This window comes from Cryptomeria japonica, chromosome 2 (assembly GCF_030272615.1).
Source record: "Cryptomeria japonica chromosome 2, Sugi_1.0, whole genome shotgun sequence".
NCBI classification, from domain to species: Eukaryota; Viridiplantae; Streptophyta; class Pinopsida; order Cupressales; family Cupressaceae; genus Cryptomeria; species Cryptomeria japonica.
Window position 1 is genome coordinate 157566179 of NC_081406.1, and position 72089 is coordinate 157638267.

The following is a 72089-nucleotide window of genomic DNA, read 5'->3' on the forward strand; positions in this document are numbered from 1 at the left end:
ACCATTAAAGGTTTCAAGTGGGTGAGGATAAATAGGATTTTAAATAAATAATTTATTTAAAATAGTTGTGCAACTTGCTTTTGTAGGAAAATACAAGTGGGTGGAGGATAAAGGTGATTTAAATAAATTATTTATTTAAAATAATTGTGCAACTTGTATTTGTAGGAAAATGCAAGTGGGTGGAGGATAAAGGTGATTTAAATAAATTATTTATTTAAAATAATTGTGCAACTTGCTTTTGTAGGAAAATACAAGTGGGTGGAGGATAAAGGTGATTTAAATAAATGTTAATTTATTTAAATGTGAGAGGTGGGATTTTGGGGGATTTAAATAAATATTAATTTATTTAAATGTGAGAGGTGGGATTTTGGGGGATTTAAATAAATATTAATTTATTTAAATGTGAGAGGTGGGATTTTGGGGGATTTAAATAAATATTAATTTATTTAAATGTGAGAGAAGATTTAATTAAACAAATATGATTTATTTATTTAATTAATGGTCTGAATTTGGTTAAGTGAATTAAATCAAATAAATTGAATAATTTATTTAATTAATAGGAGAAGAGGGTTAAGATGAATTAATTAAATATTAATTTAATTAATTATTAATTGATGGTTAAATAATCAAATAAATACTAAGTATTCATTTAATTAAGTGGACAGATTTATGTGACTACATTTGCCCCTCTTTGAGACGGTGTGGTTTATCGCGTCGTTTCAAAGAAAGAAAAATAGGTGTGAAGAAATGCCCCATAAAATGTAAATTTAATGGGTGGTATGCCCCCTCGAGAGATGGGCCGAATTTTTTTTGAAAAATCGGGCGATCTCTCGAAAAAGAATGAAAAGTGGAGGGGAGGTAGAATAGAAGAAATTAGAACTAATGATGAAAGAATGGGAGAAAATGGAGTGAATATGAAGAAACAACAAGCCAGTGAGTACCCTGAGGTCATGCAAGAGATACATAGCAGATGTAGTGTGGGGTTTGGATTGATGCTATACAATTGATCAAAATTGGTTGGACAATCTGGTGCAATCTGTTGAATTGCCCCGGTCAAGTCAAAGCGTGACAGTTGATGTCAGTTGGTCGCTTGGACATGATAAAGTCTGAGTAAGTGAATCAAAGTGACCTGATGGTGACTTAGACAATTGATGTAATTGCCCGATGAAGTCAAGGTATATGAAGCAAAATACTCGTTGAGACGTAGACAATTGATGTAATTGTCCGTTGGATTGTGTTTGATTGGTTTGATCAATTGATAATGTGTGTGTGATGGATGGTTGTGGGGAATCATGGCATCCCCGTTGAGACTAGGTCATTATGATAAATGCCTGATGTAGTCTAGGATTACCATAATCGATTACCTGTTGAGACCCGAAGATACTTGATCAGAGTATCTGTTGATAGTCTAGGTGTGTGGGAGTCGATGTATCTGTGTAGACAGAGTAACTTGCTTGATTGTGTGGATGAATGAGGATGGGAAGCGATGAAGGGATTAGGATGATGTTGATGATCAAGATAGGGAGGGTGAGGGGGGATTTGATGTTAGATAGAAGATATGGAAAACCTATGACTCATTCCTATGGAAGAAGAGGAAAATAGAGTATCCATTGTCATTACTATGTATGAATGATATGCAGCTATTTATGAATGTATGGATGGATGGAATGCAACGGAATGCAATATATACAAATGAGATGGAATGATGATCCATGGTGCATTATTTTTCATCATTGAGCTTTAAAATGTTGTAAGAAAATACAAGCAACTTGACATAAAGATTCAAGATGACCAGAGTCTTTCTTACATGGATTTTGATATAGCAAGTTAATACAAGCAACTTGATATAATGGATCAAGTTGACCTGAGTATTGCTTGCGGAACAGACAAGGATTATCTCCGTTCATGCATGACTTGGATCGTCCTCCTTGATCTTAGGCTGATCATATCCTGAGACAAGTGCATACCGTACTAAGAAATAAAACCTTTATCCAGTTTGGATGAGGTAGGAGGAACCAAAGAATGAGCATTGTACCTGCAAACAAACAGTATATACATAAAGAATAAAAGAATATGGATCCTTGGTAATGATTCATGCTCATATGGTCGAGGTATACGCTGTAGTCAGCAAGCCGTAGTGATCTATGATTGCATTTTGCATAAGATCATGTAGCTTGGTGAACTTCCCACGTAGACACCATTAGTACATGCCCCAGTACTTCATCGGAAATAATGCACAAACGATACAAAACAATGTTGAAAAGATCCCGATACAGATAAACAAATGAATTACTCACAAATCAACCAAGTATTTGACAGCTTAACATAATTTTCTTGTCAAAGAAAATGTCATCTTGTCTTTGTTTTGGTAAGGAAGGATGCATCCTTGTTTAAAGACAGGTTTGGATTTGTTAATGTCGATTGTGTGGTTTGATTGGTAAATGGTCATTGTGTGAGTAGTTTGTCGCAATGTTTGTTTTGGTATCTGCATGGATGAGTATGTACAAGGTGTTGCCATGTTTTTGTGTGATTTTTCAATGGTTTTGTCGATGTTTTTGGATTTTGAATTGTTTTGAATGTTTTTGGTATTTTTGCGAGATATTTTTGAATGTTTTTGGATTTTTGATGATTGTTTGAATGAAGAACTTAATGAATCATAAGACAATGTAGAATCCACTTCCATCAATAGGTTAAAGGCATTGCCCCCAGTTTTAGACATGACTATGAAAAAGCGGGATGCAAGATGTATGGAGTACTATCATAATTGCAGAGGAATAACAAGCCATGGTTGATGGATGGATGGATGTATGTATGAAGTAGATGTGATCGCCACAAGTCTGAAAGATAATGGAGCCATTGCCTTTACGAGTGGCGCCTGTTTGCCAGGTTTTCGCCATCGTACTTACCCAAGGTGCCACTGGAGTGGTTGTTCACCGTTTGGATGCATGATTTTTCTTTACTTTTTTGAATGTTTTTGTATTTTCTTCAGGACATTTTCTGAATGTTTTTGGTATTTTTGATGTTTTTGTGAATGTTTGTGGTATTTTGTGGTATGCAGGGGACCCGGATGCTCTGTACAGCTTAGGTATAAAACCGTTTGAGGTGCATGCTATTGATTGGATCTGCGAGTGGTTCTCCGTCTGATGTAGCCAACTGATATGCCCCGGACCCAAATACAGCAGTGACAACATATGGGCCCAACCAGTTTGATTCAAACTTGCCTTGATGTTCTCTGTTTGGTTGGTTGCGAGGATTTTCTCGAAGAACAAGATCACCTACCTCAAATGTACGAGATCTAACTCGGTGATTGTAGCTTCTACTCATGCGCTGCTGATAGGCTTTGAGGTGATTGTATGCAGCTTGTCGCTTCTCATCTAGTAACTCTAAGTCCTGAAGACGAGATACTCTGTATGCTTCATCATCGATGAGATTGTGCAATGAAACTCGTAAGGATGGTATCTCGACCTCAATAGGTAAGATAGCTTCAGCACCATAGACCAATGAATAAGGAGTTGCACCTGTAGGGGTCCGAATGCTAGTTCGATATGCCCATAGCGCTGGATTCAATTGAACATGCCAATCACGGCCGACATCATTGACTGTCTTCTTTAGGATCCTCAATATGTTTTTATTGGATGCTTCGGCCTGACCATTGCCTTGTGGGTAATAGGGAGTGGAAAAGCGGTGTTGGATATGAAATTTCTCACAAAGCTCACGGACATCCTGATTTTTGAAAGGAAGATCGTTATCTGTGATGATGGACATGGGTACACCATACCGGCAGATGATGTAGTTGAGGATGAATGAGGCGATCTGCTTGCCGGTGACTTGGGTAAGTGGAACAGCTTCGATCCACTTGGTGAAATATTCGGTGGCGGTAATAATGAATTTATGGCCGTTGGATGAAGATGGATGGATTTTACCCACAAGATCAAGACCCCATTGACAAAAAGGCCATGGTGTTGTGATTGGTTGCAGTTCTTGAGCTGGTGCATGTATTAGGTCGCCATGAACTTGACATTTTTTGCACTTCCTAACAAAGTAGTAGGAATCCTTTTCCATAGATGGCCAATAGTATCCAGCTCGCATGATCTTCTTGGCTAGTGATGGACCACTTGAGTGAGTCCCGCAAATTCCTTCATGTACCTCTTCCAAAGCCTTTGTTATCTCACCTTGTTCTAGACATCGAAGGAGAGTACCATCAAGACTGCGTCGGTATAGGGTTTCGGCAATAATGGTATATCGAGCAGTTTGGCGAATGAAGGTTTTACGTTGGTTATTTGATTGGTTGGGAGGAAGGGTGTGATCGTGGAGATAGGTGTAGAACTCACCGTACCATGGGGATTCAGAACCAACAAGGCAACATATCATTTCAGATTCGGGGATATCATAAGCGGGGATCCAAAGTTGTTCTACCAAGAACTCGTAGCGTGTTGAATTCTGTGGAAGATCTAGTAGAGATGCGATGGTAGCCATGGCGTCAGCAGCTCGATTCTGATCTCTTGGTATCTGCTCAAAAGTGATAGTAGTGAATGATGTCTTTAGACTGTCCACCATTTGCTTGTATGGCATGAGTTTATCATCTTTGGTCTGATATTCATTAGTTGCTTGTCGAATGACCAATTGTGAGTCGCCATATACTTGTAGTTCTTGTAATTTCCATTATACGGCTAACCTGAGTCCTGTGATCAAGGCCTCATACTCTGCTATGTTGTTTGTGCATGGAAATGTGAGCCTGTAATTCTTCGGGATGCTATCACCTTGAGGTGTGATAAACAGAATGCCTGCCCCCGAGCCGTGCCTAGTGTATGAACCATCAAAGTATAATTTCCATGGTTGTGCTATTGTGATCATGAATATCTCTTCATCTGGAAAATTGAAAATAAGAGGATGATCGCCTATGAGTGGTGCATCGGCCAACTGATCTGCAATAACCTGACCTTTGATAGCTTTACGGTCCACATACTCGATATCAAATTCACTTAGAATCATCACCCATTTGGCTAAGCGACCTGTCAATGCTGCTTTGCTGAGTAAATACTTGAGTGGATCAATCTTTGCAATGAGTTGTACCTTGTGTGTTAATAAATAGTGCCGCAATTTAGTGGCTGCCAGGATTACTGCTAGGCAAGCTCGCTCAATAGGTGTGTAATTGAGTTCATAGCCAACTAGTGTGCGAGAGATGTAGTAAACAGCACACTCTTTACCTTCTTCATTATGTTGTGCCAGTAGCACACCCAGTGCTGTACTTGTTGCTGAGATATAAAGTAACAACGGTCTACTTGGATCTGGTGGCGTCAACAAGGGTGGATTCATGAGATAGTCTTTAAGTGCCTGAAATGCTTGCTGGCATCTGTCATCCCATTGGAAGCGTATGTTCTTGTGTAGCAGGTGTGTGAATGGGTGACACTTATCAGCCAATTGTGCAATGAATCTGCGGATGGATTGAAGCCGTCCTTGTAGTGTTCTTAGCTGACTGATATTCTTTGGAGGTGGCATGTCCATGATTGCCTTAACCTTTGCTGGATCGACCTCAATACCTTTGCTTGAGACAATGTATCCTAGAAGCTTCCCGGAGGTCACTCCGAAGACACATTTCTTTGGGTTGAGTCGAACATGGTACTGTTCCAGTCTATCAAAGATTTTATCTAAGATGTGAAGATGTCCTTCTCTAGTAAGTGATTTTGCTAGTAAATCATCCACATAATCTTCCATTATAGTATGCATCATGTCATGGAAGATGGTGGTCATTGCTCTTTGATAGGTCGCTCCTGCATTCTTTAGACCAAAAGGCATTACATTCCAGCAGTATGTGCCCCATGGACATGTGAAGGCTGTCTTATGTTGGTCCTCTGGTGCGATCTTTATTTGATTGTATCCGGAAAAGCCATCCATGAGTGAAAGCATGGCATGTCCTGCTGTCAAATCTACTATGATGTCGATATTTGGTAGAGGGAAGTCATCCTTAGGACATGCCTTATTCAGATCTCTGAAGTCTGTACAAATGCGGATGCCCCCTTTTGGTTTGCCAACTGGCACAATATTGGAGATCCATTCTGCATAATCAATTGGTCTAATGAAACCAACATCCAGGAGTTTCTTGAGTTCTGTTTTGACTAGCACGGCAATCTGAGGATGCATCTTACGAAGCTTCTGCTTGACAGGTTTGGCTCCTTTTGCTACTGTGAGATGATGCATGACTAAATCAGGATCAAGCCCAGGCATGTCTGCATATGACCATGCAAAGTTGATCTGACGTTGTTGGAAGAACTCTATAAATTGAGGCTGTTCCTCTGGAGTGAGAAGAGATGCCAGATGTATGATATGAGGGTTTTCAGGAGTCCCCACATTGTATTCTTTGGTTTCCTCGATAAGAATCGTTGATCGTTCCTGTTGTGTACTAGCAGGGAGGATGTCAAACCCTTCATCCTCAGGCGCCTCAGAGAGGTTTTCACCATTGGATACGCTCTTTCTTTTTACTTTTGTCGGATCAAATAGTGCCACAGTGTGGTTTTCACTGGAAGATCCATGTTTTATTGTTATATTTTTGCAGCTGAAGGATTTGGCATCCGCCTCGAAGTATGCTGCGCTATTAAGTTCAATGGCGAATCCAGCTTTGTGATCCCCGCTTGGTAGATTATCCCTTAATTCCAAAAAGTCAATGATAGCCTCATCGTTCTGGAAGAGGTCAAGACATGGGGGATTTGGTTGGTTCCATTCAATGAGTTCAGGGTGGATAATGGGCATTACTTCATCGATTAAGTTAAGTGCGGGAGATGTATCAGTGAGGGTTAAGACGGTGTGGTGAAGGTCGTTGATGGTACTCTCCCTGTCAGAATCAGGCGTAGGATGAGACGTAGGGTCTGTGGAAGATGTTTCCAGCTCAGGTACCCAAGTGGTCTTTATCTGTGCTTCTCCGTAAACAGGGATGTCTTTGCGGGGTGGAGGTGGTGATGTGTCTTCCTCATCTGAAGTGTTAAGTTGCACTGAATCGAATTCCCACTCATGTGAGTCGGTCTCTGAATCACTCTCCAGCATCCGATTGCTATACCATACTGGGATGTCTTTGGAGTTAAACACGGCAGGTGTGATTGGTTTATGTATCCTTGTAGTGATCGGTGTTGCAGGAATTGTGATGGGGTTTAATGGATTTGTCACTGGAAGTATCGGTAATGGTGACTCAGTGGCTTCTACTGGAACTACTGGTGCCATAGATGCTGCTGTGGGTTCCAATATAGTTGCTGCTACAAATGGTGTTGCTGATAGGATTACTGGTTCGTTTGATGGGATGAGTGACATTGGTGATGGTGGAGTTGTGAGCCTTGAGGGGGCAGTGGGGATAGTGCTTGATGGTGCTTTGATTATGAAAGGTATCCTCTTTGCAGTAGGTGGGCAAAATGGTTTGCTGGGTTTTCCTTTGAATCTGAGTTTAGGAAGGATCTCTTTTTCAAAGCCAAGGCCTGTATTACCTTTGGGCTTGAATTCTGGTAGTAGAGGTTCGTGTCGTCCTTGTTTGCAGTATCCCAAAGCACTCTGACCATCATATCCCATTCTTTGCATAATGAGGAGGCCTTTGCCATACTGTTCTGTAGGAAGTGTAACTCGCGGTATGTCAGTGGTGATGGGATCTTTATAGATCCAGTCCGCTAGGTCCTCATCTTGTGTTTCTTCCTCTTGACTCTTTCCAAGGATGAAAGGCGTTAAGGCACATGCAGGCGTGATTAGTGTTTGTTGGAGTAACTGTTGTGGTTTACCATGTGTTCTAGGAGAAGTAGGCATTTGTCCTACACAAAAGAGCTGACTCAAGTTATATTCCCCAGGACCTTCCTCTGCGACTTTCATCTTAAGCTTCTCTTGCTTGGGTATAGGGGTGTTTGAACTGGCAAGAGAGGCGGGGCTTACATATGATGTAGAGGAAATGGCTTCCCTATTATTAGGAACAGTAATCTCTGGTTGATGGCTGATATTATGGCAAAAAGCAAAGGGATTTGCATCACCCGGGATTGTGATCTCTGTACCATTATGTGGGAACTTGATACATTGATGGTAGGTAGATGGAACGGCTTGCATGGCATGTATCCAAGGTCTCCCTAATAATAAATTATATGGCAGAGGAAGGTTCAGAACCTGGCAAATGATGTGTTTTACCACAGGGCCCACTCGGATTGGTAGTACCACAGCTCCTTTGGATGAACGCTCTGCATCATCATAGGCCTTGATGGTGATCTTTTTGCGAGGATCCACTGATTCTATTGCATATCCCAATGCTATGACCAATTGTAGTGTGCAAATGTTTAGGCCTGCTCCATTATCAATCAAGACTCGCTTGATCCTGTGTTGGTTGACAAAGCCTTCTATGTGGAGTGAGGCGTTATGAGGTTGTTGGAAAGAAGAGTTGTCACTTTCGGAAAAAGTGAGACAAGGTGAGGACTTTAGATTTCCAACCATGGCTTGAAATTGGTCCGTGTTCAGGTTTGCAGGGACTGACGCCTCTTGGAGTGCTTGATCCAAGATTGTTTTATGAGAGGGTGACAGACGCAAAAGCTCCAAGATGGATATAAGCGCAGGGGTTTTGTCTAATTGTTCCACAAGATTGTACTGCTTTGGGATGGAGGTGGTGCCTTGTGGAGCTGCCTTGATGGTAACTTTGCCACGACGCGTAACAACATTGCAATTTGAGGTGGGATTTTTGAAGGTGATAGTTGCAATTTGTTCACTGACATCATACAGGTGATTGACAGTGTAGTTATACGCAGCTTGCGTATAATCAGTGGTATCAGGACCTCGTCTGGAAGTGGAAGGACCCCTTTGATCTTGTGATGGAAGTGGATTCTTGAACATTTGATGATCATTATTTGTCGTTTTTGGATCATGTCCTTCAATCTCAATGTCTCCTCGATCAATAAGATCTTGAATGAGATCTTTCAATCGGTGACAATTACTTGTCTTGTGTCCTCTTCCTTGATGGAACTCACAGTGTTCAGTATCTTTCCACCATGCTGGTTTGACTTGAGGCTCATAGTTTGATAGCTTAGGTAGAGTGACCAAATTTTGAGAGAGGAGTTGTCGCAACACTGTTTCAATGGGTTCCCCTAAGGGAGTGTATGTGCGTTTTTGTTTTTGTGGACGAGGTCTTGGTTCATCATGAGATGTGATGCGACCTTGATTAAGAGGAACATTTGTGTTATTTTGAGGTGGAGGATTTTGTCCTGCAAACCGAACCACAGGTTGTGCATTTTGGACAGTCCGAGCATCCACAACTCCATCGTTGACGATGTTCTTATTCTTGTTCCAGAAGTTCGGTTTATCGCTATTGAAGCGCGGGCGAGGACCATCTTTTGGTTCATTAAAGATTTTGATGAGTCCTTTTTTGATGAGTGCCCTTTCACATTTTATACCTTTGGTGATCATATCGTTAAAGGAGTCTGTGTCTTTGACATCCAGGTGAAATTCCATTTCTTCGTTTAAGTTGGAAATGAAAATTTCCACTAGTTCTCGTTCAGGTAACTGAAGAGAACGTCTGCTAGACATTTGGCGCCATCGTTGCAGGAATACTGAGAATAATTCACCTGGTTTTTGTTTGGTGTTGCATAGATCAGCCATGGTGATGTCGCGTTCAATGTTATGAGAGTAATGAGACAGGAACTTCTGGATGAGTTCCTCAAATGTTCTTATGCCACCTGGTAGTCGGGAAAACCATGATGTGGTTGTTCCTCCCAAGCTTTGGGGAAAAAGGCGCATTAAGTATGTGTCTTCATATGCAACTTCGAGACAAGCGGAATGAAATTCTCGGACATGATCGCGGGGATCTCCCTTTCCTCTATATTTTTCGAATTTTGGTGTTTCGAACCCGCGTGGAAAGGGTGGCATATAAAGATTCCTATCAAACGGATAGGGACAGATGTCGTTAAGTGAGAATTGACTGGTCTTAACACCACTATGAAGTTGTTGGGCGAGATTCTCAACTTGTTGCCGCAACATCTCTATTTCATTAGGAGGAGGAGGTGGTGGGTTACCTCGAGGGATGTTATATCTGATGTGATTTCTACCTCTTTCCTCCTCATGGCGACTTTGTCTTTCTGATGCTTGTCTTAATTGGGCAAGATCAAAGTCCGAGGGGAGTTTGGCTCCTTCTTGAGCGAGTTTTAAGAATTGAGCATCCGCATTGCTCCTAAGTATTTCATCAAATAATCTATTAAAGTGAGGGTTATGCTGAACCCTTTCGATTGTTGAAGGAGTGGGACTACTTGGGTTTTCATCATTTACATTTCCTCCAAGTGCTTCTTGAAATTCATTGAGGTTGTCCTCTTCTTCCTCAATTTCTATTTCTCGTTGCCTTGATCGCGATCGGGTTTGAGCCATTTTGTTTGCAAGTTTGTGTTGAAGTTGATTGAAGATGATGATGAGTTGTTCAATGAAAGATGGATGATTAGTGGATTTGTATTGTATGGGGATCTCTAGCACTTTAAGGTAGATGTAACCGAAATTCCTTCTTTGAATTGCTTGTTTGTTTTGAGGAGTTTGGATGTGATAAGGTGTAGAGAAATCTGAGATGTGTTACAGATTTTGACTACCTAGCAATGAGAGGATTCACTCATGAACTAGTTTTAACCTGCGTAGATGTGTCTCTTAGGATGAGCTTATCCTAGATGTAGAAACAATCTAAAAAGTGATGTGATGTGTTTGATTTCAAGCAATATCTAAAAAGGAATCTTGGGACAAGAACCTCTTAATGTTTTGAGAGTTTTGGGATGGATTGATGATGAAGTGATGATGTATGAGTGAGATGATGGATGTTTTTGTTTTCAACTTCAATAAAAACTCTGTGTCACAAATGGGACAAACTCTACCTCTTCCCTTTCAGGCGTTGGTGGCACTTCTCGAGCTGTGTTGTAGGTGATACAGATGTTTGGGAAGAAGTTGGGATTAATCTTTCCTCCTTGATTTTTGTGATAACTCAGAGCTCTATATTGCATAAAAGCTCTGCGGTTCAGTGATTCTGAATCAAACTCGTTTGTTTTACCTTGAAGATAGAGACGCATGCGATGTAGAAAGACTCTATGTGAGACAAAGATTTGTCTATTGAGATAGAAGAATTTCCTCCTTTTGATCAAAGCCTTTGAGCTTAGTGGTCTCCTTTTCAAGGTGATATTCTGATGACACTTCTTCTTTCGCAAGATGTGAAGAATGGTCATAAATTTTTGATTCTTTGTTTGTTTGTACCTTGTTTTTGATGTTTTTGGTTGTGTTGACAGATGTTGGATGAATAACGTTGTTTTTGGGATTGATTTTCTGATTTTTCTTTGACAAGAAAACAAAGCAAGCACACAAACACAAAATTGTAGCCTCAAAGGCACAAATGAATATGGGTCTAGATCAACCCAATCCTTGGATTTGTTTCTGCCCCTTCCTTTAGATTTATTTTAAGGTGTAATTCCAAAGCCTGAAGTCGGCTCAATTTGCACTAGGTCTGTAAAACGAACACACTTCAAACACTTTTTATCCCTAAGGTCAAATGGCCAGTTGTGATAAATTTAGCCCACATCTTGATATTTCTTCGACTTTGGTACTACATACCTTATGAATCCCGCCGTGGCAGGTAAGGATGTGATATACTAAGTCTTGCACAAGCATAACAAATAGATGATCCCTATGATGGGGGAGTCACCACTTTTATCAAGCCACAAGTGACCTTTCAAAAAGCTATGTTTCTACTCAAGGAAATATGTATGGTGAGTATCTTGGGAGCAAAACCATCTATGCTCTTGCACTAAATTATACCTCAAATATCCTCAATCAATAGAACGGGTGGGCTACTACTTAAAGGTGTTTAGTCATGTTCGATGTTTTTGGACATAAGTTCATTCTGCAGTGACTCACTTAAGAGCCTTGTAACTGGTGGTGGGGCCCATTTGTCCTTTCGGCCAGTTACACTGTAGGAACAGCTATACCCAAGGCTACAGCTTTCGCTCTCACCTGATTTCTATAGCGGCTCGAAGGATTTACCGCTCGAGGTCGTTCCCAAGAGTATCGATCCCTTGGCAGGCCTCTCTTAAAAAGATAAAATTTGAGCGTTACTAACACTTTTCTCTTGCACCTAGGACCACGAGAGCCAAGGGAGAGGATAGTGTGTGTTAGAGGTAGGACCACTCAACCAACTCTTTTGCACAAGTGTGCCAAACACAAAATTCACTTGTTCCTTTTAATTTGTCATCGCAATGATTTTCTATCTATTTGGAGATGTTGCTCCAACAATCATGGTGTTCTTTTTAATTTTCAAAGGCAATTGTTGGAGTAAACTAGAATTTGAAAATCCTGGTCAACTTAATGAAAAACACGTTTGCATGAAGTAAAATTGCTTTAAAAATGAGACAAGTTGATTGTGAATTTTATTTGCACCAAAAATGGAAGTGTGGATTGTGAGTTTTATCTTGATGCAAGAAATAAAATTTGCCTTGTTGATTTTAAGCACCAAAACGAAGTTTGTTTTCTAACTTGCAAAAAAAATAAAGTTGTTTTTGTATAAGTTTGTGGTTCTTTTTACCTTTGAACAATGAAATTCTTTTTAATAGCCCCAAACAAATGTGTGATTCTTTTTCAAAAGCCCAAATTTGAAATGTGAAGTTAATTTTAAACCAAAATAAAAAGTGAATTCATTTTTAAAACCAACTTCAAAAACAAGTTAGTAAAATATATAAATCTACTCTTTAATCTAATTTAAATCTGCACAAAAGAGAAAAATAGTTAGTAAAATCCGCCTATTTGGTGGGCTTCTACAAGCCTAAATTTTTTTTTTTTTTTTGGTTTTTTATTTTTTTTTTGGTTACAAAGTGATTTGTACAACGTTTTGTTACAATAGCGCTAGTCTGCGTTTGAACAGAGGCACTATTTAACACAAACGTATTAAAAGAAAGGGAAAGACAGAGAAGGGAAAAGCACTGAAACAGGGGGAATAGCGCCAAAATAATGCCAAACGCACCAAAACAGTGTCAAAATCGCAACCTGTGTGACATTTTCAACATTCAAACATGTTATTGGTTAAAAAAAAAAAAAATTGATCTTTTTGGTGTTTGGATTCACGTCAGGTTCACCAAATGATGCTCTGCAAAAAGGATTAGAAAATCTGTTTGATGGCAACACACACAAGAGCACAAGAAACAAACGTTAGTGTTAGCAACAAAAGATTATCCTAAACAGGCATATCAAGAGAGATATTAAGCATGAAATAGAAAGCATATAAACATAAAATGAAATAGCTAATCAAGATGCTCATAGTTGCTCCTCCCTTGTTCCTCTCCTCTCCAAGTCCCAAATGAGTGTAGCTCTCAGCAGCTTTTTGCACTATGGATGCTTATGGAGGATTGAGATTTAATACTAAGCTTCAAATATGAAATGAAAAGCTAAATACTATGCTAGAGTAGATAGTGATGCTATGAAAAAGCTCTATGCTAATGCCAGTATAACAACAATACTCTAAAATGCTTCTCCTTTTGCTTGAGGAGAAGGGTTCTATTTATAGAAGAAATAGGGAAATGAAGGGTTAAGATTGAGCAATCTTAACAAGGGTTAGGATTGAAAGTTGGGGATCCATGTGCACAATTGGCACCAATAAAATGGTGACAAGTTTCAACATAGGATTGGGTTGAGAGAAGAGGTAGGAGGTATTAAAGGCCTGAGAAGACCTCATGGTTATCTAGAAGGTAAGGGTCAAGTCTAAATTAAGATTACCCATTGGATTAAGAGTTAATCCAAGGATAAACCTTTGTGCAAATGTTTAAGAGATAATCATGGTCAAAGCATTAAAGGCTTGATGAGACCTTTGGGTTGGGTAGAGGTTGAGTCAAAACAAATGTTTTAACCATGTGGGATGGTTTGAAGTAACCATTAATGGTTATTGGAGACTTTGGGGATTAAGTGGTTGAAGGTTGAAAGCTTTCAAAGGTTATCCAAGACTTTGAGGGTTAATTTGTTGAACACACAAAGCATTAATTGCTTTTCAAAGACTTTGGAGTCTTTGAGAAGTGACTCCAATTTGCTTAGGAATGTGACAATATTTAGGGGATGGATTAGGCTAATTAGGAAGGGTTTAGAAGAATCTAGAAGGGGTTTAGGCATACAAGTGGATTTTGTAGGAAAATGCAAGTGGGAGAAATTTTGGTATTTTCAATTAAAATAAAATCATTTATTTCAATTAAATGGTGTAAGTTGAATTTGGATAAATATTTAAATAAATATTAATTTATTTAAATGAGAAAAAAGGAAGATAAAACATTAAAATGCTTGAAGACTTTGAGGGAAACCATTAAAAGCTTGAAGACTTTAAGGAAAACCATTAAAGTCTTTAAGAAGACTATAGAAGGAAGCCATCAAGTTTGAAGACTTTAAAGCCATCAAGTTTGAATACTTTAAGGGAAACCATTAAAGGTTTCAAGTGGGTGAGGATAAATAGGATTTTAAATAAATAATTTATTTAAAATAGTTGTGCAACTTGCTTTTGTAGGAAAATACAAGTGGGTGGAGGATAAAGGTGATTTAAATAAATTATTTATTTAAAATAATTGTGCAACTTGTATTTGTAGGAAAATGCAAGTGGGTGGAGGATAAAGGTGATTTAAATAAATTATTTATTTAAAATAATTGTGCAACTTGCTTTTGTAGGAAAATACAAGTGGGTGGAGGATAAAGGTGATTTAAATAAATGTTAATTTATTTAAATGTGAGAGGTGGGATTTTGGGGGATTTAAATAAATATTAATTTATTTAAATGTGAGAGGTGGGATTTTGGGGGATTTAAATAAATATTAATTTATTTAAATGTGAGAGGTGGGATTTTGGGGGATTTAAATAAATATTAATTTATTTAAATGTGAGAGAAGATTTAATTAAACAAATATGATTTATTTATTTAATTAATGGTCTGAATTTGGTTAAGTGAATTAAATCAAATAAATTGAATAATTTATTTAATTAATAGGAGAAGAGGGTTAAGATGAATTAATTAAATATTAATTTAATTAATTATTAATTGATGGTTAAATAATCAAATAAATACTAAGTATTCATTTAATTAAGTGGACAGATTTATGTGACTACATAAATAATGTTTGAAGAGTCATGATATCCATCCTTATTTTGTGCTCTTCATTCCAAAGTTCTAACTGTTGAGATATAAGAATTTGTAGCTTTGTATAAAAAATCTGAATAGAATTTGGCTCGGTAGTCAATTTATTTGAGAGATCGGTAATCTCTTTTTCAATGACTTGGGTCTTATTCTTGATATCTTTGATAAATAATGAAAATGTACATAACTTCTGGAATAAATAAATAATATACTTGAGTTGAGGGGACAACTCAGCAATGAATTCAATAAGCTTTGTTTTACCTATAGCAATTGCTTTCTGCATTTCTTCAATCATCTTGGTAGTTAGCTCTTTTTCTTTCAATTTGCTAAGGTATTCTGATGCTTATACTCCCGATGCTTCCAATTGAGTGAGTAGTTCATCCAGTTGCATATGGGTGGGAGCATCTTTATTTATGGTAGCTTTAGGTAGCATGTCTGTCAATAATGCTATAACCTTCTAAAGTACTCGGTTCTTCTTCTGAATAGCTATCTATTTTTCCTGCTCTACTTTAGCTTTACAAAGCTCACTGAATTCTATCAGTGCTTGCCATTTTAGTTTACAATGTCAACATTCAACAACACAATAGGGTTTGATAGATCTATCTTGAAACTATGCTTCTTTTCTTTCTTCTCTCTTGATGATGATGCCTTCACCGATTGAATGAGTACAATGGCTTTGGAGGCTTGTTCTTCCTCGGTATGTTGTTTGGTGGAGGCAACACTTTTGATGGTTCCTATAGCCTCTGTTGTATCCTTTGGTGTTTCTTTTCTTAGGGTCTCAGTGGCAACAGTTTTAGTGTTTGCAGAAGCTTGAGAAGTTTTCTCCTTGGTGGCCTAAGAGGTAGATTCACCTTGTGTAGACTTTTGATCCTCTTTACCTTGATCTATGTCCTAAGGTTTTTCAATTGAAACTTGTTGGGTTATCGGAGGTTAGGATTTAACTTGTTCCAAAACTGATTCACTTGATACCAGTTTGGCATAGGCATTCCCTTCTATCATTTCTTCTTCTTGTGCCTCAGTATCCATGACATCCTCATCTAGCTAAATAGTTGAAACAGGATCTTGCTCAGTGATGTCAACTATCTCCACTTCAAGATAAAGACCATTCATCATTTTCAAGGCCCTTTGCTTAACTTGAAAATTTGTCTTGTAGTTTTTCAAATGATCTTTTATATCATCTACCGACATATCTGGAAAGAGATGTACCAAAACTCTTTCTCTAATGTGCTTCTCCGAGTCCATAGCATATTTCCATCTATTGTCAATATGAGAGTACAGTGCTTTTGGAAGAAAATCAGTTACTTCCAATGGAACTACTTGGAACTTGAGAAGTGTACACACTACTAACTCTTCTATTTGCCTCTTCTGTTCTTCTGTTTTGGAGTCATACTTTATATATCAAAATGACCCAAATCCACCATATTCTTTTAAATTTGTACAAAAATTATCAACACTGTGTACATCTTCCTTAGTGTTTTTTACAATCTGAAATTTATTTGCATCTTCAGACTCTGTGTCACTTTCCAAAATTAGTTTTCTATTCTTCTTTCTATAAGTTTTTGTAACCTTAGGCATTTCAACATTTTTCTACCTCTTATCAGGTGACATAGCAGATGATCTAGTGATTGGTCGCTTTACTGGTGGGGTCGGTGATATCTTGGTTGTATCCTATTTCTTTCTTTTCAAAATTTTGCCTTTTGGCAACTCGGTGCTTAGTGTAATTGCTGCTTCTTGAGCTTTAGATTCTTCCTCGATTGAAAGTTGATCACTCTTGGTAGGAGTGGAGGTAGAACCTTCTCCAAACTTTTCAGTTAAATCCTTTATCATTTTGGTGGATTTTCTGGTAGCCTTAGGTACTAAAATGCTGATTTTTACTTTTTCTTTTACCTCTTCATAGGTGCCATACCTGATCTCAGCAGCATGCCTTGGAAGTGCCAAAAAGGCATCTATTTGATGTTGAGCAATGTCAAAATCTATCTCATAACCCATAGGCAGTAAAGATTGAGTCCTGGGCTCTACTGCATTAACATAACAGTAGTCGGTATCCAACTCAAAACAGATGGTATCCTTATACTTTTCCACTAGTTGCGGTGGGATCTTGTACCTACTATGCATCTTTTCTGAAAACTATTAAAGTAATCATCCATTATCACATTGAAATGTTCACCTAGCTGATTGATGAAATCATTTATCTAATGGGTGATTGGTCTGTGTAATTCCCAATCAATGTTACCGACTAAAGGAAAGAATTTCTGAAAATAGAAGAACATACACACTAAGAGTGACCCAAACTTTAGTGTCAAACCCCAGTTTTGGAATTAACCAAGAAATGAGAATGTTGTAAATGTAAATGTTTGTAATGTAAACAAGTACTGATACCTTGTTGTAAGAATGTTTGTATTCTAACATGCGAAGGTGTAATGAATGTTGTATTTTGTATGTTGTATGTGATCTCCTCTTCAATGGTTGAATCCTTGTCTTGAATGCAACACCTAGCCTTGAATGGAGACTTAGAATACTCAATTGCTTGAAGGAATGCTTGAATAGCGCTTCCGCCTTTTGCTCTTGCTTATTTCCTTTTTTCGACCTCCTCAAATGGGAGAGGAAATGTAGTTTATATACTTGCCAATTAGGGTTCAAAGACTAATTTTCCCGACCTTAGGCCGACCAAGAAATATTATTTTCCAATTTGCAACTTAAAGACCCGAGACCCAAAAGAGATCGGGCCGAAAATAGGGCCAGGGACCAGGGTGGTGGGCGCCATGGTCCTGGGGGACCAGGGCACTAGGTGCCCTAGTCGTGAAGGACTAGGGCACTGGGCGCCATGGTCCCACCTCCAGGGGTAGTAGGGTGCAAGGAGGATCAGGCCAGGGTGCTGAAAAATGCAGTTTTTGATGTCATGAACAAGTTTCGGGGTCTCCATTCAGGTTCCGTGTTGCATCGCCATCGTGAAGACCCAAATGCAGTCAAAATTGCAAGTGTCACAATTTTAGGACGCTACATTTAGCCCCCACTTTAGCGGGAGTATAAGTGTATGCTCATACTTCCGGTAAAGTACAGGGAAACAACATTGAAAAACTTTCACCATGTCAAGGAGGCAAGATACACCAAGCCCCCAGTGAACTAAGGATCTTATGACTTCGATTGACAAAGTAAAAGGGAAGATCATGAGGGAGAACCATGACTGTCAGTAGTAAGGTTCCCTCACTATGAGTCATGCAAGAAAGATATCAAAAATTTTCGAGGCAAAGCTAAATTTGTCAAAAAATTTCAAGTATCTTGAAAAGATATGAATGGGATGTATGCCCCCCTATGTTAAAGCAATCGCACATGCCTCACCGGGGGTGATTTCTTTAAGGTAGTGATACATATAAGAAATGAGAAAGGAAAGGAGCACGTTATCACAAGGATTTAGCCCCCAAGTGTGAGATAAGCCCAAGGATAATAAACACAAAACATGAAGCACAAGGTGACTTCTCTTTTCCTTGGGGTCAGTATGCTATATGATAATTCATGTATATCATATGTATGTATGAATAATTGTTCTTCATTCCCCAGTCAAGGAAGGTCACCTAGAAGAAGGGAACACATGTGTCTTTTGAGTCAACATGAGAGAGACCAAAAGAGATCTCAATTTTTTGCATCATCCTCAAGTAGACAACACTAAGGACAACAAATAGAAGAATGAGAATAACACATAGAAGAAATAACAAAAGAGAGGAGGAGAGAATCTGCTATGCTAATGAACTAGTCTAGCACGTCATCTACCCCCTGATCTTGCTGATCAATATTTCGGGAAGGTAGGAAACATGCTAGAGGAGGAACATCCAACACAGTAGATGGAGCTATCACAAGATCCAAACAAGGGCTATGTTCATATCCCAAGCCACGGTGTTCTTGTCTAGGAGCTAGGATAAGTGCTTTAGAAAATTCGTTAGATAGATGGTTATCAACATCAACATATTCATATTCACTATCAGAATGAACAAGAGTAATATTTTCATCATGAATAACATTTTCATCTATATCATCATCAAGATTTATAAAAATAGGATCTTTAACTCGCACAGGATCAAGACCATCATGCATCTTATGTTTAGGAGATTTCAGCTCAATCGTCAGTTGAGGAGAAAATGGAATAATATTAGTTGAAGGTGTTTTTGGGGATTGCAAAGTTTGAGAAGCAGCTGCCTGAGCTCTAAGACGATGCTTTCGTCGGCGTTCACGTGCAGAATGATTTCGTCTAGTCTTAGTAGGAAGTTGCGAAGATTAAGGAGGAGGAATGTTCTCATCCTTATCACTTGGGTGTTTAGGTTGTGGTCTCTTAGGTTGAACAATAGGAGAAGAGGAAGGTCTCTTCTCTCCATAAAAGGAAGGAGGAGGAACTACTCCATATAAGGGAGGAATATTTTGTTTAGGAAGGAGACCAAGTCCATCATGATGAGGAGGGATAGGTCTACTTTTAGGAAGTTTATTAGATATAGGCATAGTCACATTCATAGGAATGGGTTGGGAATCTTCTTGAGGAAAGGCATTAGTTTTATCTTTCAAAGGAAGAACTTCCTTCTCAAGAACGATAGGAATGTCAAGTTTGGGTGTTCTAGGTTCACTTAGAGATAGGATCATATCTTTTTTCCACTTTTGATAAGATTTAAAAAGATGATCACTTTGTGGAGGAAGAGATTGGAATTGTCTAGGCCAAAAATAATCAATAGGAACGCTAGAAGTTCTTTCAGCTGGTTTAAAGAGACTATGATTGACAGTAACAACTTCACCATTATGGGGAAATTTCAAACACTTGTGAATAGGAGAAGCAATAGCTTTCATGGAAGATAGCCAAGGATGGCCTAGCTTCACATGAAATTGTTCAGATGATGGAATAATAGCAAAGTCCACATCAAGGGATTTGTTATGGACCTCAATGGGTAATGTAATAGAACCAATTGCAGGAGAAGAAAATGCATCAAATAGTTTCACAACCACATTTGTTTCATCATAGATCACTTGATTCAATTGCAAAGTAAAAAGAAATTCTTCAGTAATGATATTAACCATACAAGAAGGATCAATAAGCACTCCACGACAAGGTGTATTCTTGACTTTTGCAACTATATATAAAGGACCATTAGGTGCCCTGATAGTTTTACTAGAATCAAAGGTGATGGAAGGTTCTTTAGGGATTTTCTGCTACTCTACAAAGTTAATCACATTCGGAGTCATGGACACAAGATCATTACGTGAGACAGAGGAATCAGTAGTATCAATCGCATTAGAGGTATGAGAAGGTAATGGATCAGTAAAAATCTGAAGATTTTGGTTAGGAGGAGCTACAGATGTATTGCCTTTATCATTCACCCCAGAAATAGAGATAGTTTTATTATCAATCAGATCTTGAATTTTACCCTTTAAAGCAAAACATTTTTCAGTATCATGCCCAGGATGACGATGAAATTGACAAAAAGATTTGTTATCAAAATAGGGTGAGTTAATCTTTGTAGGATCTATTTGCTTTATAGGAGGAAGAGTAAGCACATTTTGTTCCAATAACTTATTCATAATACTATGCAATGATTCATTCAAAGGACTAAACTTTCTTTCTTTCTTTAAAAACTTAGAAATAGGAGGCACACCTGATGCCGCATTCACATTGTTGTTGATGATGTTTTCATTGAATTTAATGGACTCTCTGTTCGGTTTAAACTTCCCAAATGGTTGTTGACTACTATCACCCTTATCACTCGGAGCCATAGGATTTGCTTGTTCCATTTGACTCAGAGTCAGTTGATAATTGTGAAGAGTTGCGCACAACTGTTGGAAAGAAGTAAACTCAGAAAATAGGAGTTTTTCTCTAATGTCTTTTTGTAAATTAGAAATAAAGATTCTTTGAATATCATTGTCAGGTACTGGAAAACAAATTTGAGCATACAAATGCTTATATCTACCAATGAAATTAGTCACTTTTTCTTTAACACCTTGTTTGCAATGCATTAAATCAATCAAAGTAACTTTAGGACTTATATTGTTTTGAAATTGTTGAATAAAAGCTTTTGCAAGTTGTTCGAAAGAAGTAATAGAATAAGAAGGCAACGAGCAATACCATTGTAGGGCTTTATCTCTTAATGTTCTAGTAAACAGTTTTGCAAGCAACCTTTGGTCATAAGCAAAATTAGTACATATTGTTTGAAAGGTCTTAACATGTGTTAGAGGATCACCCTTACCATTATAAAGCTCCAAATGTGGAATTTCAACATGTTTAGGGGGAATAGCTCGAACAATGTCAAGAGAAAGTGGGCTCGCAACATCAAATGTGGGCACACTAAACTTAGATTGGTTCATAGAGGCAATTTGTTGCTGTAAAGAAGAGACAGTTTGTGCAAGATTGTTAATGGTCGCTTCAGTCGAAGAGTTCATATTAGATGTGTTAGATTGTGATGGAGGTGTTATGTTATTGAAAGAAGGTAGAGAGTAAGGTGTTGGGACACTATGATAGTTAGTCATAGGAGATGATTGGAAAGGAGGAACACTACAAGGAGGAATGGAATGGTTAAATGAATTGCCCCCTTGCATCATGTTCATTTGTGGAGATATAATAGGAACACTCATTGAAGGAATGAATGAAGAAGTCAGAATGAATGAAGAAGTCGGATTGAATGAAAGAAGAGGGTTGATTGAAGAAGAAGGATTGCCCCCATGATTAGTGATCATAGGAGGAATGTCTTGTATTGAAGTAGTCATTATGTTTGATGTAAAAGTAGGTATACTAGCAATAGGAGTTGTCAAAGGAATAAAATGATTAACTTGAGTAGGAGGTTGTGTGTAACCTAAGGTTTTGGCACAACTCTTCATAGGCATCACATTCGAATCCACAATGTGTGCAATACCACGCAAAATAACAATTCCATTCTTATCACTTTGAGCCATACGTTTTAGACCCTCAATTAATGAAAGAGCTTGACTATCAGGGTATTCCTGAGACATCCATTGTCGAAAATCATCAAATTGGTTATCCAATTTCGAAAGTTGTTCTACAGAAACCTCATGGAGAGCTTCTTCATCATTAAGAGGATTAGAGGAATTACCCATGTCCTCGTTAAAAAGGCCATTCAAATTAGGTTCCATCTCCTCAGTAATTAAACCTTGGAAAAACTTAATTCTAAGGCTTCATCTAACGGGAATAGTGTAAGTAGGGCTTATTGTTGTAAAACTCATGCACTAAAGAAAGAGAGAAGATTTTGAATTTTAGAGGTAGCAAATTTCAATAAAACCAGCCAATCTCCTAGATTTAAGTTGTTAAATGCAATCAGGACAATCTCCCGAAATTTTGAAAAAAATGTCCAGGACCGTGGCAAACGGATTGCACACGGTCCTCGCAACTTTTTTCAAAATTTTCAGGGATGAAAGTTATGATGATTTTAAGGCTAATCTGAAAAAATTGAGTGATTTTATGATCTGTAGATAGGCCAATATAAAGTTGCAATCTCAAAATTGAACCCTACCAAGATTGTTGAAAAATGTAAAATTTGAATCTTGAAAAAGAGGGGGAAACTGGAATTTTGAATTTTATGATTTTAGAGGGAATACTAAAAGCAATGCAAGTTTTGAAATTTAAAAGTTGACTCGATTTCATGCAAAATTTGAATTTGAAAGTGGAAATCAAGGTTGTTGCCATTAAACACTTAATTTCAAAAGTCACAAACTGCAAAAATTTGAATAAAGCACTGAAATTTCGAATGAATGCTAACACACTTTTCAGATTTAGGATAGTAAGAAACACAATTTTGATATGAATTTCAATTTCAACAATTTTTGAATGATTAGAAGCCTCAATCCAAGCAATCACTAGACCAACTTTGATTTTAATTCTGAAAGTGTTAAAATTGATAAAATCAGCCAAAATTCTGGATTTTAGCAGAAAAATACAATACGATCTAGCTCCCGAAATTTTGAAAAAAATGTCGGGGACGATGGCGCTCAGGGTGCACACGGTCCTCGCAACTTTTTTCCAAATTTTCAGGGATGAAAGATATTGTGATTTTGTTGCGGAATCCAAAGTTACTGCTGATTTGGAGGTGTTTTGATTAGTGAAATTATCAGTCAAAGGTTGAATTAAGAAGGTTTTAAAAATTAGGGTTTTGACATTTAACCACTTAATTTTCAGAATTAAAGCACAAATATGAATTGACAATTTGCAATAGAAGGGTAGATCTGAAACAAGCATTAACAATTAAACATTTCACAAGCTCAATTACTAAAAAGAAAATTTTAGGGTTTTTATGCAATCAACCTCTAAAATTTGCAAAAGATCAAACATGGAAATGTAATTAAGGAAACAAAATTTTTAGATCTAACCATAAATAATCAGAATGAGGATGTTCACGTTGGGTTCACCAAAATGTAAAGCGGAAAAATCAAACCCTAGTCGTTCTCCCCTCCCCAACTCCAAAGGGAGAGAAGGGAGAGTCGCTAGGGTTGATGGTTTTCACTTAGGGGAGACTTTACATTCAAAAGAGGGGTTGAAACCCACAAGATCCAATCCCACGCAATGCAAGATTGGATTCTATATGAGTTTCAAGGGTTAAGACATCAAGGATACCCTCTTTTGTAAAGAATGTAGAAAGAAAGATTGAACTAGGCATGCATGTAAAGTAGGAAAGATTCGCTTATAAACAGAGATAGGGATATGGGATGAAGCTGTAGACTTGGAATTAGCAGTAAAATGTCAAGACGGTGCTATTCTGCAAATTTAAGCAAAAGTTGATAGGACGATGGCACCCGGCGTGCACACGGTCCTTCGAAAAATCTGCGAAACGAAGGGGGATCTGTTTGTCTCTGCACAAAGATTCCAGATCTTCAATTACAGCCGCGTACCTGCAACCTACACACAGAAAAGAGAGGACGATTGGGGGGTTAGGGATGAGGGGTTTGCCTTTAGGTCAAACCCCAATTTTGGAATTAACCAAGAAATGAGAATGCTATAAATGTAAATGTTTGTAATGTAAACAAGTACTGATACCTTGTAAGAATGTTTGTATTCTTACATGCGAAGGTGTAATGAATGTTGTATTTTGTATGTTGTATGTGATCTCCTCTTCAATGGTTGAATCCTTGTCTTGAATGCAACACCTAGCCTTGAATGGAGACTTAGAATACTCAATTGCTTGAAGGAATGCTTGAATGCTTAAATGCTTGAATAGCACTTCCGCCTTTTGCTCTTGCTTATTTCCTTTTTTCGACCTCCTCAAATGGGAGAGGAAATGTAGTTTATATACTTGCCAATTAGGGTTTAAAGACTGATTTTCCCGACCTTAGGCCAACCAGGAAATATTATTTTCCAATTTGCAACTTAAAGACCCGAGACCCAAAAGAGACCGGGCCCAAAATAGGGCCAGGGACTAGGGCGCTAGGTGCCATGGTCTTGGGGGACCAGGGTGCTGGGCACCCTAGTCCTGAAGGACTAGGGCGCTGGGCGCCATGGTCCCACCTCCAGGGGCAGTAGGGTGCAAGGAGGATCAGGCCAGGGTGCTGAAAAATGCAGTTTTTGATGTCATGAACAAGTTTCGGGGTCTCCATTCAGGTTCCATGTTGTATCGCCATCGTGAAGACCCAAATGCAGTCGAAATTGCAAGTGTCACAATTTTAGGACGCTACACTTTCCTATATCCTTATCTCTCTAGATATAACATTTGCTACCAAATACTCTGAAATATCTCATAGTAGGAACATGACCAAACCATAACTCATAAGGATTATTATTAGTATCACCTTTGACATGAACTCTGTTGAATGTGTAAATATAAGTGCTAATAGCTTCTCTCCAAGAGAATTTAAGAACATTTCCTTCAATCAACATAGTCCTTGCAACATCCAAAATATTTTTGTTCTTCCTTTCAACAACTCCATTCTGTTGAGGGGTTCTAGGAGCAGATAATTGTCTTCTAATCCCATGCTTCTCACAGAATGAATTAAATTCACTAAAATAGAATTCTCCACCTCTGTCAAATCTCAGACATTTCACCTTCAATCTAGACTCAGTCTCCACCTTTTCTTTGAATATTTTGAATTTGTCCAATGCTTCTGATTTCTCCTTCAAAAAGACAACCCACATCATCCTGGAATAATCATCAATTAGCAACATGAAGTATCTATCACCTTGCACACTTTTAATACTTGTAGGTCCACATAGGTCAGTATGTACAAGATCTAACAATCCATCATATTTATCCTACTTGGTCATGAAAGAAATCCTTGTTTTCTTACCCAACTGACATTCTTTACAAAAAGAATTATCAGGCTTAACAATCTTAGGCAAATCTCTAACAACTTGCGTAGAATTAATCTTAATCATTGAATCAAAATTTACATGACACATTCACATATGCCATAGCCAACTCTCATCTATCCAAGTAATTAAACAATTTTTCTCACCAGAATTCAAATGAAAAATGTTACCTTTACTCTTAGTTCTAGATGTAATATCTATACCAGAGGCATTTAGGATCTTGCATTTGCCATTCTTGAATTGTAGATCATAACCTTTATCAACCATCTATCCAACACTCAAAATATTATACTTCAAACCTTTAACATACTAGACATCATCAGTATTATGCTTAACATCAAAAGAAATAGAACCTCTACCACAGATCACATAGGCTTTGTCATCTCCAAATCTTACTATTCCACCATCATATCTTTCCATGCTCATAAATTTTCTTTTATAACTAGTCATATGATGTAAAAAACCATTGTCAATCACCCATTCATCTTTCTCTTTAACCTTAGCAGCTAAAGATTTCTCCTCAAAAGAACAACTAGTGGAATCAACAAGTACAGGTCCATCTTATTTAATGGAAATAAATACAACTTCATCCCCTTGAAATTCATCATCTGTAACACTTTCATCAGCAACATAATAGCAGTTTTTCTAATTTCTATACTTCTAGTTAGACTTGTAAGGCTTGTCATACTTCTCATATCTATCACTCCTATCATGCTTATCAAACTTATCATTCCTATCATATTTATCCATTCTCTTAAGGCAACTAGAAGAAAAATGTCATATCTTATTACAAGAGAAACATTTCAAAGGCAAATTTCCATCATACTTACCAGTTCCTTTAGGTAATCTTCAAGAAATCAATGCTTCAAGCTCATCCAGTTCTCTATTTTGCTCTTCCATCTCTCTTTACTCTCTTTCATATCTGGATATTCTACACTCATAAATATCATACTTATTCTTCTTGGATATAGATGTTGATGCTCTAAATGCTATCTTATCCTTTCTGTGTGACTCTCCAAGCTTGCTTAGCTCAAATGCAACAATTTTTCCAAGAAGCATATCTCTTGTCACTATAGTCACACTTCAAATCTCATCAATAGTAGCCCCCTTATGTTTATAAGCAGGAGGTAAAGATTTCAGTACCTTAGCAACAATTTAATCTTCTTCAAGGGTTCCACCAACACATCTAATACATAGGACAAGATCATTCACCTTAGCCATGAAAGAGTTTATGTTCTCATCATCTCCCATCTTTAGTATCTCATACTTTCCTTCCAAACTCTATAACTTAGAAACTTTCACTTATTTGTCCCCTTCATAAATGATTTGAAAATTCTCCTAGATATCATGTGTGGTCTGAAGTCCCATTACATTTGTCATCTCTAAATCAGTCAAGGCACTTAGCAATGCTTCCTTCGCTTTAATATTATGTTCAACTTTCTTGATCTCAATTGTAGTAACCGATCCATTCAAAGGAGAAGAATAGGCAATCTTTATAATCTTCTAGTAATCTTCTCCAAGACATTTCAAGTGCACTTCCATCTAGTTCTTCCATATAGCATAGTTAATTCCATCAAATCTTAGGCTATCCTTCTTAAAGATAACAACTGTAGCTGCCATCCTAGACCTCCTTAAGCAGTTAGGATTCTTCCAAAGAAACTATCTCTAATACCAATTGTTGCCAATGATAATGAAGGAAAACTTGGGGGGGATGAATCAATCTTCATCGGATCTACAAAATTTAGCTACAAATATAGATTAGATAAACTGCCACATTAACAAAGATAAGCAAATTGAAAGCACAACACACAACACCAAGATTTTGATGTGGAAAACCTGGTTAAGGGGAAAACCATGGTGGGAACCTACCCATAGTAAGATGATACTCTATAGTAGTATGTGCAAGTATTATAATGGAGAATGCACATGCATTTAGGCACACTGCTAAAATACAATGACCCAGAAGGCTACAACCCTCAGGGAAGTCTCACCAACTTACAACAAGATTTGGACTACAATCTGAAAGGAATGAACTAAAAGAATAACATCTCCAAATACCTGATTATAGTTTTGGCTAAGAACAAATGTATGCCTTGTAACACCAGTCTCTGCTCAATCACAATAACAAAGGATGAATCCTTTTTTTCACATAAAACTCTCTTTGATAATGCAGACACAACACTTATCTCTAAATTACATGAATATATCACCTATATATACAATTCATCAACCTTGAGAACAAGGTCGGGTAAACCCTCAGCTCATAATTATAAAATTACATCACATGATACAAATATTGACCACCGGACCAATATAATTATTTACATGACATAACATGGACCTATGTAAAATTCCCAAATGCTCAACTCCACCGCAAACCACACCAAGATCAACTGCAACACCCTACACCACCAGAAATACCACATAACACGAAGAACATCATCAGTTTATGAAAACCAACAATAACTTGCACAACGATCAATACGGATCATTAGGAAAAATAAGACACAATTATGAAACACCATCAAGAACATTAGAATCATCAGCAACTACTACACTAACACCACTTATCAAATCTTCATCTGTCAACGTCTGAAACTCAAGAACACAACCAATCAACAACTATTATGAAGAAAGATAACTTGCGGAGCACCAAATTATGATCCATCTAAAAGAAGATACACAAGGCTGGCCCAAACAATATCCCAAAATATCAACACAATATCTAATCATACCGAATATACCGGAGGAAATGCCGAGCTCTACAAAGCACCAATACATCAAAAAAAAACTACAAATTGGATCATAAGATTTTCTCAATCTACATTCATCGGAGAAAATCACAGGAATATGTTGACATTAATGATAATAACATATCCTAGAAGAAACAATATACAATGATTTGCAATAAGGAAAAGATGAGAACATAACTTCCTTTATGGCTAAAGTGAACAAACTTGTTATAAATATCATATGTGTCGATGCAAAATCTTGAGGAAGATGAGATTCTTGCTAAGGTGTTGAGATCCTTTCAATCTACTTACAAAGATAAATTTGCTGCTATTGATGAGCTCTAGAGTTTGACTACTATGACAAGAGACATGTTGGATGGTAAGCTAGCTGCATTTGAGTTGATAAAGTTTGGAGAATCGCATGGTAAGTAGTTGTATGATCTAGGAGAGAGCTCATATAGGTTTTATGAAAGAGAAATAAGAGAGGTGGAAGAGAGGGAGAAAGACTTGGATGATCAAGAAACAATTATTTTTTAGAGATTCCCTAAGGGAGTTGGTAAGTATAATGGAAAGTTACCTTTGAAATGTTTCTCTTGTAATAAGATAGGACATTTTTCTTCTAGGTGTCCTGAAAGAATGTATAGGTATGATAAGCATGAACGACATGATAGATTTGATAAGCATGATAAATATGATAAGCATGATAAGTATGATAAGTCGTACAAGCCCTACCAGAAGTACAAAAATCATAAGAGATGCTATTAAAATGCTGATGAAGGTGTGGTAGATAAGGAATTAGACAATGGGAATTATGTAGATGAATTTATATTTATTGTTATCAAGGAAGATGATTCGGTACCAGTGAATCCTACAAGCTAAATTGTTGAGGAGAAAGCTCTAGCTACTAAGATTGAAGAGAAAGATTAATGAGTAATTGATAGCGGTTTTTCACATCATATGACAGGTGGTAAAAGTAAATTTGTGAATATGGAAAGGTATGATGGTGGTATAGTAAGATTTGGGGATGGTAAAGCTTGTGTGATTGTGGTATAGGTTCTATATCTTTTGATGGAAAGATTAATACTGATGATGTCTTATATGTTGAAGGTTTAAAGCACAATATATTGAGTGTTGGATAGATGGTTGATAAGGGATATGATTTGCAATTCAAGAATGGTAAATGCAAGATTTTGGATGCCTCTGATATAGATATTGCAATAGGGACTAAGACTAAAGGTAATATCTTTCACTTGAATGCCAATGAGAAAAGTTGATTGATTTCTCAGATTGATGAAAGTTGGATATGGAATAGAAGGATGTGTCATGTTAATTTTTATTTCATGATAAGGAAATTTCTACTCAAGATGTTAGAGATATGCCTAAGATTGTGAAGCCCTCTAATCCAGTATGTAAAGAGTGTTAGATGGGAAAGAAAACAAGAAGATCATTTAGAAGTAAGTTGTATACATCTAATGGATTGTTAGATCTTGTGCATAATGACTTGTGTGGTCCTACAAGAGTGAGAAGCATGCAAAGTGATAGGTATTTCATGTTGCTGATTGATGATTACTCTAGAATAATGTGGGTGACTTCTCTAAGGGAGAAATTAGAAGCATTGGAGAAATTTGAGATATTCAAAGAAAAAGTGGAAACTAAGACAGGGTTGAAGCTGAAGTGTCCAAGATCTAACAGAGGAGAAGAATTCACATCTAGTGAGTTTGATACATTTTGTAAGCAATGGAATTAGAAGACAATTATCTGCTCCTAGAACCCCTCAACATAATGGAGCTGTTAAAAGGAAGAATGGAACAATCTTGGATACTGCTAGAATGATGTTTATTGAAGGAAATGTTGTACAAACCTTTTGTAAAGAAGTTGTTAGCACTATTGTTTACACATTCAACTGGGTGCATATCAAAGGTGATTCTGGTAAGAGTCCTTATGAGCTATGGTTTGGTCATGTTCCTATAATTAGATTTTTCAGAGTTTTTGGAAGCAAATGTTATATCAAGAGAGATGAGGATATAGGAAAGTTTGATGCAAGATGTGTTAAAGGAATATTCTTGGGATATTCTACTAAAATAAAGACCTATCAATACTACAATAAAAGGTTGAAGAAGATAGTGGAAAGCACAAATGTGAAGGTTGATGAATTTCATGGGAAGTAGATTAGAGCATGCATATATGAGATTGATAATCAAGAAATTGTTTCTAAGCCTACTAGACTGAGATCCTGAAGCAGAATGATCCTGTGGAGACAGTTAATCTGGATTTTTCTGTTGTCAGTGAATAAGTTCAAGAGCCTGAGAATTAGAAAAATCAAAAGACTCTAAGGTATGTGAAACTAAATAATTCTAAGAATCAAATTATTGGTGATAAGAACAAAGGTGTGATGACTAGAAGAAGACTTGCTACTGAAGAGATATGTCTGATTTCTAAGATTAAACCTAAAGATGTTGTTGAACCATGCAAGGATGAAAACTTGATAAAAGCAATGGAAGAAGAGATAAATCATACTAAAAAGAATAACACTTGGGAGCTTTGTTCCGAGACCTAAATACAAGAATATGATTGGTACTAAATTGGTGATCTGGAATAAATCGAATGAAGTCGATGAAGTGGTAAGAAATAAAGCAAGATTGGTATGTAAGGGATTCTCTCAGATGGAAGGTAATGATTATGAGGAAACATTTTCTCCTATAGATACAAATGAAGCTATTAGATTGTTGCTTGCATATACTACTTACAATAATTTCAAGGTATATCAGATGGATGTCAAGTTAGCCTTTTTGAATAGTGATCTTGAGGAGGAATTCTATATTGAGAAACTAGATGGATTTTCATTATCAGAAGAAAGAGACATGGTATGCAGATTGAAGAAAGCATTGTATGGATTGAGATGAACCCCTAGAGCCTGGTATTCTAGATTAGATAAGTATTCAATGAAGTTGGGATTTTGTAAAGGTACTGTTGATAGTATGATTCAAGAGCATCCCCGGTCAATGAGAAATCTTGCATCAACCAAAAAAATTTCCTTTCAGTTTTGTTCTTGTTTAGTTCTTTGTGAAGTTTTAGTATTCTTACCAGTATGTACCGGTAGTTTCTTGTTCTTTATGACAGATCTTGTTTGTAGTTTCTTGGTAGTTTCATGTGGTTGATTCTATACTTCTAGTTCATTTGGGTTCTTCTTCAGTCAGTTGTCACTTCCAGTTGCCTACTTCTGGGTTCTTGGGATGGTTCTTGAGTTTATTGGTTGGTTTTCCTTCTTTATTAGCATAATTCTTGGTATGTGGATCCATCTTCAATCTTGTCCAATGTTTTTTGGCATGTGACCGACCTTCCTACTGAATCACATCACTCGGTTGTTATTTTCCAAAAGGATTTCTTAAATCTTAGGGTCGACCTAATTACACGTTTCATTTTCTTGCATTGGTGAATAAAATATTTTGAGGCTGACCTAGATATGTTCGGGTGGGTATAAATATGATATTATGTAATAATTTGTAGGGGCAGAGGAAGTAGAATTGAGAATAAGGATTAAGATTCATATGTTGTGATCTGGTTGATTCTTAGAGTCCCAATTGGATTGTATCTAGCTTGAAGCCTGCATGTAATCGGTTAACTACCAAATGCTCTTTGATGATAATTTGATGATTACTAGATGATTGCCAAAAATTCTAAGGTTGTAATCTGATCTATTTATGTGAATTTGTTATGTTTTCTTACTGCTTTTGTTGCGTCTCTCTTGCTACATAAGCTGATTGACTCTTTTGAGGGTTTTTACCGGTTATGGCTACATCACAGTAACTTATACTTTAAGGTTGAGAATGATAACATTTTGATAGTTGAAATATTTGTGGATGACATTATTTTTGGAGGTGATGATTATTTGAGTATGAAGCTTGATCATGACATACAAAAGGAATTTGAGATATCTATGATAGGTGAGATGAAATTCTTGTTAGGATTGCAAATTACAGAAACTGATAAAGGTATTTTCATTTCGCAATCTAAGTATGTGAAGGAACTATTGAAAATGTTTTGGTTAGCTGATTCTAAACCTATTGGAACTCCTATGGTGACTGGATGCAAGTTGTCCAAGAAAGATGAATCTCAAAAAGTTAATTAGACCTTGTACAAATCTATAGTTGGTGGACTCCTATACCTAACTCAGACTAGATCAGATATCATGAATGCTGTATGTCTTTGTGCAAGATTTCAAGTTGATCCTAAAGAGACTCATGTTATTGCTGTGAAGAGGATTTTCAGATATTTGAAGGGGACTGTTGACTATGGGTCATGGTATCTGAAGAATGACGATTTCATGATGTGTTTATATCAATGTTGATTGGGCAAGTGATGTTGATGACCACAAAAACACTACTGGTGGGTCTTTCTTTTTGGGAAAGAAGTTAGTTTCATGGGAAAGTAAGAAACAATATTTTATATCTCTATCTAGTGTTGAAATTGAATACATTGTTGCTGCTAGCAATTGTACTCAAATAGTTTGGATGAAGCAGATGTTGAAAGACATAAAAGTTGTGTATGATGAGCCTATTGTTATTTACTATGACAATTCAAGTGCTATTAATTTTTTCAAGAATCTGATACTGAACTCTAAAACAAAACATATATCAATTAAGTATCATTTCTCAAGGGAGAAAGTTGGTGATGAGGAAGTTAAATTGGAGTATGTATCTACAATGGATCAAATTGCAAAATATTTTAACTAAGCCTTTTCCTACAGATACATTTGTGTATTTGAGAGACAAGTTAGGGGTCTCTATCCCTCCTGATGATAACTAGGTGCATGTAGATGGATCAATCCGGTGGACTTCACAATATTATCTTCTTATTCTTGTTGGTGAGTTGGTGTTGATACTCAGCCAAAGTAGTTGGTGTATTGTTCACAGTTGTAAATTTATCCTAAGGGGGAGATTTTATCCTTCTTAGAGGGAGAGTTTATTTGGTTTGAGGAGAGAAGCTTGATCATTTTATATCTTTGGTGTTGTTGTCAAAGGGGGAGAGAAGCATGTGAAAAAATACCTTATCTTTGGAGCTTTGTATGCATGATCTTAGGGGGAGTTTATTTGAATTTTCTATTATTGATTTTTTCCTTTGCATTGATTGTTTTTCCAATTCATATGTTTTCATCAATGCCAAACTAGGAGATTGTTGGATATTGTTTCTGCTAGGATATGTTGTTGTCATTGATGTCAACATATTCCTGTGTTTTTGTTTTGGTGTTTTGGTGTTGCAGATAATTGATTTGGTTTGATTTATGGTTTAGTATGAAGTATCTCCAGTGTCTCTAGTTTATTCTTTATTGATTTCATGATGCTTCATGATGATTTGATTGAGTTGAGGATTCCAGTATGGAGATTGGTTTTCAGTGTTTAGTGTTGCAGTGTTCTAGTGTTTGATCCATTGTCCTCTGATATGATCATATCATATGTTGTAGATTTGGGAGAGTGTTTGGGATGTTCATGTGAATCTTCATTTTAGATGGTTTATGATTTGATTCCCTGCAAGCTACATTTCTTGTTCAAGTTGCTACTATTAAGTGTTCTTGAGTGTTAGAGTGTTGATCGATGGAGATTTGAATAAGTGGTGTTGGTGCAGCTATTGCAGATGGTTCTAATGTTCTTGTTGGTGTTTCCTAATCATTTCCTATATGTTATGATTCTCCATATTGATCATTGTGTGTGTTTTTTATGATCTTATGGTTCTGGTGATATTCTTTGTGTTATGCGGCATTTTTGGTGGTGTAATGTGTTGTAGTTGATCTTGGTGAGATATTTTATGGTGGTGTGCATTTGAGGAGTTGATTTAGGTCCATTCTATGTTGTTTATGACATTGTATTTGTCTAGTGGTTAGTTTATGTATTGTGTGATGTAATTTTGTAAGTAGCTGTTAAGGGTTTGGCCTACCTTGTAGTCAAGGTTGATGATTTAAATAAATAGGTGTAATTTGTGGTTTAATGAGGTGTTTCTGTTGAGTTTGCATCATTAGAAAGTGGTGTTTAATCTTTTAGTGTAGTGTATTGAGCAAATATTGGTGAAGGGAAGACATATGTGCTTAACGGGAACTATCATCACACAATAGCAGATGCTATTTTTGAAGTTCACCTTTGGTGGATTGTAGTCCCAATATCTTTGTAAGGTAGTGAACCTTTCTTGAGGCTTGTAGCCTTATGGGTCATTGTAATTTGACAAGTGAGCCCTAGGAAGTATCCTTGAATGCATGTGCATTCCCCATTGTAATATTTACACATACTATTGCATAGTATCATCTCATTATGGGTAGGTTCCCACTGTGGTTTTTCCCTTAACTAGGTTGTCCACATAAAAATATTGGTTTTATTTGTGTTGTTGTTATTGTTGTTATCTTTCTTTTTGTTGTAGTTGATCAAATTTGAGATTGTGCATAATTTCTTTAATCTAGTGAAAAATGATTCAACCCCCCCTTTTAGTTTTCCTTCCTTATTGTTGCCAATGTATCATACTTGTCATACTTATCATATCTATCATTCTTATCTATCATGCCTTTCAAATTTATCATGCTTATCATATCTATACATTCTTTTAGGGCATCTAGAAGAAAAATGTCCTATCTTATTATAGGAGAAACATTTCAAAGGTAACTTTCCATCATACTTACCAGCTTCTTTAGGCAATCTTTGAGAAATAAGTGCTTAGAGCTCATCCAACTCCCTTTCCCGTTCTTCCATCTCTCTCATCTCTCTTTCATATCTAGAAACCAGAGATGTACTCTCTCTCATATCATAAATTTTCTTCCCAGATACAAAGGCTTTAAATGTAGTCTCAGATTTACCATGTGATTCTCCAAATTTGCTCAACTCAAATACAACTAGCTTACCAACCAACATGTCTCTTGTCACATTAGTCACACTCCAGATCTCATCGATAACAACAACTTTAGTTTTGTAAGAAGAAGGCAAGGATGTCAACACTTTAGCAACAATCTCATCTTCCTCAAGGGTTCCACCAGCACATCTAATATTCATAACAAGTTCATTCACCTTAGCCATAAAGGATGTTATATTCTCATCTTCTCCCATTTTCAATGTCTCATATTTCCCTTTCAAACTCTACAAATTAGCAACTTTAACTTGTGCATCTCCTTCATACAAGTTCTCTAACTTTTTCTAGATCTCATGTGTAGTCTTCAAACCCATTACATTAGTCATTTCTAAATCAGTTAAGGCACTTAGAAATGATTCCTTATCTCTTATGTTATGTTCAACTTCCTTGATTTCATGAACAATAACCGGTCTATTCGGAGGAACATTGTAGACATTCTTTGTAATCTTCTAATAATCTTCTCCAAGACACTTTAGGTGAACTTCCATCTGATCCTTGCAAGCAATACAATTATTTTCATCAAATTTGGACTCTCCTTCTTTAACACATAGGTTGCCATCTCGGATCTCCTTAAGCAATTAAGCTTCTTCCAGAGGATCTAGCTCTGATACCACTTGTTGGAAACAACTAGGAAGAAAAATTGAGAGGGGGGGTGAATAAGTTTTCACTGGATTAAAAAAATTAAGAACAATCTTAGATTTGATCAACTACAGAAAAAAGAATGACAAAAACAATAATAGCAACACACATAATACCAAGATTTTGATATGGAAAAACCGATTAAGGGAAAAACCATGGCAGGAACCTACCCATAATAAGATGATACTCTGTAGTAGTATGTGAAAATATTACAATGGGGAATGCACATGCATTTAGGCACACTTCCTAGAGATCACTACTCAAATCACAATGAACCAAAAGGCTATAACCCTCAGGGAAGGTTCACTACCTTACAACAATATGCAGACTACAATCCGGTTAAGATGAATTGCAAAGATAACATCTACTAATGCTTGATGACAGTTCCGATTAAGCTCATATGTATTCTCTCCACCAATCTCTGCTCAATACACCACACAAAGAGATTATTTCATTTGATCACATATACACCACTCTGTGATAATGCAAACTCAACAACCATACCCCTCCAAACCACAAATATAACACCTATTTATAGAAATCATCAACCTTGACTACAACATCAACCCAACCCTTAACACCTAATTACAAAATTACATCATACGGTACATAGAGAAACCACATGACCAATACAATATCATAGACAACATAGCATGGACCTAAATCAACTCTCCAGAAACACACCACCACCATAAATCTTGCCAAGATCAAGTGCAACATGTTACACCACCAAAAATACCGCATAATATGAAGAATATCATTGAACCCAAAAGATCTCCAATAACTCACACAAGGATCAATGTGGACCACCACAAAAAATTGGACATAATTAGGAAACACCAAAAAACACAGTAGAACCATCTGCAATAGCTACACCAACATCACTTATTCAAATATTCATTGATCAACATGCTAACACTCAAGAACACTTATAAACAACAACTAGGATAAGAAAGATAGCTTGCGGAGCATCAAATCACCAACCATCTGAAATGAAGATACACACAAACATCCAAAACACTTTCCCAAATCTGCAACCAAAGATCAGATCATATCGAAGCACAACTGATCAAACACCAAAACACTGCAACACTATACATTGAAAACCAATCTCCATACTGGAATCCTCAACTTGATCAAATCATCATATATCATCATGGAATCAATAAAGAATGAAGTATATCTAGTTGATTGTTGTGGGAAGAGAGAGTTGTTTCTAAAGGGGGAGAGAATAATGATTTTCATATGTGTCATTTGCATTGATGTCAAAGGGGGAGAGAATTGTCGACAACAACTAGGAAGGAAAACTGAGAAGGGAGGTGAATCAGTTTACACCGGATTAAACAAATTAAGCACAATCTCAGATCTGAACAATTGCAAAAAAAGAAATGATAACAACAATAATAGAAACACACATTACACCAAGATTTTGATGTGAAGAACTTGGTTAAGGGAAAAACCATGGTGGGAACCTACCCATAATAAGATGATACTCTACAGTAGTATGTGAAAATATTACAACAAGGAATGTACATGCATTCAAACACACTACCTAGAGCTTGCTGCTCAAATTATAATGACCTAGAAGGCTAAAAGCCTCAGGGAAGGTTCACTACATTACAAAAATATTTGACTACAATCCACTTAAGATGAACTACAAAGACAACATCCGCTAATGCCCGATGACAGTTCTAGTTAAGCTCATATGTTTGCCCTTCACCAATCTCTACTCAATACACCACATTGAAAGATGAGTTCATTTGATCGCACATACACCATTCTCTGATAATGTAGACTCAACACCCATACCTCTCTGAACCACAAATATAACACCTATTTATACAAATCATCAACTTTGACTACAAGGTCGGCCAAACCCTTAACAACTAATTATACAATTACATCATATGATACATAGATCAACCACCAAACCAATACAATTTCATAGACAACATAGAATGTGTTGTTTACCAAAAGTGATAAACCCAAGTACGCCTGCAATCCTTCTATGAAATAGTCCATTTCAGTCTACGAAACACATGAGGGCTTGGACAACATAACATAGAACCCTAACTGATCCTCCTACACTTCAGGTTCTGCTAGACCTAGGGGGGGACACCCTTTTGATGCATTAAATATAACAATCACAAACATATGACTGCATCAACAATAAGCAGATAGACCATTCCACAAGCTCACCAAATTTAGAAACACATTATAGATTGGTTGAATCTGTATAAACCACAACTGAAAAAGAGCTTTGAATGAAAGAACACAACCACTAAACACAAAGGGAAATAGATTTTCTTTTAATTTGTTTGATCTGAAAACATCCCCAAACTTGCAAGACCAGTGCCTTGTTCATTGGGCAACAAAGTCATACACAGAACTTTAAATATGCATCCTAGTCACAAATTGGTTCTCCTCAAATGATATCCCTATATTAACACCTTATATTAATGCATTACTGATTTCCACTCACAAAAAATCATCAAATCTAGGACACATTCCATTATTTATGATGGATTATAGAGTTTAAAACCTTCCTTGAAGGATACCCACAAACAATCACACAACTTCCTTGAAATTGACAAATTTCATCCTCCTTGAGGATTGAATTCATAATAATGAAAAATCCATATCACAGAGACAATCTTGTGGGAAATTACTCATGCCTGGCACAAGTAAAGTTTGCAACTAGAAAACACATCTTGAATACTGCACTGTAATCCTCTATACCCTGAAACCAAACAAAAGCATTTACAAACTTGGGTCAAGATATTTAGAAAATGGAAGCCATCAAATCTGGAGCATTTCTCCAAATTTCTAGAACCTTTACAACTAAGAAGAAATTGGAATAAGAAGGAGAGGAAAAAATATTAGGTCGAGAGCTTTCCAGAAACATATAATACTTGGTATTTTGGCAAAAAATAAGCTCCTGAGTGAATTAATCATTTAGTGTGCACAATCATTTAAATTTTTCAATTTATTAATATAGTTGAAACTATATATTAAACTTGATTTTAAATTTGATATTTTTGCTCTGATTTTGGCCTGACGCCCTGCTACATGGTGGTCTCTGATTGGTCGATGGGATCCATTGGGCACCACCTCGGATGACACCTCATCCATCCACCAAGTGACTGCTTTGTCACTGCCACTTGTCTGTCCACCTGTATGCCACATGTGTGCCACATCACTACCACCTATGCACCACTAGGATGGGACCCACCTACTAGACCACCATGTCACACTGCCACCTAGCTTTCACCATTTCACGGACTTTCTCGATCTTTAACTCCTCACTTTCACAACATTTTCGGCTAGGGCTTTTTGCCATTTCGTAGGCCCTTAACTGGCAGGCTTCATTCCTTCGCAAAGTCATGTAAGCCGTCCAATCTCCTGAACCTGCAGGGTCTTTAACCATCACTGATCTTTTCACCATTTCGTGGACCTAAACTGACAAGCATCTTTGGCCTACGAAATCGCGCACACTATCGGATCGTCTTGAAATTGCTCACCAGTTAAGCTATCCTTTGTCTATAAAATTCATTTGTCTGGGGATCTGTGTCTGCGTGGGGTCCACCTATCACCATTTATCAGCCTCTTTCAGTTGCCTTGGGATGCGCACCCATGCGCATGGGGTCCACTTGGGCGCCCAATGGACACCGTCTGTCAAAAGTCTTGAGGCTTTGACATATTATTTTTGTGGAGATTTGTATTTAAATATCAAAAAATCCCTTTGCCCAGTGAATGTGGGACTAAAATGTTATGCCTGGAAATGCAATTTGTGAAGGTTTTCCAAGACTCTTCATGGCACCATTCTTTTGCCAAGGAGTTTGAAGTCTTTGCAAACACCATTTCCATGCTGAAGGAGGCTGCATCTCTACTCCACGCAGGGTATGCTCACTAGCATTTGCATTTTGTTTAAAACTTCTTTCAAAGCTTTATCCATTCCTTCCTCATCACGCACACATATCAGGGAGGATGCCACACTAAAGGAGGGGTTTTGCTAAGGATGCCCATGCCACACTCCAAATAGCACGCAGGGGGGTGCTGACACTAGCACTTGCTTCATGGTTTTAATTTCAACGTAGAAGAAAAAGGTATTAAACCTGAGTTAAATTGCATTTTCTTAGTGCTTCACACAACCTCCAAACCTCTACGCAGTTGTTTATCTCATGGTGCTACACCTGCAAACTACACCTAATTTGAATTTAAATGCCCATTTACAAAACCACACAGGAGGATAGGATTAACTGCTGACCATTGGTTTGAAAGTTTTTAATGGTGCTCTCTTATCTCCATGTCCACCTTGGAATTTTGTTGTAGTTCCTTCTCCAATATCCATGTAGAAGCCTTGGAAGTTCTCATGCATACCACGTTAACTACTGGGAGGATGCTTTGGGAGGAGCTACTGCATTTTGCATTTGTTAGCAGACCTTAATGCTACCCCTTACCACCATAGTGCAGAGAGGGAGTTTTAGTTTTGAATACCATTTCATACTGCATTGGGATTTCAACACATTTGGGTACTTCCAATGCCACATACACAACAGGGAAAACAAAATGGTAATTGCTTGGAAGTTTATAAAATGGTCTGCTATGTTGAATGGGAGTCTCTAGCAATACACTTGCCGAATTGCAATTGCTTAAAACATTTCATGCTCTTTACCAGCTGAATAACATTTGCTTAGATTTCATTTGTTGAAGATTCTTAAAATCTTTTAAGACCTCCCTTTCATCTGAGCATATCCAAATAGTCCCTCGCATCCTTCGTTATGTACCGCTCTGAAAAGCTACAAGCACCATTCCTTAAGTCTGGAAAAGATTGGAATCTCTAATATACCAATGTGGCGTATTCAACTCTGAGTAAGCCATAGAATCAATCACTTTTCTTTATTATCTCCAGGGAGTTAAAATGTCGTGAAATTTAGAACATTCCGCCACAAAAAAAAAATGCGCGGGCATGAGCCAAGTTGGGCCCCAAAGTGGGTCCGACTAAATTTTTTTTTTGTTTTCTTGCAACTGACCTCTAAAATGCTTTAGGAACCTTACCAATACCTCTAGAAATGATTGGCATCATTTTCGGATCATCAGACTGAGTTTTGCAACTTTCAGGCACTTGCGCTGCATTTCACATTTAATCACGAAGACGTAATTTTCAAAGTGGTCAAAACACCTTTCTGGACCTCACCATCTAATAGGCGTGTACTCTGATATACAAGGATGAACTCTACCAAATGGTTTCTCAAGATGAGTCCTGAGCGAAGAGATATTATTCGGTGAAAATGATCAACTGGCTTTGTCGACACTGCGGACCTGATGAAGTCAATGTTCTGGCAACACATGATGCCTTTCTCAAAAATATCAAATGACCTCCGTAGACCCTCAAATTTGAAACTTAGGTACCTTGAAATACATATTAAATCTTTGAATTCTTAGTTTGACCAAAAGCCTGACTGGGTGCAAATAGTGTGCTCATGAAAATAGCTACATTAACTGATATAACACTGAAAGTACAGATCACTGAAAACGATGACTCAATGAACTCTTTTGAAAACCAATCAAACGGATTGGCAGAGGCTTGAAATTTGAAGCATGTCTCATCATTTATACCAAAAATAGCTCAGAATAAACATTTTGGCATAACACTCAGTGAGGAAACTTTTACACTTATGTGAAATAGGGCTCCAACTAGGCACTGAAACAGGGACTTGTCAAACCACACAAACTGCAATGGATTGATCTTCAAAAACTGAGCAAATGGATTCGTTAAGGCTTTAAAATTTATAGGATGACTCACATTTATGCATATAATTGAATCCATTTTGAATTTATTCATGGTGATCAACAAGGAAAAAGATATAATCTCTCAAAGTAGGCTACTTGGTAAAATCTGCATTTGCACCTAAAATGCACTTTCAGCTCACCCCTTGAAATGGGTACCTGGTAAACTTATCTAAATTGAATTATTAAAGTTTCACATCACTTCATAGGCCAAATGAAAGGTGTGTAACAAGTTTCCCAAGCCTTACCTCTTCATGATTAACTAACCTCCATTTTGCCCTCTCTCTAACTAGGCCATTCAAACGGGCTCATTTTGAAATGTAGTGTAAAATTTTGAAATGGGCCTCTAAACTTGACTCAAAATTTAATGAGTCCCAACAGTGGCTCTGACTGGGGATGGTTGATTGCAAGATCAACTCAAGAATCCAGATATCTATGGTTAAGCAAACCACCGAAAAAATGGATCATTCTCTCATTTCTTCTCTTCTCAAAAACAGGGCTTCCTTATTCTACCCAAGCAACAGGGCACCTTATTGAAAACCACACAATTGAAGAAAAGCAAATGTATAAAATATAGAACTTATAAATGGCCCGAGGCCATCAAAACTGAAATCAATTCTTACCTCTGTCAAACACATGATTTTCATTTCCACAAACTGGAGGTAAGCTGAAAGTTTCATTATTATCTGCCTGATAAAAAACAATTCCACTTCTAATCAGCTGATCACATAAAACATAATCAGTAGCATGTTCATAATCACAAAATCTTTGAAAAGCAAACAAATGCTGAAAGGGCTGATCACTAGGTGACATAAGAGTGCCATATTCTTTACCACTCCTTCCCAGCTGAAATGAAAAGTGGCCTAACTTATTCTGAAAGTTGAAAACATTAGGCACATCTCTATTGCTAGTTTGCTCAAATGATGTACACTCTTCCATGATGATGGCTTGCAAACTAGAGAGGAAAACTTCCTCATAACATGATTGCACTTCCACTTGCTGGTCACAATTTCTATCAGCACTTTGCACACATGAAAATACATGATTTTCACTTGTTAATGGTTCATTTCCCACTTGCAAATCAAGGGAATTTTTTTCAGACTTGTCATGCCTTTCAATAGCAAGATCCAAACAATGCATACCAAAATCTAAGTTCATATCAACGTATGAATCTACATTATCACACCTATCAATCTTATATGCATTTTTATCTTGTCCATCACTCAAATCAAATATAGGGAAAGAATCAATATCATATGTATCATACTTCACACCCTCAAAAACATCATCAATAACTAAATAGGTACTAGTTGGGCATGAGAGATTGGGCACATTTTTGGATACATACCTCTGAAAATCAGCAGCTAGGAGCTCTAAAATTTGTTCACTACTTAGTGAACCTTCTTCATTTCCATTTTTCTTGGCTTCATCCTCCAAGCTGTAAACATTGTCCCAATCTAATAAAGGTATTAGATCAGTAGTGCCCATGTCTTTATGCACATTCATTTCATCATTACAACAACTCACATCCGCATCATAACCTTTATGATGCTGCTCATAAAGTGTTGCAACATAGTTTCATAACTTTGATTGCAAACATTTTGCGGATTGAAATTAACAACAAGGTGATCCATATCATTAAAATATGAAACCTCAATGGGCTCATGATTACTCAAACAATTACTTATATTCTCACAAATTCCTTCTTGCTCTGAATACACATCTAAACAGTCATGCTGAGAATAAGAAACACCTTCAGCATCATAGGAGGCAGATCCACTCACGGATTCATCTCCCTCACTATCCTCAATCTTGTGTACATTTTCAGATTTCATTCTTTCAATCTCATATATCCATTCTTTTATACATGCAACACTCTCTTCTCTCAAGATAGTAGACCAATTAACTGAGTCAGGTTCATCAAGCTCTAAGATCAACTCAATCCAAATAGACTCATGGGGTCTAGCATCAACTGAAAACTCATTCAATGCAGCTATGAATCTTTCATAAAAAATATATGATGACTCTTCCTCTTTTCTTTTCCCTACTTACTTTCTTAAAAACAAGATAAACTTCTCTCGGATCTTTTGAAAACATATCTCAATTTCCCTATCAATTTTTTTCAGATTTGACAAAGGATTTTTCTATCTAGGAACCACACCTAGATCCATCAATTTAAAACATCTACTGAACCATTACTATGATGATATGTCTTTACTATTTTACAAAATCTCTTCAAAACACATACAATCATAAATTTTCAGAATCACATACTTCTCCCATCACTTAATTGAAATTTTCAAAACATGAAGTATGTAAAGTGCATATTTCTTTTCCTTTCTATGGTGACTTTTTCACCTTGTAAGGAACACAATTATTTCATGAAAACTTTGAGGAATACCTGGAGAAAAAATTGCTACTACTGTTGACTTCACTTCTGACTGGAAATTTGAATAACTCCTCCAAATCTCAGGTTCGTTCTTACAAAGTCGCCACCTCCCTAAAGAGGAATAAAACTTAACCATTGATCTTCACTCTGAACACTTTCAAATTTCTAGGTCTCACCACATAGCAGAGTCACACAATATTTTTGAATTTTTGAAGGTATACACTTCCAAATCTGAAAATGACTTTCCGATTTCTAAACTTCTAAGACTCTTCCCCAAATGAATTTTGGCTAGACTCATGGGTTTCACTTGATAGAAATTTTTTACATCATTCTCCCCAACAGAGTCGCCATTTTTGTTGTTCACCAAAAGTGATAAACCCAAGTACGCCTACAATCCTTCTATGAAATGGCCAATTTCAGTCTATGAAACACGTCAGGGCTTGGACAACATAACATAGGACCCTAATTGATCCTCCTGCACTTCAGGTTCTGCTAAACCTAGGGGGGGACAACCTTTTGATGGATTAAATATAACAATCACAAAGATATGACTGCATCAACAATAAGCAGATAGACCATTCCACAAGCTCACCAAATTTAGAAACACATTATAGATTGGTTGAATCTATATAAACCACAAATAAAAAAGAGCTTGGAATGAAAGAACACAACCCCTAAACAAAAAGGGAAATATATTTTCTTTTAATTTGTTTGATTTGAAAACATCCCCAAACTTGTAAGACCAGTGCCTTGTTCATTGGGCAATAGAGTCATACATAGAACTTTAAATATGCATCCTAGTCACAAATTGGTTCTCCTCAAATGATATCCCTGCATTAACACCTTATATTAATGCATTATTGAGTTCCACTCACAAAAAATCATCAAATCTAGGACACATTCCATTATTCATGACTGATTACAGAGTTTAAAACCTTCCCTGAAGGATACCCACAAACAATCACACAACTTCCTTGAAATTGACAAATTTCATCCTCCTTGAGGATTGAATTCATAATAATGAAAAAAACATATCACAAAGACAATCTTGTGGGAAATTACTCATGCCTGACACAAGTAAAGTCTGCAACTAGAAAACACATCTTGAATACTACATTGTAATCCTCTATACCCTGAAACCAAACAAAAGCATTTACAAAATTGGGTCAAGATATTCAGAAAATGGAAGCCATCAAATCTAGAGTATTTCTCCAAATTTCTGGAACCCTTACAACTGAGAAGAAATTGGAATAAGAAGGAGAGGGAAAAAGATTAGGTCTGCAACCGAAATTGCCAAGTGTCTCCTTTGTCCCTAACTACAGAAATATCTCTCTCATTCTCATGGAAACTTCTCTTGAAATATCCTACATTTGTCAAAATTAACTACCTGATTAGATTTTTCATGTGAAGAGCTTTCCGACAACATATAATGCTTGGTATTTTGGCCAAAAATAAGCCCCTGAGGGAATTAATCATTTAGCATGCACATTGATTTAAATTTTTCAATTTATTAATATAGTTGAAACTATATATTAAATTTGATTTTAACTTTAATTTTTTTGCTCTTATTTTGGCCTGATGCCCTACCATGTGGCAGTCTCTTATTGGTCGATGGGATCCACTGGGCCCCACCTCGGATGACACTTCGTCCATCCGCCATGTGTCTACTTTGTCACTGCCACTTGTCTGTCCACCTATACGCCATGTCACCGCCACCTATGTGCCACTAGGATGGGACCCGCCTGCTAGACGGCCATGTCACACTGCCACCTGGCTTTCACCATTTTGTGATGGGTAAGTTTCGTGCATCTTCGGGCTCCGAAATCATGCGAGCCGTTGGATCTCCGTAGATTTTCTCGATCTTTAACTCCTCACTTTCGCTGCGTTTTTGGCCTAGGCTTTTCGCCATTCCACAGGCCCTTAACTGGCAAGTTGCTTTCCTTCATGAAGTCATGCGAGCCGTCTGATCTCCTTAACCTGCAGGGTCTTTAACCATCACTGAGCTTTTCGCCATTTCACGGACCTTAACGAGCGAGCATCTTCGGCCTGTGAAATCACGTGCACCGTTGGATCATCTTAAACTTTCTCACCGGTTAAGCCATCCTTTGTCTACAAAATTAGCTTGCCTCGAGATCTATGCTTGTGTGGTGTCCACCTATCACCATCTGTCAGCCTCCTTCGATTGTCTTGGGATCCACAAACACGCACGTGGGGTCCACTTGGGTGCCCAATGGGCACCGTCTGTCAAAAGCCTTGAAGCTTTGACATATTATTTGTGTGGAGATTTGTATTTAAATATCAAAAAATTCCTTTGCCCAGCGAATGTGGGACTAAAACGTTATGCCTGGAACTGCAATTTGTGAAGGTTTTCTGAGACTCTTCATGGCACCATTCTTTTGCCAAGGAGTTTGAAGTCTCTGCAAACACCATTTCCATGTTGAAGGAGGCTGCATCTCTACTCCACGTAGGGTATTCTTACTAGCATTTGCATTTTGTTTAAAACTTCTTCCAAAGCTTTATTCATGCCTTCCTCACCACGCATACTTATCAGGGAGGATGCCACACTAAAGAAGGGGTTTTGCCAAGGATGCCCACGCCACACTCCAAACACTACGTAGGGGGAAGCTGACACTAGCACTTGCTTCATGGTTTTAATTTCAATGCAGAAGAAAAAGGTATTAGACCTAAGTTAAATTGCATTTTCTTAGTGCTTCACACAACCTCCAAACCTCTACACAGCTGTTTATCTCATGGTGTTACACCTGCAAACTACACCTGATTTGAATTTAAATGCCCATTTACAAAACCATGCAGGAGGATAGGATTAACTGCTGACCATTGGCTTGAAATTTTTTAATGCTTCTATCTTATCTCCATGTCCACTTTGGAATTTTGTTGCAGTTCCTTCTCCAATCTCCACGTAGAAGCCTTGGAGGTTCTCATGCATACCACGTGAACTGCTAGGAGGATACTTTGGGAGGAGCTATTGCATTTTGCATTTGTTAGCAGACCTTAACACTACCCCTTACCACCATAGTGCAAAGAGGGAGTTTTAGTTTTGAATACCATTTCATACTGCATTGGGGTTTCAATGCATTTGGGTACTTCCAATGCCACACACACAATAGGGAAAACAAAATGGCAATTGCCTTGAAGTTTATAAAATGGTCTGCTATGTTGAATGGGAGTCTCTGGCAATACACCTACCGAATTGCAATTTCTTAAAACATTTCATGCTCTTTACCAGCTGAATAACATTTGCTTAGATTTCATTTGTTGAAGATTCTTAAAATCTTTTAAGACCTCCCTTTCATCTGAGCATATCCAAATAGTCCCTCGCATCCTTCATTATGTACCGCTCTAAAAAGCTACAAGCACCATTCCTTAAGTTTGGAAAAGATTGGAATCTCTAATAGACCAATGTGGCATATTCAACTTTGAGTAAGCCATAGCATCAATCACTTTTCTTTATTATCTATAAGGAGTTAAAATGTCATGAAATTTAGAACATTCCGCCACAAAAAAAATGCGCGATTATGAGCCAGGTCGGGTCCCAAAGTGGGTCCAATTAAAAAAAAAATTGTTTGCATGCAATTGACCTCTGAAATGCTTCAGGAACCTTACCCATACCTCTGGAAATGATTGGCATCATTTTCGGATCATCAGACTAAGTTTTGCAACTTTCAGGCACTTGGCCCGCATTTTCACGTTTAATTGCGAGGACGTAATTTTTAAAGTGGTCAAAACACCTTTTTGGACCTCGCCATCTAATAGGCGTTTACTTTGATATAGAAGGATGAACTCTACCAAACGGTTTCTCAAGACGAGTCCTGAGCGAAGAGATATTAATCAGCGAAAATGACCAACTGGCTTTGTCAACACTGCGGACCTGTTGAAGTCAATGTTCTAGCAACACATGATGCCTTTCTCAAAAATATCAAATGACCTCCGTAGACCCTCAAATTTGAAACATAGGTACCTTGAAATTCATATTAAATATTTGAATTCTCAGTTTGACCAAAATCCTGATTGGGTGCAAATGGTGTGCTCATGAAAATGGCTACATTAACTGATATAACACTGAAAGTACAGATCACTGAAAATGATGAGTCAATGAACCCTTTTGAAAAGTGATCAAACGGATTAGCAGAGGCTTGAAATTTGAAACATGACTCATCATTTATACCAGAAATAGCCCAAAATAAACATTCTAGCATAATATTTAGTGAGGCAACTTTTACACTTATGCGAAATAGGGCTCCGACTAGGCGCTGAAACAGGTACTTGTCAAACCACATAAACTGCAATGGATTGATCTTCAAAAACTGAGCAAATGGATTCATTAAGGCTTGAAGATTTGTAGGATGACTCAAATTTATGCATAGAATTGAATCCATTTTGAGTTTCTTCATGACAGTTAATAGGGCAAAAGATATAAACACTCAAAGTAGGCTACTTGGTAAAATCTGCATTTGCACCTAAAATGCACTTTCAACTCACCCCTTGAAATGGGTACTTGGTAAACTTATCCAAATTGAATTCTGAAAGTTGCATATCACTGCATAGGCCAAATGAAAGGTGTGTAATAAGTTTCCCAAGCCTTACCTCTTCATGATTAACTGACCTCCATTTTGCCCTCTCTCTAACTAGGCCATTCAAACTGACTCATTTTGAAATGCGGAGCAAAATTTTGAAATGGGCCTCTAAACTTGAATCAAAATTTAATGAGTTCCAACATAATGGACCTAAATCAACTCTCCAGACATGCACCACCACCATAAATCTCACCAAGATCAACTGTAAAATGTTACACCACCAAAAATACCGCATAACACAAAGAATATCACTAGACCCAAAAGATCTTCAATAACTCACACAATGGCCAATGCGGACCACCACAACAAATAGAACATGATTAAGAAATACCAAAAAGAACATTAGAACTATCCACAATAGCTACACCAGCATCACTTATTCAAGTCTTCATTGATTAACACACTAACACTCAAGAACACTTATCAACAACAACACAGATAAGAAAGATAGCTTGTGGAGCATCAGATTATGAACCATCTAAAATGAAGATACATGAAAACATCCAAAACACTTTCCCAAATCTGTAACCAAAGATTAGATCATACCAGAGCACAACTAATCAAACACTAGGACACTACAACACTGAACACTGAAAACCAATCTTCATAGCGAAATCCTCAACTCAATCAAATCACCATATAGCATCATGGAATCAATAAAGAATGAAGTATCTCTAGTTGATTCAGTATAGAAAATAGATAAACCAACCAGATCAGCTTACTAAAATCACCGGATCACCAAAATAATTCTCTACAACACCAAAATACAGGAATATGTTGACATCAATGACAACAACATATCCTAGCAACAACAATATCCAACAAGAATCATGTGAAAAATTGCCATATCATGTGCTTGATCTCAAGGGGAGATTTTGGGTAGTTGAATTCTTTCTTTGCATTAATTATTTTTCACATTTATATGTTGCCATCAATTCCAAAGGGATAGATAGTTGGATATTGTTGAGAAGTTTGTTGGAATGATGTGTTGTCATTGATGTCAACATATTCCTATGTGTGTTCTAGTGTTGCAGTCAGATTAAATGAGTTGGTTTGGCCAGTGTCTTGCAGATGAGTTATTATGGATTAAAGGGTTTTGAGATAAGTATCTCTAGTTGATTCAATAAAAGTTTCAGTTGTCCACATGGTGATTTGATGGAGTTATGAGATTGGTATTGTAGTTGGTTTTCTAGTTGTTTAGTGATGATTAGTGTTCTAGATTTTGCTCCACATTGTAGTGTTTTAGTTTGAAGATTTGGCTGAGTGTTTGAGATATTCATATGTGTCCTCAATTCAAATGGTTCATGATTTGGAGGTTTGCAAGTGAATCTTTCAGTTTGATAGTTAGTTCAGTTAGTGTTCTTGAGGTCCAAAATAATGATGATGAAGATTCTAGGAAGTGGTGATGTTGCAGTTGTTGTTGTGGTAATTCATGATGCTTGTGGATGTTTATCGATCGTGTCTTATCCATGTTGATGGTATTCATTGATTGTTGTGCTTGTTATTGATTAATTTCTTGGTATGTTTGTGTTATACGATGTTCTTGGCTGAATAGATGATTGTAGCATGTTGTAGATGTTCGAGGCATAATTCTTGGAGGTGTTTCTTGTTTGAGGTGTTGATTCAGGCCCATACTACGTCTTAGCCAATATTGTTCTAGTCCACATGCTATATTGAAGCATGTGTGGTTATATTATTGTAATTTGTGATGAGAGTTGAGCCAACCTTTAAATATAGGCTGATGATTTGTATAAATATATGTAGTGATCATATGAGAGATTTATCTATGAGTGTATCCAAATGTGTGTGATCAGATAAGTGTGTGAACAAATGTTTTCATATTTCAGAAGTGTGAAGAAGTATGGCAGAGTAGATAAAATTGTGTGCTTAACCAAAACTATAACTAGGCATGAGGAGATTCTATTCTATTAGTTCATGATCTTCTAGATGTAATCCAAATATTTTTGTAAGACAGTGAGTCTTCCCAAGGGTTGTATCTCTCTTTGTTCTTTGTTTTGAGAAATGAGCTCTAGGAAGTATGCCTGAATGCATGTGCATTCCCCATTGTAATATTTCATATACTTCTAATAGGGTATCATCTCATTGTGGGTAGGTTTTGTTGGAATCCATTAACATTGATAGGGGGGTGAATCAATATTATACCAGAATGTTCAATTTTAGCCTTATTAAAACATGCATATACCAACTAGTATATCGGTACATACAAAATTGAAAGAAGTAAAGCAACCAATAATCCAGTCACATAAATGAGAATCATAACACACAAATTTATACATGGAAAACCTCAAAGAGGAGAAACCACAGTTGGATTTGTGACCCACAATATCAATCCACTAGCCATATGAAGAGATATTACATAATATAAGGGGCCTACACTTGTAGAAAGGCTTACAGCCTAGAGCACACTGCTCAATCACAAAAGGAGCATCACTGACTACATATAAACCCAGACTACAATCCATGGAAGTGTTGAACTCCTAAGATAGCATCTTCTATGCTAGAATACAGTTCTAGTTTAAGCTCTTTATGTTCCAGTCTAAAACCCTAAACCCTTTACTAGAATAACCCTTACATAAATATCCTCACATACATAATCTCTCTGATATATTTTTCATTGTATCAAATTCACATATCCATAATCTCCTATATCAAAAATGATCTAATCCAACTGACCTATATACCCTATACAACTCATCATGCCTTATGTTGGCTTACAAAGATATCTACAATATCAAATTACATGCTGACTAGATAACATGAATGCATAAATATTAAGAACAATTGCCGATGCTGGATCCAAAATATATTGACCTCCAATACTGATAACCATATTCTAAAAAATGTCGGCCTATATTACCGGTAACCAAAGAAATCCTTCTATCCTACCAATGCTAGTGTCGGTGTAGTGTCTATGAAGTGCATGTCGGTACACAACTAAACCAAAACATGAAGCCATAATAAGATACCATGTTGCCATCAATGACAACATAGTTAAACCAACCAATTGACTATCAATTGCCAACAGGTTCCTACCGTGGTTTTTCTCTTAACTAGGTTTTCCACATCAAAAATCTTGGTGTTATGTGTGTTATTGATGTGGTGTTGATTTATGATTTCATTTTTAATTATCAGATTTGTAATTTTGTTTGAGTTGTGTAAATTTTGTGAGCAAATTGATTCACCTCACCTTCTCAGTTTGTTGCACTATTGCCAGCAGATGCCTATTGTTTCTTTGAGGGAAACAACCTCATGGGAAGTTGAGTGAATAGGGAACCTATTGCGTTTCACTAAACAACCTCTAGGATTTTTTAAGTTGGCTCTTCATGATAAAGGAAAAGGAGAAGATAAAAACTTAATAGTTTATCTAACTATGGTGATATGCTATACTTTTGGTGTTTAAGATACAAAAGCACAGTGTTATACATTAAAATAACAACCAAAGGCCCATAAATGATATATCTAAAAACCATCTATCATTTGAAATTTCACATAATTAGCATAATGTAATTTCACACATAATACCACAAGAATTGAAAGAGTACAAGACATGAATCAGCCAACATAAGTTATATTAAAATCACAAAAGATTGTATAAGATTACAACACCTTAAAATTTACTTCAATTAGCACCAAACATAATCTATCTAATAGATGAAAATAAAACAAACACAAAGGCCAAAAAATTGGCACATTCTAAGAATCTAATTACCATAAAATTTCAAAATAACAGTGCTAAGGTTGAGAGTAAATAGCTAAAAGTCCTTCTTTTAAGAGTGAAAAACCCCTTACAATAGACAATCCCTTAGCCTTAAAAGACCCCCTAATGGGCTGGGATACTCAAAGAAATAGAAGAAATCATGAAATGTTGTCGCGTGGTCATCACCATATAGGGTATTACAACCCTTTTATCTCATGCACTAGCCTCTCCATCATGTTGAGAGTCATCATTACTACTACAACTGCCCCAAAAAATTGATTCATCATGCCCGCCTCCACATTTTCCAAAGTGAAAACTTGGCATTGGATCACATTGTTGAACAAATTCTAGTTATGAAAGGTTTAAATATCCCACCTTGCTATTGCATGGAAGCATGTCACTTTATTGACTAGGACAGATGGCATGTGGGTGGGGTTATGAAAACCCTTTATTTCTTCCCCCTTAAAATCTCATGAGGCCAAGACGTGGTGGCTCCTGCATATGGGACATATATCATAAAATTGCTTGAGAGAGTCTCTCGAATAAAGGGTATGTAACAAGTTGACAAATCTCCTAGGAGTCAAAGAGAAAGAACCATTTTTAAAAATGGACCTAGCCGACATGTGGTTTTTGTGGAGAACAAATTACATCAAAATTTGGAGAGAAAAGGAGAAAACCTATAAACAAAAAAGGCTGGAAGAGTACATACGGATTTTTATCCACAACTTCTGGAAACTTAATTGGAAACTTTGCCCACAAAGATGAGAACCCATAATTTGGCTTTTAGAAACCATGCTCAAAATTGAAGATTAAAACATCAAAGCTTGGAGAGAGATGCCTACAAAGGAAACCATTTAGCCTCTGAAGGTTGTGACTGATCTTGTAGATGCTCAAATGCCTGATCTAACTCAATCATTTCTTGGAATGACAAATCACTTAGTATCTTGAATGCCAACTCAAGGTGAAAATTGAGTTGAGCTAGAGGGTGAATGATATTCTCAATGTCAAAGGCATCTGGAATTTGGCCAAATGACTGAAAGATCAATTGATCCTACTGACATTGCACCCAAAGTTGCATAGTTTGTTCCTCTTCCACTACTGAGTCATCGGGGAGGAAAGAAGATGGCAGTCCCAGTTACATGAATTGTCTTCTCATATGAGCTGCAGTGGTTGTTAATGCAATCAAGCATTCTTTAGCTTTAAGGGCTAATTTATTATAGTTAATAGACTTGTTTTCTTTCCTGGTAGCCGATCTACAATCCCTTATGCTTGTTGCAAATAGAATATCATTAGTGACTTTGTATGATTTCCTGATTAACAAATTAAACTTAGATACTTTTGGTGCAATACATAGAAGAGTTTGATCAACTGTGTTGGATATTGTTGAGGAGTTTGTTGGGATGATGTGTTTTCATTAATGTCAACATGTTCTTCTATGTATTTCAATGTTTCAGTCAGATTGGATGAGTTGGTTTGGTCAGTGTGTTCCAGTTGAGCTATTGCAATTTAATGGGCTTAGAGATACTTATCTCTAGTTGATTCAGCAGAAGTTTTAGTGGTTTGCATGGTGATTTGATTTAGTTATAATGTGGTATTATGGCTGGTAATTCAGTTGTTCATGTTATTTGATATTCTGGATTGTGCTCTGCATTACTTTGGAATTGCTATATCTTGGTTTTCAGATTTGGTAGAGTGTTTGGGACATTCATATGTGTTCTCAATTCAGATGGTTCATGATTTGGAGGTCCACAAGTGAATCTTTCAGTTTGGCAGTTAGTTTAGTATGTTTTTGTGAGGCTTGATATATTGATGATGAAGATTCTAGTAAGTGGTGATGTTACAGTAGTTTATGTGGTTATTCACGTTGCTTGTGGATGTTTCTAGATCATGTTATGTCCATGTTGATGGTTCACATCAATCGCTGTGCATGTTATTGACCATTTTCTTGATCTGGTGGAGTTCTTCATGTTATGAAAAATTGATGATGATTGTAGTATGTTTCAAAAGATCGAGGCATAATTATTGGAGGTGTTGTGTATTTGTGGTATTGGTTCAGGTCCAGACTATGCCTTAGCCGACATTATTTTGGTCCGCTTGTATTGTTGTAGTGTGTGAGGTTATTATTTTGTAATTTGTACTGAGGTTTTGAGCCGACCTTGAAATATAGGTTGATGATTTTAATAATTATATGTTATATTCATGTGACAAATGTATCTATGCATGTGAATATTTATTTGATCTTTCAGTAGTAGAGAAGTGTGAAAGAGTTGGAAAGAGTGTGAAGAAGTTAAAAGAGAAGAGTTTAAGTATATGTGCTTAACTGGAATTGTAATTAGGCATTGAGAGATGCTATTTTAACATTTCATGTAATCTAGATTATTGTCCAAATATTGTAAGGCAATGAGCCTTCGTCAGGGTTGTAGCCCTTCAGATAATTTGAGCAATGAGCTCTAGGTAGTGTGCTTGAATACATGTCAATTCCTCATTGTATTATTTACATTTACTCCTAACAGGGTATTATCTCATTGTAGGTAGGTTCCCACCATGGTTTTTCCCTTAACCAAGTTTTCCACATCAAAAATCTTGGTGTTATGCATGTTATTAATGTGGTGTTGATTTATGTTTCTGCTATTTATAATCTGATATAAGTTTATTTTTCAATTATGTATAATTTAAGAGAAAACTAATTCACCCCCCATCTTAGTTGTTGCATTGTTGCCAAAAAACTACACTCCCTACTTCGATGCTTAGCTTCTTAGTATCAACAACAAATTTCAAGGATCATTGGAGAGACAATGGCCATTTTGATCTTCTCCTAGTATGACATATAAAGTTGTTGTAACACAAGGATGGAATCATTTTGAGGAGTAGAGGATTTTTAAACAAATGTCTTTGTACTTCCTTTGTCATTATCTCATCCATCAACTAATCAATCTTCTTATCTATAAGGAAGTTAAGTAGCATAACAACTTCCTACACTAACTTTGAGAGGAGGGTAATGCAAAAATGTTTACAAATCATTATAACAGTTATAAAAAACTTAACAAAAATAGATACAACAACATAGTGATTTATGTGGGGAAAACCCTTTTGGGAGAAAAACCCCACACTCCAAAAGTAGCCCAATATATTATTCAACAATCAATAATAGATTACAATACTTGCAGAGTAGGCCCTTCATAGGAGTACCACTATTCAGAAATCTAGAGGTAACTCAATAGCCATAAGACTCTTACACCCAACCTCTATCTCACACACCTCATATGTAGGAGATACAGTACAAGAAACCGTCAAAACGACATTACAAAACCATGGGCTAAAACCATGAATATCAAGTGAAATACTGTCTCCAACCAAATTACAATGATAACACAAAGAATACTCTAAGGTAACCTTCAAATATCTAAAGACTCTTTTGACTGCATCCCAATGAACTCTACTAGGATTAGACATATATCTAGAAAGAACTCCCACTGCTTGAGCAATGTCTGGTCTAGTATAGACCATAGCATACATCAAACATCCAACTACACTTTAGTAAGGCACTTTGCTCATGTCTTCCATCTTCGATGGGATGTAGGATAATCTGAAATAGATAATTTTGTTCCAACTGTGAAAGGAACACATAACAGCCTATAATCATGCATGTTGAATATTTGTAAAAATGAATTCACATACTTACTCTAGCCACGCCATCGATTTATCTTCACTCTATCTCTTTTAATTTACATCCCAAGAATGTGTTTTGTTGGACCAAGATATTTCATTTTAAATTTAGCAACAAGTTGAGACTTTAGTTCTGAAATCATACATTTCCCTTTACCAATGAATAACATATTATCAACATATAATGCAACATACAGGAAATGATCACCATCAGATTTATAATAAACATAGTGATATGATTTAGAACATTCAAATCCCAAACTCAACACATATGTATCAAATTTCTAGTACCACATCCTAGGACTTTGTTTGAGGCCATACAAAGATTTCTTCAATTTATCGACCAAATTACTTTTACCATATAGTTCTATGGTTGTATCATATAAATATCTTCCTCCAAATCACCATGAAGGAAAGTAGTTTTCACATCAATTTTCTCAATCTCTAAATTATAAGTAGCAGAAATAGAAATAAAAAAATCTAATAGATGTCATTTTTGCAATAGGAGAAACTATCTCACCATAATTAACACCCTCAACCCGAGAGAATCATTTTGCAGCCAACATTGCTTTATACTTCTCAATGCTTCCATATGATCCAATATTTTTCTTGAACACCCATTTGCAACCAACATGCTTTTGTCCTTCAAGAAATGGTATAAGATTCCATGTATCATTAGTTTTCAAAACTATCATTTCTTCTTCCATAGCAATCTTCCAGGATTCTGCATCATTCATACCTAATGCCTATTCAATAGATCTAGGTTCATCCATATTATTATTCAAAGAAATAATACATCTCCAATCATGAGGTGAATACCTTTCAGGTGGTTATCTATGTCTTGTATACCATTGAACAAGTTGAGTTGGAGGTGCTTCCTCCTCTTCTAAAGATTCAGGGTCAAATTAGCTCTCTTCAACTTCTTTCCTATCAAGGGGTCTCGATTACACTCTCTTAAGCATAGAAGGGAATTGAATTGCATCTTTCTGCTTAGTTTATTCTGGCTACAATGTAATAGGAGACCTAATTTCTCTAAAAATGACACTTCTACTATGGATTGCCTTCTGTACTATAGGGTCCCAAAGCTTGTATCCTTTCACACCATAACTGTAACCGATGAAGATACATTTAACAACCTTGTTATCCCTTCTCCTTTGGCACATGTGCATATGCTTCACAACCAAAAAGATGACTCAATGAAGGCTTGTGACCTGACCATGCTTCCATATTAAACCTGTTAATCAAGTATGATGCAAGAGCATCCTCGATCAATGAGCAATCTTGCATCAACTAAAAACATTTCCTTTCTTGTTTGATCTTTGTGTAGTTTCAGTATTCTTACTAGTATGTACTAGTAGTTGCTTGTTCTTCATGGTAGATCTTATTTGTAGTTTCCTGGCAGTTTCATGTGGTTGATTCTAGATTTCTAGTTCATTTGGGTTCTTCTCCAGTCATTTATCGCTTTTGGTTGGTTGTCTCTGGGTTCCCGGGACAATTCTTGTTCTTACCGGTTGGTTTTTCTTCATTACCGACATGATTCTTGGTGTGTGGATCCATCTTGGGTCATGTCTGATATTGTTTGGCATGTGGCAAACCTTCTTGCTAAACCGCGTCACTTGGTTGTTATTTTTTAGAAAGATTTCTTAAATCTTAGGGTCGACCTAGTTACACATTTTATTTTCCCACATTGGTGAATGTAATATTTTGAGGCCGACCTGGATATATTCCGGTGGGTATAAATATGATGTTATGTAATCAATTGTAGGGGCAGAGGAAGTAGAATTGAGAATAAGGATTGAGATTCACATGTTGTGATCTAGTTCCTTCTTAGAGTCTTGGTTGGATTGTATCTGGCTTGACGCCTACATGTAACCGGTTAACTACCGGATGTTATTTGATGATAATATGAAGATTTTCGGATGATTACCAGAAGTTCTAAGGCTATAATATGATATGTTTTCTAACTTTTTTCATTTTGTCTCTCTTGTTGCATAAGTCGATTGACTCTTTTGAGGGTTTTTACCGATTATGGTTGCATCAAGGTAGTAAGTAGTGGTAATAGCTTCAACCCAAAACTTTTGTTCTAGACCAACACCACTTAACATAGTCCTAGTCTTCTCCATTAGTGTCATCTTCATTCTTTGTCATCTTCATTCTTTTTGCAACCACATTTTTTTGTGGAGAATATATAGTTGTCTTATGTCTATTAATACCACAATATTTATAGAATCTATCAAAATCATCAGAGCAAAATTCACTGCCATTATCAATCCTCAAACATTTTATTTTCTTTCCAGTCTCCAATTCAACCATTGTTTTAAATTCTTTAAATCGACTAAAAACTTCATATTTACTCTTTAGAAAGTATACCCATGTCCTTCTACTAAAATCATCAATAAATGAAATATAATATGTGGATTTTCCAAGGGAAAGAACATCTATAGGACCAAACATATCAAAATGAATAAGATCCAAAACACCACAAGACTTATGAGAACTCAAGTAAAATTAAATGTGGTTTGTTTTCCATAAATTCAATTCTCACATAAATCAAAGTCAAGATTACAACCATTCAAACCTTCAACAAGGTTTTTATTTTTCAAGGTCATTAGACCCTTTTCTCCAGTGTGGCCAAGTCTCTAGTGCCATAACAGTCTTTTCTACAAGTAACTTTGGTTCAGAAGAAAGAGCAGCCTTAGGTACCCAAAAGCCATGTCCATCTACTCAAGGTGAAACCCTCAAATATTCTAATGAGCTATCCACATATTTACTTTTCATAGAAGAGCTATTACACTCACCTGTGTATGCCTCTAGCTTATACAAAATGTCAAACCTAACACCTCTGACAATCACCATAACACCTTTAATCATCTTACATCCTGCATCAAAAAATACTACCTGCACACCCACATATATCAGTTTGCTCACAGATAAAAAAATTCATTTTAATCCAGGGATATGTAACACACCACCAATCCTTTTTATTCTACCATCGGGAAATCTGATTCTAACTTTACCTGGACCAACAATGTCTAAATGTGAATCATCCCCCAAGTACACCTTGCCTCCATTAAATTCTTCATATTCAAAAAATCAATCTTTATTGGAAGTCATATGAAAAGATGCACCTGAGTCAATTAATCATGCATTGTTACCTACATGAGTAGCCAAAGTTGCAATGAATGTATCACCATTTTCCTTCTCAGGCTCAAAATCAAAATCAAACTTCTTTTTCTTCTTAATTTCTTCTTTGCAGTCCTTATGGATGTGACCTGGTTTAGTGCAATTCTAGCATATGACTTTGGACTTTCTAGGAGATTATAATATCCCTTTGGATCTAGACTTATTGCACTTCTCATTCTTCTAGGGCCTTTTCCCTTAGATCTTCCTTGAATATTTAGGGCTTCTTTTGAACTGATGGGTACCTTGCTCTGCATCTCTTCACCAAGTAGGAAACCAATTATTGAACACAATGTACCACTAAGAGGGGAGTGAATCAGTGGTTCTTGAAATCTTTTCCTTTTAATCAACCTTGGAATATTGGTTATCACGCTAAGCATTAAAGAATCAAACCAGCAAGATAAATGTGGTTATCAAAAGAGGCAAACACACAAATGCATAACCCACAACACCAGATGTACGAGGAAAACCCAATATGGGAAAAACCTTGGTGAGAAATGATGTTGGAGTCTACTTCTCCAATCCAGCCTCACAATAAAACAATAGATTATAATGATTTAGGGCACCAACCCCTACACCAAGCTCCAACTCGGTGTTGTATAATGAAATATAATTTTGATACAGTTATAGCACCTGGTTGAAAATGAGTTTTACAACACATGATTGATGGATTTCTACCAGTTATTAGATTACTCTCTCTGATCACTCACCGGTTACTCCTAGCCTCTTTTCTTTCTCCCTCAACCTCACACAAAATAGTGTCACTCTTGGATGCCTTCTTAACCAATCACTCCTCACCAGTTTGCTTGACTGTTAGACTGTAATAGTTGACCGGTTACTTTGTCTCTATCGATTAGACCCTCTCATTGGTTTGCCTGCTAACTCACACTGCAACTTCCTTAGAATAAACTCTAAGGAAAACAATCTTTCTCCTCTCTCAAGCTCTCTTCACTCTTCCACTTCACTTCAAGCATCAACTAATTCCAATCTTGAGCTCACATATTTATCTTATAGGGTTCCCACCAAAATAGCATTCAAATGGTGTCGTGTTAGGTTTTTCTTTCACCAACTAAATCCATATTAGATTTGATCCGATTTTCTTTTCTGGAGAGATGATTTGCACGTCATTGATCAGCACTGCCAATAGCTCACATTCCAATGTGTGTTTTCTATATTTGGATGTCTGCACTATGTTTTTTTGTATTTCTCTATCATATGCCATTAAAGGCTTGGTTGTTTCATTCAACAAACGGGTGCGAAGATCATATCTTCTTATAGGATCAATTAAATTGCTTGCCACCTTGTCTTCCTTGAGCTAAAACCTTCTGCCATCCTTCCATGATTTGTGGGTTCTTCATAAAAGCTGACTTTCTTTCTTACTATTATGTCGATGAACACTTCATCAACCACTGCATGATCACCACCTAGCTTCCACCTATCATCCTTGTCGACATCCACCTATGTTTGGTTTTCTATGTCAGTTAGACATCCTTCACCGACTAAGATTGACTATTGGTTCAACTCCCCTTACTGGTATAACCTACCTTCACCGGTTGTCCTTCATACTTGCAAACCTCTTCTTTGTCGATGGATCAACTTGGCCTTCCATCAAACATGCTGGTCCTTCTACTCAGTCCATTTACTAGTAGCTTTAATCTTCTCTGAGTATACAGGTTTACATCCTTCAGTTCTTCTCTTACTTACTTTCTTTACCTTGTCGGTGGTCCTTCTTTGCAAGTAGATGATGCATTTCATGTGTACCAGTAACATACCTTCTATTCTCTTACACACATATGGATTGAAATCATGATGTCTTACTTCTCCCATACCGGTCACCACTTCTTATTCACCAGTGACCATGTCAAACTAGTTGACATTAATGACAACTTAATGCCAATAATGCCAACAATCTCCCCCTTTGGCATTGATGTCAACTCACTACAAGCCTTCACACCGGTAGATTTCTCCCCTTTTGACACAATGACAAAGGGTCAGGGTACTTCATTCTCCTCCTTTGTATCATACTTATCTCCCCCATTGTCAAATCTTCTCTTAGTGAATATAGTCAGTATTGAGACATACAACCCTAAACTTTCCCTAGGATCAACATGTGGTTCAAGAGATATAGATGTTGTTATGAACTCCCCCTAAACCATATATCTCCTTACAAACTTAAGCATAGGAGATAGGTGACACAACTCCCAAATTGTGTCTTAAGTACTCAAAAGTGCTTACCAACAAAGACTTGGTGAAGATGTATCCCACTTGTTCTCTTGTAGGGACACAGTCCATCTTTACTTCCTGTCCTTCAACCTTTTCTCTAAGAAAATGATACTTGATGGCTATATGCTTTGTCCTTGAATGCATCACCGAGTTCTTTGATATGTTGATGACACTTGAATTATCACACCAGATGAGAATAGGATCAGAGATGTCCACTTGTATGTCCTTGAGGGTTTTCTTCATCAAAAGCACCTAAGAGCAGCATGTAGCAAGAATAATGTATTCTACTTCAGTAGTTGATAGGGAGATTGAATCCTACTTCTTGCTATGCCATGAGACCAACTAGTCACCTAGGAAGAATGCACCACCACTTGTACTCTTCCGATCATAAATGCAACATGTCCAATCAGCCTCAATATATGCTTCCAAGATGAATTCCCCTTGTTTAGGGTACCACAATCCATAACTAAGTGTATCTTGCAGGTACCTAAAAATTCTTCTTACAACATTCATATATGATTGCTTAGGTGCATCTTGAAATCTAGCTACCATGCACACTATCTGCACTATATTTGGTCTAGAAGCTATAAAATACAATAAGTTTCCTATCACGGATCTATACAATATCTGATCCACCACTGGTGATTCATCATTCTTGCTTAATTTGCTTCCGGTTACCATGGGGTTACTCATCGATTTGCAGTCCTCCATTTGAAACTTCTTTAACATATCCTTTGCATACTTGGTTTGTGAGATAAATATTCCCTTATCTAGCTATGATATCTGAAAACCAAGGAAGTATGTCAATTATCCAAGCATTGACATCTCAAATTCTGGCTGCATCTGATTAACAAAGTCTCTACAAAGAGTGTCCTTATTGCCTCCAAAGATGATGTCATCTACATACACAACCATAATGATCATGTGATTTCCATCTGCCTTGTATATATTGATGTCAACACTCCCCTTTTTGAATCCTTGCTCCTTTAGATACTGATCTAGCCTTGAATACCATGCTCTAGGAGCCTGCATTAAACCAGACAGGGCTTTCTTCAGCCAGCACACAAAGGTTGCACCATCATGTAACATAAACCCTTTTGGTTGCTCCATGTACACTTCTTCAAAATTTCCATTTAGGAAGGCAAATTTTACATCCATTTGATATACCTTATAACCCTTGTAGACTGAAAAAGTTAGAAACATTCTAATTTCTTCTAATTTAGCTACCAGTGCAAATATTTCTTCAAAATCAATGCCCTTTACTTGAGAGTAACATTTGCACACAAGTCTAGCTTTGTGCCTAACAATTTTAACTTCTTCATTCATCTTATTCCAGTAGATCCATTTGGTGCCAATGATGTTCTTGTCTTTTGGTATATGGACTAATTCTCAATTTTTTGCAACTCTTCTTCCATGGAATCCATCAATTTCTAACTTTTTTTGGCCTCATTGAATTTTTTAGGTTCTACTTCAGTCATGAGGAAAAAGTTAACTTGTTCATCATATTGAGAAAGTCATCTCCTAGTCTGCACGCCATCACTCTTATTACCTAAAATCTTCTCTTCTGGGTGGTTCATTTGCACATACCGGTTAGGAGCCTTTTTGGATGCTTCTTCTAGTTCATTTTCTGACTAAGCTTCCTCACCTTCATCATTGAAATCATCATACTAGTTTACCTGTGCTTGTCTTCCTTTGTGCATATCATCATCAACTCTTACATGCACACTCTCAATGACTCTTCTTAGTCTTTTATTGTAGCATTTATAGGCCTTGATGTTAGTTGAGTAACCAAGGAAGATTCCTTCATCACTCGTAGAATCGAACCTACCTAAACCATCCATATCCCTCTTGATAAAACACTTGCTACCAAATACCTTGAAGTATTTCACTGATGGTTTCTAGTCATACCATAACTCATAAGGTGCCATTCTGTTGTTTGTTCTTAGTTGAACCCAATTCAAAGTATATGCAGTAGTATGAACCATTTCCTTCTAATACATTTTCGACAAACTTGCCTCATTTAACATGGTTCTGGCCATCTCCTTGACTGTCTTATTCTTCCTTTCTACCACACCATTTTGTTGTGGTGTCCTAGGGGCTGAGTATTGCTTTCTTATTCCATGTCTTTCATAGTAATATTCAAACTCATTTGATGTGAACTCTCCACCTTGGTCTGATCTTAGGCATATCAGTTTGCACCCACTTTCCTTCTCTACCATCTTCCTAAAGATTTTGAATCTATCAAATGCTTGTGATTTATCTTGTAGGAAAGTGACTAGGTGCGAGCTTTCCTGGTGAGTCATGGGTTCCTTGGATGGTGAAACCTTTTACAAGTCATACAAAGTGGGATTTTTTATCAGGTGGAATGAGCAATCAGTGGGCCTCTTTATTTGGGGTTAAACTAGTTGGGAAATATTCCTTTCCCCCAGTTTTTGTTATTTCTGACAAAAATAGCGGTAAGGTCGCTCTTGAAATTCCTAATCAAGTCATTGGCCATAATATTGTTGTTATGGATATGACCCTTATTGGAAAATTTTTGGGCCCAAGACCTAATATTGATCTAGTTAGGGTGTTTGTTAGTAAGAGATGAAATTTAAAGGGTCAAGTTGACACTTTGGCCATCTTGAGGGGATTCTTCTCTTTTTTTGTCTCCTATGCTAAGGATATCCCCTCTATTCTCTATGGTAGACCTTGGGTCATGGGGTGGTCCTCTCTCACCCTTATGAAATGGACCCCTAATATGGATATGTCTGCTTCTTTGTTCGAAGCTATTCTTGTGTGGGTTGGGCTCCCTGGACTTTCGTTGGAATATTGGCATGAGGATATCTTCAAAGGTATTGCTAAAGATTTTGGGGAACTATTGTCGATTGACCCTATTATAGCTGCTAGAAAAAGAATGGTATGTACTCATATTTGTGTTGGGATTTGCTGATCTATGGACCTCCCCCCTTGATAGACCTTGTGTCTAAGTTGGGATCACTTTCTTAGGCCATTGAATATGAATTGTTGTCTTTTGTCTATTTTGTCTATAAAAAAGATGGACACTAGGTGAAAAAAAGTCACCTAAATGTTAACAAGGTTGTTTCCAGACCTAAAGGCCCCAGGGTTTGAAAACCTAAAAAGATGAATGAGAAGGAAGAAGAGCCTGATAAGCACATGAATGAGTGATAGGGAGCTTGGTAGGTAAGCACTCACAACGTTAATTTGTTCAAAAGGGATCAATTTATTGACTAAGGACTTATAGATCCTTTTGTATATGATTACTCAATCTGCTTGATTGTCATGATGCCAAATACTCCATAGTTTTCTTTCCTAGCAAACTCCCTTACTGGTGAAGACTCTTTCCCATGCACAAAACTACTCAAAATGCTTAACCCTTCCAACTACACTTGCTCATGCTTGGCTCTTGGGGCCTTCAACCTTTAGTTTCAATGTGTACTAGGGGTCTTCCACATGGAAATACAAGGGTAGTAAGGTAATGTTCATCATTGAATGCTCATCATCTTGTTTTAGGTCTATAACCCTTAACTTACTCAAACTCATTAATAAGGTTAAACTACCCCAAAAGAGGCTGCAAACTTTCTATGGGTTCCAAGTACTCTTGTTGGATTGTTTGAAATGTTTCTATTATGCTTCATAAGCCTCCAAGTTCCATTTTCCCATTGGGTTCATCCATTCTACAAAAACTGTCATTTTGTTGTGTGTTATGTAGCAGGGCGACTAGCCCGTGGAGGCCTAATTGGCCTTATTTTGCTTCCACCAATAAATGATGGTCCTTTTAACCACAAAGAATGTTTGGGAAAGTGTTTTAGAGGTGCATGCTCAAATATTTTTAAGGTTTAGCCCCTTGTTAGTGTAGTTTTCAGACTGTCCACTTTTTATGGCATAAAATGGAGGGTTTGTAGGGTTTGGAGCAAGCAATGTTTGAAAGTCTCTCTCTCTCTCCACTCTTCAAGCCTCCTCCATGGTATACAACCTCCACCACATCTCAAGGAACCTTCCTCTCTCTTTTCCCTACAAACAATATGTCAAACACTTGGCTAGCAAGTCGGAAAACAGTAAAATGTCTCAGTCACTGTCCTTTTTCTACCCTTTTACCAGTCAAACTACTACCCTCTCTTTAGACCTGCATAAAGGAGAAGTTGTATAGGAAGAAGTACTCAAGAGGTTTACAAAAATTCTAGTAACACTCCTATTACATTGCCTTCGAGATATAAGGCATGGATTATTCTCTTCAAGCATTCCTTGGGCATTTTGCCACATACAATTTTATGAAAATAGTGAACTCACTGTTTGATTACAAAATGAGAAAGTTTTAAGGAGGAGTAAGCTAAAATCGCCATCTAAGGAGATGTTCAATACCCTTGGCCAAATGTCCAGGCCCTTGTTACATTCATTTTCTCACTCAAATTACTTTTGAGTGCAAACTTTGAGTTTTAATCAAGCTACTAGCCAAATGACAAACACTTGCCTAGTATTCACTCAATTACATCTTCAAACCATTCTTCTGGCACAAAAAGAGAGGAATTTATATTATATACACATGGATCAACTTGGAAGAATCCATTGGAGGGATCCCAAACTTGGATCAACCAAGTTGACACATTTTACAACTCCAAACCCCTTGCAGGGCAACAGATTCCCAGTTATGAAATAATTTTACACAAACCAATTTCCAAAGGAAAATAGTACAACAATCACTTAGAAGGCATTAAATGACCAATATACACACTTCCAGAAGGTACAGTATGGATACAAATGCTATAGTACAGACTGTTACTCTAAGAAGCAAAAAAATAATGAAATAAACCAAAAGTTCATGATTTGTATTGAAAAGTACTTGCTCAAAACAAAAACCAACCCTTTCCAAGGAAAATGGAGGCCTTATATAGTTTCTCCAGTTGGTTTTTCAATCCCTTGTATGGACATGAGGCTTCAATAACTCATTATGCAAGAAAATGACAATTTTGACAACTTTCTTAAGCCAAATGACAACTTTTCTTGCTCCAAGATGCATTTTTCACAATCTAACCTCATCAACTTGTCTAAAAAAATTAGAAATGCTTAAAAACACTAAAAAAACATGTTTCCATGCTCTTGAAGACATTAGGAGACCTTTTTGGCAATTTTCCACATTTTTGCCAAAAACTGTCAACTCAAAGCCTGAAATGCAAGATTTGATCTCTTAGGCCCAAAATGAGATCAAAACCACTAAACATGATCCAAAACAACCTAAAACAACAAAAACAACCTAACACAAGACTTTATAAACATAAAAGCATGAAATACCCAAAAATGGGAGTTTGACTCAACTAGGTGCTCCTGCACCATTCTCCACCAAAAACAAAGAAGTCATGTGACTCCTTGAGGCAGAAAAGAAGAAGGAATGCCAAATTTCTAAAAGTAAAATTTAGGTATCCAAGTGGCTTCTGAGAGAGGCTAATCCTTCCACTTGATGAGATGCTCCATGTAGGTATGATTCCTTATCTTTTTGAGAACTCTAGAGTCTAGAACATGTTCAGCATGGGGAAAAGAAAGAGAAGGGAGAGATAGATCAGAAAGGGATTGAGAGACATCTGAAACTCTTTGAATCTCCTCAGGTGGCTGCCCTTTGAAAGCAATCAGATCTACAACATTAAAAATGGGGGACAAAGAAACATTAGTAGGCAAATCAACTTTATAAGCATTAGACCCATACTTAGCCAAGATCTTGCAAGGGCCTAGCCTCCTCATCTGAAGCTTTCTTGGAACTCCCTTTTGTAGCCTTTCCTTATTCAAATGAACCATTACATAATTACCTATGGCAAATTGAACATCCCTCTTTGTAGCATCCACTCTTGCCTTAACTTTTTGAGAGGTATCTTGGAGAGCTTGTCTCACTTGCTCATGAACCTCCTTCATGGAGTGAGCCATGTCATCTGCTATCCCACTCTTATGCTGCAAGTTAGTGATATCCCTCAAATCCATTATACCCTTTGGATGCATACCATAAACAACTTCAAATGGACTTTTACCTGTAGAGCGGTTAACACTGTCATTATAGGCATATTCTGCTTGATGAATGAGTTGATCCCAACTTTGCCCATAGTCCTTTGTCAAGCACCTAAGCATGTTTCCAAGAGACCTATTCACAACTTCAGTTAGGCCATTAGTTTGTGGATGATAAGCTAAACCAAAAGAGAGATTAGTACCCAATCTTTTCCACAATGTTTTTCAGAAATGACCAAGAAACTTTACATCCCTATCTAAAACAATGCTAATAGGCAAACCATGAATTCTAACAACTTTTTTAAAAAACAAATAGGCAATATGACTTGCATCATGTGTTGTTTTTAAAGTAATGAAGTGAGCCATCTTACTAAATCTATCAACTACTACAAAGATGCTATCAAATCCTCCTTGAGTTCTAGGTAGTCCTACTACAAAATCCATGCTAATGCAATCCCAAGGCCTATGTGGAATGGGAAGAGGTTGATATAAACCAGCATTAGAGGAGTTACCTTTTGCTTTCTAGCATACCAAGCACTACTCAACATACCTCCTGATGTCTCTCTGCATCTTAGGCTAATAATAGAACCTTTGAACCATCTCTAAGGTCTTATTGAGACTGAAATGTCCACTTAAGCACCCATTGTGCTTCTCTTGAATGAGGTTCTCTCTCATAGAACATTGTGGAACACATAACTGTCCACCCCTGAATAACAAACCATCTTGCAAAGTGAAATCAACATATGCACCATGGAAGTTATTCTCAAAATCTTTACAAACTTTGTAAGCTTCAGCAAAATCATTATCAGTAGGATACATGTCCCTACAACTATCAATACCAATACTCTGAACTTGAATCTCATGAATAGTTAACAATCCACTACTTTATTCAACTGACCCTTCTTATGCTTAAGAGTAAAAGTGTAAGCTTGTAAATATTCTACCCATTTAACATGCCTATGATTTAGTTTATCCTGTGAGTTCAAGAAACTGAGTGCCTGATTATCTATGTATACAACAAGCTCTTTAGGAAGAAGATAGTGTCTCCATTTCCTAAGTCCTTGTACTAATGCATAAAGTTCTAAATCATAGGATGAGTACTTTTCTTTGCATCATTTAACTTTTCACTAAAGAATGCAACTGGTCTATTTTCTTGACTTAAAACAGCTCCTACAACAATATTACTAGCATCACATTCAATAGTAAAAAGCTTATCAAAACTAAGCAAGATGAGCACTGGTTGAGTAGCTACTTTAGTTTTCAGTAATTCAACCCCCTTATTTTCTGCACTTGTCCATTGAAACTTTACCTTGACACCCCCTTTGATGGTGTCCAACATTGGAGCACAAATCTCACTGAATCCCCTGATGAATTTCCTATAAAACTAAGCCAACCATGGAAGCTTCTGACATCACTAGTTGTCTTAAGAGTTGGCCAACTAGTTATTGTTGCAACCTTTGAGTGATCCATTTTCAGATTGCCTCCTGATACAACAAAACCAAGATAGACCAATTCTTGCTTCATAAAATCACATTTCTCAAGATTAATGGTTAGCTGTTCATCAGATAACTGTTTCAAAACATTAGCTAAATGCTATAAGTGATCTTCCTTAGTCTTGATGAAAATAAGAATATCATCTAAATATGCTACAACAAATTTGCCAATGAAATCATGTAAAACTTCATTCATGAGCCTCATGAATGTGCTGGAAGCATTAGAGAGTCCAAAAGGCATGACTAGCCATTCATAGAGACCCTCATTCATTTTGATAGTTGTCTTCCACTCATCCCCCTCTTTGATTCTTATTTGATGGTAACCACTCTTCAAATCTATCTTACTGAAATACGGTGCACCCCCCAAACAATCCATTAAATCCTCTATCTTGGGTATGGGAAATCTGTATCTGATGGTGATTTTGTTTATGGCTCTGGAATCTATAAAAAGTCTCCACGTTCCACCCTTCTTAGGTGCCAACACTGTAGGTATTGCACAAGGACTAATGATTTTCCTAATCAACCCTTGGTCTAAGAGTTCTTGTATTTGTCTTGCTACCTCTTTGTTTTGGCCAGGGGTCATCTTGTAAGTTGCCTTATTGGGCAAAGAGGCTCTAGGAATGAAGTCAATTTGATGGCTAATGGCTCTAGGAGGTGGTAAGGCTGCAGGTGTACCATCACTAATTATTTGTTTGAAGTTATCAAGGATTTGCTGCACTTCATATGGTATCTCAACTTTCTTGTCTACCTTTTCTTCCTTAGGCTTCTCTATGAGTGCAAATCCTACTCCTTCACCCTCTTCTAGTGTCTTTATGAGCTCTTTCTCATTCACTAACAAGATGTTAGGCACCTTATTGCTGCTCTCTCCTTCTTCAATGAGGATTTAATTTGATAGCTTACTCCATCTTTTTGAAAAGAATAGGAGTTTCTTTCCCCATCATGCTGCACTTTTTGGTCAAACTGCCATGGTCTACCCAACAACAGGTGGAAAGCAACCATAGGAAGGATGTCACATAGGATCCTATCTACATATCCCCCAATGTGGAAATCTACCCAAGCTTGCTCATTTACCAACACATGTTGTCCCTTATTCTGTTGGGAAAAATGGTGTCTCAACCTTGCATTTATGCGAGGTTACTATTTATAGTAAGTTTTCATTTGAGCACAAAATGGTGTGAAACTCTCCCTGAAGCTTCTGGTTGGCTAGATAAGCATTCCGGTAAAGTTGCGTCGCAAGGTCACAGCTAGTTTTGAAGATATTAAAGTTTTCATCTTGGAGGGGTGCGACAAAATGTTTAAACTTAATTTTGGGGGCTTTAGAGGCTCCAAAATGCCCTGAAAAGTGGCCGTAACTAGTGCAGCGGGTTACGAGGTGATAGAGCACTTCACGAGCTTTTCGACGCTTCAAACGGTTCGTCAATCGGACACTCGGTTCTCAAGTTATGGCCTCCGAAAGTTTGTACTCCTGAAATAGGAAAAATAATTTGTATCGGATACATAAATGAGCTGTAAAAAGGAGCGACATGTGTTGATGTGTGCTTTAACATGTCATAGGGCATCTAGAAGGGAGATAAGGTCAGCTACACCTTATTGGGTGGTTTTAGCCCATGGTTTTGTAATACCATTTGACGGTTTCTTGTATTGTATCTCCTATTTATGAGGTGTGTGAGATAGAGGTTGTGTGTAAGAGTCTTATGGCTATTGAGTTGCCTCTAAATCTTTGATTAGTGGTACTCCTGCGAAGAGCTTTCTCTACAAGTATGTTGTAATCTATTTTTGATTGCTGAATAAAATATTGAGCTGCTTTTGGAGTGTGGGGTTTTTCTCCCGAAAGGGTTTTCCCCACGTAAATCACTATGTTGTGGTATGAATACTATTATATCTATTTCTATTTTTCTGTAACTATTGTAACGATCTAAAAAAGTTTTTCATTACCCTCCTCTCAAGGTTAGTGTAGGAAGTTGTTTCCACTACTTAACTTCCTTGTAAGTGGTATCAGAGCCTGATCACCTTTGGTTTCAATTGTGGGCAGTTGGGTTTTTTGAACTAATCCAGATTTGAGTGGGAGCTTGTGCAGAAGACACTTTTTGATCTTGTTGCAGGAATATTTAGATGGCAAGTTTGTCAGGGAGAATAGAGGTGTGGAAATTTAATGGAAGTAATTTTGAGATGTGGAAGATGAAGATGGAAGATCTGCTAATAGATCGAGATCTTTGAGATGCTGTTGATGCGAATGTCCAAAGGCCCTCAGATCCTACTGCGGCAGCTCAATATGATGTTATGGACCGAAAAGCCAAGGGTCTAATCAGACTGTGCTTGGCAGACTCTGTTCTAATCAATGTCCATGAAGAGAACTCTGCAAAGAAGCTATGGACTAAGCTTGGTGAGATGTATCAAGCGAAATCTTTATTAAATCAAATTTTCTTAAGAAAGAAATTGTATTCCTTGAAGATGGAAGAGGGTGGACAAATTGCAGACCACCTGGAAGCATTCAATATGTTGGTGGCTCAATTAGTATCCGTTGGTGTTAAGATGGACGAGGAGGAGAAATGTCAGATCTTGCTTTGTTCTTTGCCTGATTCGTGGGATTCTCTTGTTATGGCTATCGGTAGTACTTCTATTGTTTTGAAATCTGAAGACGTGGTGGGTGCCCTACTCGGTGAAGAGATACGAAGGAAGGTATCCATCAGTTCAAAGGAAGCCCTAACCGTTCGTGGAAGACCTAAGGAGAAAGGCAAGAAGAATGAGAAGTGCGACAAGTCCAAATCCAAAGGGAGATCGAAATCTCCTGGAAAGTCCATAGTCATTTGCTGGAACTGCGGTAAACTGGGTCACATCCGTAAGGACTGCAAAGAAGAAAAGAAGAAAAAGAAAAAGAAAAAGTTCGATTCTGATTCTGAGTCCAACAAGGAAGATGGCGATGCATTTATTGCAGCTTTGGTGACTCATGCAGGTAATGATGCCTGGCTAATTGACTCAGGTGCATCTTTTCATATGACTTCCAATAGAGATTGGTTTTCTGAATATGAAGGATTTAATGGAGGTAAGGTGTACTTGGGTGATGATTCACCTCTAGACATTGTTGGTCGAGGTAAAGTTAGAATCAAGTTTTCTGATGGTAGAATAAAAAGGATTAATGGTGTGCTGCATATCCCTGGATTAAAACGAAACTTGTTATCTATGAGCAAACTAATAGATGCGGGTGTGTAGGTAGTCTTTTCTAAAGTAGGATGTAAGATGATTAAGGGTGCTATGGTAGTTGCTAGAGGTGTCAGGTTTGGCACTTTGTATAAGCTTGAAGCATACACTGTTGAGTGTAATAGCACTTCTGTAAAAAGTAAATCTGCAGATACTTCACTGGAAGATTTGAAGGTTTCACCTTCAGCAGATA